The following is a 71,720-nucleotide window of genomic DNA, read 5'->3' as shown; positions in this document are numbered from 1 at the left end:
TTTGTGTGAATGTATGAAACTGAAATAAAGATACTCACCTTCTTTAATTCTTTTAATCTGTGCAACATACACCACCAGCTAAATTATGTTTCCGCAATATTGTATTGCATTTTAAGTGTTACAATTGTTTAATAAGTAATGTCTACATTAAGCCATTTATAGTTTGATTTTGCTTGCAATTATTATTTGTGTATTTTGAAGTGTTTACTTAATGTTACATAGGGACAAGACCATTCACCATGAATAACATTTCATTTGTTACTGTAGTATATTTACGTACCATATCAATTATTATTATTAGTATTATGCTGTTTCTACTGAATCAACAATTTGTTCTGGTCATGTTAACAGGATGACTGTTCTATAACCCTTGTATTTTGGCAGAGTCGTTGTCTAAGGAATGTCTGGGATGGATTCCAGGAAACAGACATTTACTTTTGAGTAAACACTTATTGTTGGCCAGTGGTATCTGTCATGTTTCACGCCATGTGTCACGCCACATCCTGTTTTATTTTGTTAAACTTCCTGTTCAGTCAGTTGTCACTCACCGGTTCCCAGTATCCACACCTGTTACCAGTTAGTAGTCAGCACCAGTATATAGCCCCACCGTTCACAGACTCATGTTGCCAGATTGTTAGTTCCGAACTCTTTCCAGCATTTCATGTACAGCTTCTCGTGTTTTGGCCCTGATCGCCTTGACTATTGTTTCCTGCCTGAACCTCGTGTGTACCGCCGCCTGTGAGAGAACCGTGATTGACTATCTGACCGTGAGTTTGCTTAATCCCTGCCTGTACCTTTGCCGAGACCTCCTGTGTAACGAACCCTGCTTGAATACCGGACTAGAGATTGCCTGCTTCCTTCAAATAAACCTGTGTTTAACCATCATTGTGCTTCTGTGCCGTGCATGTGGGTCCGATGCCTGCCCAAGTCTGACAGAACAATCTGGCCAGAAATGGACTCCGCCGGTGCAGAGAGCTTCCGAGCACAGCTCATGGCTCAGGAGCAGCGAGTAGCGGAACAGGAGGAGAAGACCAACGCCGCTCTCCAGAGGCTGGCCGAGTGTGTCCTTCAGCAGGAGACGGCGATGGCAGGATTGACCGAGGTGGTGAATCGTCTGACTCAGAGCCCAACGGGAGAGGCGAGGCTGACTCAGAGCGCCGCTGCCGCGACCGCACCCTTGGCCGCAGCGGTTCCCTTGGCCGTCGCCCTGGGCGCCCCGATACGGTTTTCGGGTGAGTCAGGAGACTGTCGAGCATTCCTCACTCAGTGTGAGATTCATTTTGAGTTACATTCACCCGCGTTCCCCTCGGAACGGGCTCGAGTGGCATACGCCATCTCGCATCTGACGGGGGACGCGGAAGCATGGGCGACAGCGGAGTGGCAGAACGGCTCCCCCTGCGTGTGCACATTCACTGCTTTCGCTACAGCGCTTAAACAGATCTTCCAGGAAGTCACCCCGGGGCGCGAGGCGGCTCAACGGCTGGTGAACATCCGTCAGGGCGGGAGATCGACTGCGAAGTACGCGATTGAATTCCGAACGCTGGCGGCGGAAGCCGGCTGGGACGCCACAGCACTGGGTGACGTATTCATCCGCGGACTCTCTCGGCGGGTCAAGGATTGTTTAGCGGCGAGGGATTTGCCCAGCGATTTGAACGCTCTGATCGCTCTGGCTATCCAAATTGACCGCAGGCTGGGGAGCACCGAACGGGAGCACCAACGAGAGGAGAGACTGCGGGAGGACCGTCGGCACCGCAATACGAGCCCCAGGAGGGGGTATCGAGAGCCCGGAGGCCAGACCGTCCCCCGGAACCCGGAAGTTGGACAGACGCCAGAGGAGCCGATGCAGATCGGACGCGCACGGCTCACGGAGGAGGAGAAGCGGCGTTGACGCTCCCAGAGACTTTGCATGTATTGCGGCCGGGCGGGGCATTTTGCCTTGCACATCCCGCTAAAAGACTTGGCTCATCGCTAGCGCGGAGGGTAGCGGTGAGCCGAACGATTTTAGGTAGCGCCTCCGCTCGCTCACTACCAACAGTGACATTAGTTTCCAGTACCCGGTCCGTCCAGCAGGCGGTTCTCATTGATTCTGGAGCCGATGCCAGTCTTATGGACGCAGGACTCGTGGAACGACTGGGCATCACGGCGCTTCCCTTGGCTTCCCCCGTGGAGACGGCAGCGCTGGACGGACGTCGGCTCTGGAGAGTCACCCACCGCACAGAGCCGGTAATAATGACTTTTGCTGACACTCACACCGAGAAAATTACATTTTTGGTTGTGGAGTCTTGCTACCACTCGGTGGTACTGGGCCTCACATGGTTAAGGCTGCACAATCCGACGCTAGATTGGCGCAGAGGGGAGGTGAGCCGATGGGACCCAGATTGTCTGAACACGTGCTTTCAGGCCTCAGTTTCCCAGCAGGCACCTGCGGACGCAGCGGCGACAGCCAATGAAGGGGTCGAGCAGGCCGATCTAACTGGAGTCCCCGAGTGTTACCATGACCTCCGCACGGTGTTCAGCAAGGCTCGAGCGACCTCTTTACCCCCCCATAGGAAACACGATTGTGCGATCAACCTGCGCCCAGGGACCACGCCACCCAAGGGGAGATTGTATCAACTCTCTCCCAAAGAAAACCGGGCCATGAGGGAATATTTGGACGCTGCGTTGGCATCAGGTATTATTCGCCCTTCATCCTCGCCTGCGGGCGCAGGGTTCTTCTTCGTGGGGAAGAAGGACGGCTCACTGCGGCCCTGCATCGATTACCGGGGTCTCAATGACATCACCATTAGAGACTCCTACCCTCTTCCATTACTTTCCTCCGCCTTTGAGTTGCTAGCAGGGGCCACTCACTTCACGAAACTGGATCTCCGTAACGCGTACCACCTGGTACGGATCCGAGAGGGAGACGAATGGAAGACGGCCTTCAACACCCCGAATGGACACTACGAGTATCTAGTCATGCCCTTCGGCCTTACCAACGCGCCAGCCATCTTCCAGGCCTTCGTGAACGAGGTATTAGGCCCTATGATTAATGACTTTGTTTTCGTGTACCTCGATGACATCCTGGTCTTTTCTCGCTCCGAGGAGGAGCACATAGCACATGTCCGCCTGGTCCTCAAGAAGTTGCTGGAACACCGGCTGTATGTAAAGACGGAGAAGTGTGAATTTCATGCGGACCAGGTCTCTTTTTTAGGGTTCATTGTCTCCAGGGATAGGATCGAGATGGATCCGGCCAAGACCCAGGCAGTCCAGGAGTGGCCGGTTCCGCAGAGCCGCAGGGAAGTGCAGCGCTTTTTGGGATTCGCCAACTTCTACCGGAAATTCATTAGGAGGTTCAGCAGTATTGCCGCCCCACTGCATGCACTAACCTCGTGTAAGACTGCTTTTCAGTGGACGGCGGAAGCAGAGGAGGCGTTTCAGCGTCTGAAACGCAGCTTCATCACCGCACCCGTGTTGCGGATGCCTGACCCTCAGCGGCAGTTTGTGGTGGAGGTCGACGCGTCCAACTCGGGAGTGGGGGCAGTGTTATCCCAGAGGGATCCCACAGACGGTAGGATCCACCCCTGCGCGTTCATGTCCCGCAAGCTGTCCCCCGCTGAACGTAATTATGACATCGGAGACCGAGAATTGCTTGCTGTTAAGGTGGCACTAGATGAATGGAGACACTGGCTGGAGGGGGCAGACCAGCCCTTCCTAGTGTACACTGACCACAAAAACCTCGAGTACCTTAGAACGGCCAAGAGGCTGAACTCACGCCAGGCCCGATGGGCACTGTTTTTCAGTCGTTTTAATTTCCATCTGTCATACCGTCCTGGATCTAAGAACGTGAAACCTGATGTCCTGTCTCGCCTGCACGACGCGCAGCAGGACCCAGCGGAACCAGAGCCTATCCTACCACCTGAATGTCTGGTGGGGGCAGTCCCATGGCCAGTGGAGCGTCGAGTACGGGAGGCCACCCGTAACCGTCCTGCTCCACGCGGCGTCCCACCCAACCGGCTGTTCGTGCCACCCGACCTCCGGGGGGAGGTGATCCAGTGGGCTCATGCCTCACTGGTAAGTGGGCATCCAGGGGTATCTAGCACCATGTTTAGGTTGGGAGAACGGTTCTGGTGGCCGACCGTGAAGAAGGACGTCCAGGAATACGTCGCAGCATGCCCCACATGCGCCATGGGCAAGTCTTCGCACCAGCGACCGGCCGGCCTGCTGCATCCCCTGCCGGTACCGCACCGCCCATGGTCGCACATAGCCCTAGACTTTGTTACCGGTCTACCACCCTCCCAGGGGAAGACAGTAGTTATGACGGTGGTAGATCGTTTCTCCAGGTTAGCTCATTTTATCTCGTTGCCCAATTTGACGTCAGCCAAGGCTACGGCCCAAGCTATGCTAGAACATGTGTTTAGGATCCATGGCTTTCCCACAGACATTGTATCAGACAGAGGGCCCCAATTCGTCTCGCGATTTTGGCGGGAGTTCTGTAATCTCATTGGGGCGAAGGTCAGTTTATCGTCGGGGTACCACCCCGAGTCCAATGGACAGGCCGAACGGGCCAATCAGCAGCTGGAGGTGGGACTGCGGCTCCTCGCCTCCAGAAACCCGGGGTCATGGGCCAGCAAACTAGTATGGGTAGAGTTTGCCCATAATACATTGCCTTGCGCCTCCACCGGACTAACCCCGTTTCAGTGCGCTTATGGGTTCCAGCCACCGTTGTTTCCGGCCTTGGAAGAGGAGGTTCACGTCCCGTCGGCGCACGCACTGGTTCGGCTCTGCCGCCTCACGTGGTTGCAGGCACGGCGCACCATGCTGCAGGCGCGGGACCGATACAAGTGGGCGGCCGACCGTAAGCGGACACCGGGCCCGGAGTACAAGGTGGGCGACCAGGTCTGGTTATCCACCAGGGACCTCAGGTTACAGGCCCAGACCCGTAAGTTGACCCCAAAGTTCATTGGTCCGTACACTATCTCACGCATCATTAACCCTGTTTCTGTGAGGCTCTCATTGCCCAGGACGATGAGGATACACTCTACCTTTCACATCAGCCGTCTAAGCCCTACCGATCATGTCCCATGATCCCTCCTCACCAACCGCCTCCTCCTCCACGGATCGTGGACGGAGGTCCTGCCTACACGGTCCGGGACCTCCGCGACTGCAGACGCCGGGGACGGGGCTTCCAGTATCTGGTTGACTGGGAGGGCTACGGGCCGGATGAACGTTCTTGGGTGCCGGCCCGGGACATATTGGACAAGTCCCTCATCAGGGAGTTTCATGCAGCGCATCCTGAGGCCCCGTCCCCGGACGGGATGGGGCAACACGACCGAGGTTCCGCAGACGAGGAGGACTCCGGCGCTGGTCCCTCCTCCTGATGTCCTCCCTCCGCCCACCCTGCTTCGGCATCCGGCCGAGGGGAGGGATTCGAGCCCTCCTCCTACGACCTCCCTCCACCCGCCCTGGGCGGAGGGGGGAGGGGCTCGTTGGCGCCGTGGAAGACGCCATGGGGGGGGGGGGGGGGGGGGGGGGTACTGTCATGTTTCACGCCATGTGTCACGCCACATCCTGTTTTATTTTGTTAAACTTCCTGTTCAGTCAGTTGTCACTCACCGGTTCCCAGTATCCACACCTGTTACCAGTTAGTAATCAGCACCAGTATATAGCCCCACCGTTCAGACTCATGTTGCCAGATTGTTAGTTCCGAACTCTTTCCAGCATTTCATGTACAGCTTCTCGTGTTTTGACCCTGATCGCCTTGACTATTGTTTCCTGCCTGAACCTCGTGTGTACCGCTGCCTGTGAGAGAACCGTGACTGACTATCTGACTGTGAGTTTGCTTAATCCCTGCCTGTACCTTTGCCGAGACCTCCTGTGTAACGAACCCTGCTTGAATACCGGACTAGAGATTGCCTGCTTCCTTTTGTACTTCATTGCTGAGCCTTTTTGTGTATGACCTGGACCGCCTGACCCTGCCTTGTCAAATAAACCTGTGTTTAACCATCATCGTGCTTCTGTGCCGTGCATGTGGGTCCGACACCTGCCCAAGTCTGACAGTATCAGGCCAGAAGTTAGAACGAAACCAGATTTCTAGCTGACGTAGGATCAGGGTCTATAAGTTTGTGCCTCAGCCTTAGACGGGCAAAGCCCCACGGACCGATGGACGACTTGTTGTCTGGGACGATGGGGTTCTCAGGCTGACACTCCTGCAGGAGACCAGGCGACCTCTCACCGCTGCTCTGTCCTTTCTTCCTTGCTGATAATATTATGTCACCACTTGTAATAAATTTAAGATTTATCTGTTAACGTTAACTACTGTAGTGGTGGTTTGAATTTGTCCATTTAAATCTGGCAGCTGTAAATTTATTACAGATGTGGCGTCACTGAAGGCAAAGAGGAGCCAAGTCTGTTAGTTTAGCTTGGAAAATGGATGGACATTCGGAACTTATCAGATGCTTCTCATGAGGGAAGCAAAGTTTGAGGAACTCAAACTCTTCACATGTTTAGTTTGTAAAGATATAATTAGTTCTTTTTTCTGTTGTTTTGAAAGTTTTATGAAAGTTTTATGAAAACTGATGCTTTGTGGTGCATTTAATTTACAACAAAAACAATTACTAACAAAAATTATTAATAGCCACAAGTTTAAGCATATTGACCTCAGTCATATTGTATTAAACCATCAAAAGAATGAACCAGTTTCACCACACGGGTTAGTACAGTATTTATCGATTTCTTTTCTTACTTTCACTTAGGCTTCATTAACGGCTCCATGTGTGCAGCACGCTGCAGGAGTATTGTTGGGTACAAAGTGTGCACTGAGCTGTGGCAGAATGGGTCAGCGCTGTGCCTGAAATGCATGGAGGAGTTTTGCGTTTGTGATTATGAAAAAATTGATACTTTATTTATTGTGTGATTGCTCCTTTTTATGCAATTTGTAAGTTAGTCATACAGTACCATTATGTGTTTTTCTTTAAACAAATTTTTTTGTATTCAGGAAAAAACTAAAAGGCTGTTGTTTGGAACTGTGTATTTCATGGTTAACAATGCTGGACAGCTAACACACTCACACTCACAGGACCTGTACCACCATCAGCCTCTCTCCCAGTGCTCTACCCCACTAAGGTGTTGTTTTACTTCGAGCATGTCTCTACCAGACCACAGCAGCCACAGGACAACATTCCTATGAATGATGAGTTTACTGTCATGGTTTTGTTCATTTACAGTATGTGCAGTATGTAGTTGCCACATCTTGACTGACTTGTGGCGGTAATATTTGTATAGGCCACTGGGCCTCAACCAAAGGATTTTTATTAATTACTCTGGGGATTGTAGAACACATAAATGACTGTGGAATAATATTTTGCGCACCTACAGAGGGTCAGCATATATTCTCCACTATGACAAACACGCGTTTGGGACGTACTTCTTGTACTGACCCCTTTGGTCTGACCCACATGGATATCTGTGACTCCCAGCTTAATGCCTTGATGATACCATGAACATGTATTGTGTAATGTGCAGAACTATGTTTATGAACAAGGTCTGCTAGCCTTAGAACTAGAGCAGGTGTAAATGTGTCTGGACACGCTGGTAACACAACACCTGGTTGTTTGGGTTGGCTGTCATCCAAAAGTAGTCAGGACCACAGCTTCCAGTAAGTCCAGTAGATTCATGCTAATACAGGTGATGTTGTGACTCAGCTTCCACGCCACCAGGGGCAGCCTGGTTACACCCTTTTGGTTTTGTTTCCTTGTTTCTGTCTTGTGTTTCCTGTATTAGTTTGATTGGGTTCACCTGTCTTGTATTTAAGGTCTCAGTTTGTGCACAGTCGTTGGTGCATTACATGTTACATGTTACAGTGTCATCGTGCTCTTGTGCTCCGTCCAGGTTTGTGTGTTTGTTCACTGTTTGTGTTAGGTACTGTTGTTTGCATGTTCTGTGTTCTTAGTATGGTTTATTTAGTTTCCTGCTCAGCAGTGATCTTCAGTTGACCAGTGAGTACTTCTGTTAGTTTTGTGCTACTTAGGTTTTGAGCTTAGCTACAGTTTGCATGTTTTATGTTTTAGGATGGTAATTTAGTTTCCTGCTCTGCAGTGATCTTTAGTTTACCTGTGAGTTATATGTGTTAGTTTGCATTATTTATTTCTTGCCTATCCTGCATACGCAGCATCCTTAGTTTGTATTGTCCTCTGTCTGTATGTTCTATTTATTTATTAAATCATTTATTGCCAGTCCTGTCTGTGGGTGGCGCATTTGGGTCCTCCCTCCAGTTCAGTTTGTAGGCCATTGTAGTCTGTCTCTCCGCTCAAGGAGCAAGTTTTAGAATACCGTTCAGTCTAGTTTGACCCTCGCCCGTAACAGGTGACAGGCTTTCACTGGTTTCAACAGAAGACCAGAAGTTCATAAACACTTCTGTTCTTCACCCATTTTACCCATCATAGAACACCAGCCATTTTTTGTTGGCTGTATTTTGTAAAAGTGAAAACTAAGCTGTCAATGAAAAATGTAGCACGGTAGTAACATCAAGTGCCTTAGTGTTAGTCATGAAAAGTCCATTATTCACCACCATCACACATTACCACACTCACCATGTAACAGATGTGGCACTCTAAGTGTCTGTACATACGTTTTCTTTCAGATGTTAACGAGTGGTGAAGAATACATTTCAGGTGGGATTACTTCTTCCTTACTGTGTATTGTGCTGTTTATAAATGTTATAAAGGACAGTTAAAAAAAAAGGTGTCAATTATTTCTAAACCAAAGAAATGGATGAGTTTCTTCTATTTTGCAAAAGTTGCAAATTGTGCAGTTGTGTGTTGAGTGTAACTGCTGGTTTAAGAAACTGCATTGAAACAAATGCCATTTTTGAAAGTGCTACAGTAGAATTTAGTGTAAATTTTACTGTAGTTTTCAGTGTTTTCAGTAAAAAACGAGAAAACCAATCCTTGTCTCGTTTTCCCAGCTTTTATTCTGGAGGGGGAAATCAAACAGTTAAAACATACAAGGACTGAAACACACTGACGTCTGAAAACCCAGACGTCAGTGTGCTGGTTCTGCTGTCGTTCAGGGAGCTGAACCTGATCAGACATGAGCAGCACAGTCTTCTCACGCTGCTCCATGTTTTCCATCCAACGCTCCAGAAGGTCCCAGCAGAGCAGCTCGCTGTCCTGAAGCTTCTGTTCATCTTTGACGGCCTGGATGAAAGCAGACTCTCACTGGACTTCAGCCACAGGGAGCTGGTGTCTGACGTCACACACACGTCATCAGTCAACGTGCTGCTGACCAACCTCATCCAGGGGAACCTGCTTCCCTCAGCTCTGGTCTGGATCACTTCCCGACCCGCAGCGGCCCATCAGATTCCTCCTACGTGTGTGGACAGGGTCACAGAAGTACGAGGCTTCACCGACGCACAGAAGGACAAGTAGTTCGGGAGGAGATACAGGCGCAAGAAGCTGTCCAGCAAAGTCATCTCACACGACAAGACGTCCAGGAGCCTCCACATCATGTATGAGATCCCAGTGTTCTGCTGGATCACTGCTACGGTTCTGGAGCACATGTTGACTGCAAGGCATAGAGGAGAGCTGCCCAGTACCCTGACGGACCTGTACTCACCTGCTGGTCTTGACCAAGAGGAAGAGAAACAAGTACCATGAGGGACATGAGACCAGTCCACAGGAGCTGACGGAGGCTGACAGGGAAGTTCTCCTGAAGCTGGGGAGGCTGGCGTTCAAACATCTGGAGAAAGGAACCATCATGTTCTACCAAGAAGACCTGGAGCAGTGTGGTCTAGACGTCACAGAGGCCTTGGTTCACTCAGGAGTCTGTACTGAGATCTTCAGGAGAGAGAGTGTGATCTTTAAGAAAACACTCTACTGCTTTGTTCATCTGAGCGTTCAGGAGTTTCTGGCTGCTGTTTACATGATGCACTGTTACATTAACAGGAAGACGGAGGAACTAAAGAACTTCATTAAATATTCTCGTAATTTGTCTCTGAGTAGGTTCCTGATCAAAGCCATGTATATATCCCTCCAGAGTCCAAGTGGCCACCTGGACCTGTTTGTTCGCTTCCTTCATGGCCTCTGTCTGGAGTCCAACCAGAGAATCTTAGGAGGTTTGCTGGGTCACACAGAGAACTGTCCAGAAACCATCCAGAGAATCATCAACAACCTGAAGGAGATGAACAGTGATAGAATCTCTCCAGACAGAAGCATCAACATCTTCCACTGTCTGATGGAGATGAACGACCACTCAGTCCATCAGCAGATCCAAGAGTTCCTGAAGTCAGAGAACAGATCACAGAGACTCTCCTTGATCCAGTGCTCAGCTCTGGCCTACATGCTGCAGATGTCAGAGGAGGTTCTGGATGAGCTGGACCTGAACCAGTACAACACATCAGAGGAGGGACGACAGAGACTGATTCCAGCTGTGAGGAACTGCAGAAAGGCTCAGTAAGTCCAACGTTAATGTGATCATTAATATTCTACAGCAACATGAAGCTGAAGCCTCAGTGTTAAAGAGAAACACACAGTTCACAGTGAAAACATCAACTACTTGCTGGTGTTCAGCTCTAAAGTTTGTCCTTATTCCTGTCTTTTTACCTGCTCAGCCTGATGAACACAGTGTGTGATGTGGTCAGAACAGAACAGAACAGAACAGAACAGAACAGAACAGAACAGAACAGAACAGAACAGAACAGAACACACGTGTTGAGTTACTGGATCAGCAGCTACAGTTGGTATGTGTTTACAGCTACAGTAATGGACTTGTGACAAACCAAACAGATCAACAAGATCATTAAAACCAACTTCGCATCAGGCGCCATGGAAACAAGTGTGAAGTCAAAGCAATGGGTCTTCAAAACAGGCAAAAGTGGAGAAGACAAACTGACCCCCTGACATTGTTACAACTAATAGGAGGTTTGTACATTAAACCACAGGCTAGCGTTGATTTTTGGGGACACAGGTTTTACAAGAATTAATATTAAGGCCGTTAAATTATTGACTGACCAAGAAGCCACTGATTTGGTTCCAGCTTCAAGTCTACTCCCAATCACGTTGTTCATTAAATTGAACCAGCACCTTGACACAGTGTTGGTTAGCTGCATTTTTCACGTCACTGATTTATTTGTATGTTGATCAAATTAAAACCTTTTTTTACATGTCACATTATTCTGTGATGGAGCTTTTATAGCGATGTGTGTCCAGTCGATTACATTAACTAAACTGGCTCTCGCTGAAAATTGTGCTTTAATGTTGAACAATTATGGCATCTTGATGTACTGTAACTTGTTGACAAACATATGATTGTATCCAACACAGTTGCTTTTCTCTGGAGAGAACTGACCTTTGACTTTACACTTGTTTCCATGGCGTCTGATGAGAAGTTGGTTATAATGGTCTCGTTGACCTGTTTGGTTTGTTTCAGCAGTGACTGTATAATTAGTCAATTAGTTGTTCTGCTCAGGGTCCTCTACATGACCAGTCTGTAGCTCCCTCTGGGGCCATTGTCCTGCTGGATTTCCCATTCTCCCTGCCCCAGCTCCTACTCATTAATTGATCATCTAATGGATCCTCTATCACTGCTAGAGCCGTCATTATAGAAGATCAGTTTTTATATTCTCATCTAATTGCAGATTAGAACAATTGCATGTGGCTGTATATTAATTGTTTACTGATTTTCTGTAAATAATGATCGTCTTCACATGTTTAACAGTTTTCCAGTTTCACCTCTTAGTGTCACCACTTGACCAATAGCTGTAGAAAAGTACTTACACCAGCCACGGAGCTACTGTAGACCTACGCACATTTCTATGGTCACACTATTATTGACACATATGAACATTTGCAAGGACAAGGACTTAGGCTAAGTTTCTTAATCCATGAGGCACCCGCAAGCTACTGTCAGAGGTTGGGGTCACTGGGTTTAGGGGACGTGCTGACATTTCACCTGTCACATCTGAGTTTGGTTCTTGTTGCCATCCTGTTAAATTCCGCATTAGAACTGATAGAAGCTCAGATCCACTGGTTCTAGTGTTGATTCAACAGGAGCCATGAGGAGGTAAAGGAGGCAGAGAAACACATCCAGTTGATGTGAGAGCAGTTACAGCCGCTGATGATTTGACAGCATCACATTAAACACACATCACAGCTTCCTGCCACAATGGGACATGTTGACATTACAGTGATGTGACAGACCAAATTATTCAAATTATCTTTTCTTCATCACACTGATCACGTTAAAATGTGGACAAGAGAAGCTAAAGGTTCACACCACACACTTTGTGATGAATGTGACTAACTTCAGCATCAACATCCATAAAGTCAGTTTGTGTCACAGACACTTCACATTCACAGATTTTATATTTTCTATCATCACAGACTTTCTAAGTGTGGACTCACAAAACATCACTGTGAAGTTGTGGCCTCAGCTCTGAAGTCCAACCCATCACATCTGAGACATCTGGACCTGAGTGACAACAAGCTGCAGGACTCAGGAGTGAAGGTTCTGTCTGCTGGACTGGAGAGTCCTCACTGTCGACTGGAGACTCTGAGGTCAGTGTTTTTCTGGTTTGTGTCTCAGCAGCAGTTTTTAGCTCCTCACCTCAAACATCTACACTTGAATCTAGAATGAAAAGAGACTCACGTGTGAGAAACCTATAGGACTAATTGACGGTTTGTTGTGACTCTATAAAGTCTATGAAGTTCAGGAACAGACGTTTGTGAAATCTTTTCTATAAAACACACACGTCTCCACATGTTTGAAGGATCTTTTGTCGCATCTGATTTGTCTTCATCAACAGGTGATGCTTCAACCTGTGTGTAATGCTTCCTATCAGACAATGATGTCACTTTGAGACACAAGTAGGAAACAGGAGCATGAATATGAGGCTACAGAAGGTTCTAAGTTCTATGTAGGAACATCCGTCTCACTGGGATACGTTCTAAGGATGATTAATTTCATCAATAATGGCCAGTTTGGAGTTTGATCCAAACATTAATCTGAACATTTTCCATCAAACGACACAGAATATTTCAGATTTAGAGAGAAGACAATGAATGAAAGGAACCAGATAAAGTCATGGATCCAACACGTCTGGTTTTCTACTGGTTCCAGCAGCAGCTTGTGAATAAGTGCTGTGCTGTGCTGTGATTCTCTGGCATCAGCTCTGAAGTCCAACCCTTCACATCTGACACAACTGGACCTGAGCTACAACGGCCTGCAGGATTCAGGAGTGAAGCATCTGTGTAGTTTTCTAGAGAGTCGTCACTGTCGACTGGAGACTCTGAGGTCAGACTCCATATTTTAGTTTTGTTAAGGTTAAAGTGATGTGAATGTTGTGCTGACACATAAGAATGATGTTCTACTGATCCACACTGAGGGTCTTTATGGTCAGTTTTCTTCTTCCGTGGTTTAATCCAATCACAGTTTAGTATTAATTTGATTCAGTTGTTTTATAATTTGTTTTCATCACCAATAATAAAAAGTTTTAATGAGTCAGAAAATATCAAATCAATGATCAGTAGCTCATGCTCCAAAACTTTCTAAGGCTCCATAATGTTGGTTGTGGCTCAAATATTAAAAAATGTCATAATGTCATGTTCTGGATCTGCTTGTTTGACTCTTTCCATCAGTTTGACACCATTAAATGTTTTCTCAGTATAAAATGTTTTCGTGATGATGTAGTTTGTCAATAGAACATTTTCTGTATATTTCTATGAACTAAACTTTTTATCTATTTTTTTTACAGTTTCATCTTTAAATCTTTTTTTCCAGATTAAGTGGCTGCAGTTTGTCAGCGATCAGCTGTGATTCTTTGGCCTCAGCTCTGAAGTCCAACCCGTCACATCTAATTGAACTGGACTTGAGCTTCAACAAGCTGCATGATTCAGGAGTGAAGCATCTGTGTGGCTTTCTGGAGAGTCGTCACTGTCGACTGGAGACTCTGAGGTCAGATCCGTGTGTGTGCGCGTGTGTGCATGCGTGCGTGCGTGCGTGCGTGCGTGCGTGCGTCCGTCCGTGCATCCGTGCGTCCGTCCATCCGTCCCCAGCTCCTCCAACGTGATACTGCCTTCTGCAGTATCACATAGGCCTTATTAAAAACAAGTTGCATGCATCCACATAATCTCAGCGTTTTCTTTAGGTGATGTGAATGTGTGATTATTAAATTCTTACAGCTTGTACTGTAGGTGGGAGTTAAGCATCTACACTGTGGTTCGCTCACTGCTTTCTGTGGGGTTTGATTAAAGTCTTGAATTTTGACAGAGAAGAGCTGTGAATATCTGGCCTCAGTACTGATGTCTAGCCCCCCTTCTCAAAGAACTGGATCTGAGTTTTAATGGGCTACAGGGTGTGGGAATAAACCTGTTGTCTGATGTTCTAAATAGACTGTAAACTGACAAGTCTGCGGTACCAGTTATTTTCTCTTAAAGTGAAATCTTAAACGCTTCACTTGTGTGATCAAAATATCTTCTCTCTGCAGGCTGATGACCTGTAAGTTCTCAGATGAAGGCTGTGCTGCTTTGGCTTCAGCTCTCACCTCTAGACCATTTAACCTGACGGAGCTGGATGTCGCTGGAAATCAGCTGCAGCCTGAACAGAGGAGGCTGTTGTCTGCACTAGTAAACCGTAACCAGTCAGTAATAATGGTTTCAGCACACAGTATCTTTGTTAAACACGTTTAGTAATTACACAGCAAAAGCCCAGTTATAGTAGAGTAGAGAACACATTTAAATTAAAACAAATGTATACTGTTATTCCTCTCATTAAATTTAAAAACTAAATATTAACTAACTATAACTAACTATTAAATTTAATCTCATTTAGCCTCCTGGTGCAGGCTGTTAATTGTCCTTTGTATGTGTCAGGCTTAGGCAAAGATCGGGCCCACATGCACAGTGCGAACTGTAATGGAAAAATTGTACTTTAATGCTTTTGGGTTCATTTCTGACTCTGCATAGTGACCATGCATTCTGTACTTGTTGATTAGATCCAGAACTGAGCATTCTCAGACAGACAATCTATCTCCCTCTCAAGGTGACCGATTGTTCATGGCCTGAGTCTGCCTTTTAACCCTGGGCTCTGGCTCCTTTCTGTCTGATGCCTCACCAGACCCAAGGCTGTAGCCTTGTTTATTCCCTGTGTAATATGAACATCTTCACCCACCGTGTGATAAGGAGATTCCACCAGGTCCAGGGAAAAAGGTTAAAAGGCAGAAGCAACTTGAGGATCGTGGGCTCTTTGCATCACACCTCCGTGGTGTGTGCACTGATCTCCCCAGCTGGTTTTTGGTTTGTTGATGTGCACGATCAACATCCATGCTTTTTATTTGCTTTCCCCATTATTTTTATTTTATCCTTTCTTTATTATTTTAATAAATCGCACAAAAGGACAACTCTCTCATCTACTTCTTTATGGAAAATTTCCACCACAGAAATTGGCGTCACGAACAGGATCCGCTGCAGGTCGTCTGGACGGTGTTATCAGGGACGATATTCCTGAGGACTAGGGTCGCTCAGCCTCCAAACCTCTACAGCTGTTCTGAGTGGGAGGACTGCTCACCCGTCTGGATCGCCTCTGACGAGATCCAACGAACACAAAATCCAACCTCTACTCGGCCCGGTGAGAGAGATTCCGTTTTGTTGCGACTTGTTGAAAAAAAAAAAAAAAAAAAAAAAAAAAGAAACGGTTCGAAATTGGTTTCAATTATTCGGGGTTTACTTGGCTCTGATCATTTGGTTTAGGGAAAGTAAGGCAAATAACAATTAATTCTAAAACATCTGCAACTAGACTAAAACAAACAACGACAAAAGAAAAATATAACTAGGACTAGAGATAATAATATTTCTAAAACGACTATTTGGCTGACATCCAAAAATAATATATATATATTTTTTTAATTTTAAATTCAATATTCGGGTAAAATTAATTAGGTCAAAGTCTGCCCTGGTGGCCGAGACGGTGGTTGCTAAGGGTTGGCTCGTGGGACCGAGCTTGTTTTGTCTGTACTGAGGATACAGACCAGTGTGCAGATCTGAGCGCAGTCCAAAGGGAGTGGACAAGGAAATAAAAGACGGCTTCTGAAATACGGAGCGCGTTTGCAGGGGGAAGTGGTTTTGAGATACGAGGGACCCGGGTCTTAGAGGGGCCTGACGGTGAGGGACCACTTCCGAGAACCCTGTCGCTGATCTGAGCGGTTCCCTTTCTACGGAGACGTCCGTGGAAGAGAAATTTTGGAAAAGGTTCCGGCCGGAACACATAAAAATCTAAGGCAGGAAACCGCCGGGACTCTGAAAGATGGGTTCGGGGCGATCTAAGTCTCCACCACCAGACTGCAGCATTACAAAATTAATGAGACGTAAATATGGTGATGAGTGCGTGTCATGTCTTCACGACTGGACAAAACATTATGGGTTTCAAGAAGGTGGATCACTCAGTGTGAAGGACATACGCACCTTAAAAGAAAAGTTAGATACAAAAGATGAGATTTGAAAAAGCAAAACTATCAAAACTAAAGCCCCTGAAAGAAACAAAAGAGTGATGAGAGTAACAGAAACAAAGGAGATAACAACTCTGGGGAAGAATTGTTTGCACTCGCCACACACACACCACACACAGATATCATGTCAAGAGCAAATGCTCCCATTCTTTCTGCTCTCTATTCTAATGCAGAACCGAGCGCGATGAGGGTAAATCCAGATCTGGACTCCTTTCCCACCATCAGCAGAAGAACCGAAGGAGAAGAAGCGCCTGACCAACAACCAGAACAGGGTGGAAGCTCTGACACCACAGCAGCTGGAGGACACAGACCACAGCATGGACGCCTCAGCGACTCCCACAACGTCTGCAGCCATCACGTTCTGGGCTCATCAGATGAACCAGCTACTACAAGCCCTGCACCAGCATGAAACGACTGTGTCTGAAGCTTCAGAGGCCGTGAAACTGTCTTACAAGCGTGTGTGTCTGACACAGACACCTGCTTATGACAATCAGCAAAGGAAAACAAGGACAGAGCAACAGCAGAGAAGACGTGCTCTGACACAGACACTGGTTGAAACAACAGGAGAGGCTTCAGACGTGATCGGCCCAAAAGAGCTGCATCTGAGGATCCAGGAAAGGTCTGTCATCGAGGAACAACTGTCCCATTGAAAGGCTTCACCCACTGGCGCTCACATCAGACTGATGGTTGGGGAAGGAGGAAGGTGACGGTTCCTTTTCACGTGACGTACAAGACGGTACCGCAAACACACACACACACATTCATACACGCAATGAAGAAACACGCTTACAGCTGATACACGCTCAAATTCATGTTCATGCTTATCTGCTCGCAATGAAGAATCGCTTTTTGCTCAAAAAATCCCACAGAGTGATTTTAAAATGATGACAAACAGCTAAATGACAACTGCTGCATGACTTTGCAGTCTGATGGGTTTAAACTATTTTAATTTGCAACAAATTCAGTAATAAAATCCTTCATGTTTCTAAAAAAGATTTGTGCACAATATAGGTTTGTCTGGCCAGACTGTAGGAAAGAAAAACAAAACCAGACTATAGGAAGACTGAAACTGACTGAAACAGACTATAAATGACTATTAAAGGGAAGACGACTATTAGAGAGAAGTAATAATAATTACTGTACATACCAGAAAATAAAAGAAAAACTTACTGTGCCTCTGTCTTGCACGACATCAGACGGCAAGACACTCATTTTTGCTTTCAAACTTATGCCCAGTAAATTTATTAGGAAGAGATCTCATGTGTAGTTTAGGTATTTCACTGATTTCCACTCCGGAGGGAGTGCAAGTCACAACCACGGACAATGTGAATAATTATTCCTTCGTTTGTGTTAATTTCAGCTCAGAGCCGCTGCTCTACTCTTATCAGTGGCTGCTGAAGGGAGAGGCTGTAACTGAGGCCCTCATACAGGCTGCTCGACAGCTTGTTTCCTCACAGAATACGACCTTTAGAGACACATCTGACCTGTCTTGTACAGCACATGTGTCCACTGGTCCTGATGAGGAGTTTGAAAAATCATGGTTACGCACACATGCGGACAAACTGACCTCAACCTCTCTTTTTTGGGATGAACATAGGTCTGCGCTTGCGATTTCTCTCACTAACGAACAAGAGAGATTTGTTGATGCTTATTCTACAGATCCACATGTCCTTCTGTCAAAACATGACGGAGACAGATGGCAGGACTTGGGTCCTTTCATGGACAGATGTCAACGGGAAGGAGACTGGCAAACGACTTCCGACCCGAATGTGATGTATTCACCTACTTTGCATGCTTACAAAAAACTTTTTCAGTCTAACTTTCATGTGCAGCGTACAGTGCACTTGGTACCTCAACATTCCACACACACTCCACACCACGTGTTTTTGTCAGAGGACGCTCTGACGCAGTATCCAGCCTTACAGGAAGTTCCAGCTTCCCTGTGGGCCACACACAAATATGATGTAGGTTTGATCAAAGGGTGTGACCCAGTGGTCATCACGCCGAAATCTGACTACAGACCATGCAAACAGCAATAACCTTTAAAGAGAGAAGCAATTGAAGGAATAACACCGGTGTTTAACTCTCTTCTGAAAGCAGGAGTCATCGTCCCATGTGACAACTCTCCAGTGAGGACTCCACTCTTCCCAGTTAAGAAAATCAGAGACAAAGGACAGCCAACAGAATGGAGGTTTGTCCAGGATCTGCAAGCAGTAAATGCGGCGGTCCAACCACGTGCGCCTACGGTACCGAACCCCTACACAATTCTTTCTCAGGTTCCGCCCAAGGCTAAATTTTTTTCAGTAATTGATTTGGCCAATGCTTTCTTCAGCGTGCCCGTCCACAAAGACAGTCAATTCTGGTTTGCTTTTGAATTCAACGGAAAGTCATACACCTTTACCAGACTGTGCCAGGGGCATTCAGAAAGCCCTATCATCTACAATGTGGCACTGAAAGACAGCCTGGATGATCTTGTCTTGTCCCCAGGCACCGCCCTGCTGCAGTACGTTGACGACTTGATGATCTGCACTGAGGATCAGGAAACTTGCGCAGCAGACACGATCAAGCTGCTGAAACACCTGCATGCTGCAGGACACAAAGCAAGTCTGTCTAAATTACAGTTCGTTCAGACTGAAGTTACTTTCCTAGGTCACATCATCACCGCTGAAGGGAAATCCATTTCACCTAAAAGAGCTGAAGCTATTCAGAACCTGCCTAAACCGTGCACATACAAACAGCTTATGTCCTTTTTAGGCATGTGCTCTTATTGCAGGAATTTCATTCCTAACTGCGCTGTCTTGGAGGCTCCGCTTAGAGCTCTGATGCAGACGTCTTCTGCATCCACCACCCGCCTCACGTGGACATCTGAGGCTGAACAGGCGTTCACCGACCTCAAACTAGCTCTTCAGTCGGCTCCTACTTTGGGTCTGCCTGACCCTACGCGACCTTTCACCCAAACAGTGGATGAGAAATCAGGTTGTATGACCTCTGTCCTTCTACAGGATCACGGAGGGCGTCCACGCCCTGTAGCCTATTTCTCTGCTAAGCTTGACCCAGTCGCTGCGGGGCTCCCACGATGCCTCCGAGCAGTGGCTGCGGCAGAGAAAGCCGTGCTGGCATCACGTGACATTGTTGGCTATTCTGATGTCACCCTGCTGGTTCCTCATGCCGTGTCTTTGATCCTTTTGGAACAAAAAACATCACATCTTTCTACAGCCCGATGGCTTAGATACAACACCATCTTACTGGAAATGCCAAACATCACTGTCAAAAGGTGCAATGTGCTTAACCCAGCCACTTTGTTTCCAGGCCCTGACGATGGCGAGCCTCACAACTGTGTTTCGGTCTTGAACCAGGTCTGCACTCCGCGCCCAGATCTATCGGAGGTGCCAATTCCTAACTGTGACCTCGTTCTCTTTGTTGATGGCTCCGCCTCTAGAGACCCTGCTTCGGGCCACTGTCAGGTTGGATATGCAGTCTGCACCTCTCATACTGTTTTACAGTCTGGCGCTTTGCCAGGACATTACTCTGCTCAGGCTGCGGAGTTGATTGCACTGACCGAAGCCTGTAAATTGGCTGAAGGGAAGTCTGTTACTATCTATACAGACTCCAGATACGCTTTTGGCGTCACACATGACTTTGGTGCTCTGTGGAAACACAGAAAGTTTTTGAAATCTGATGGCAAACCTATCTTGCATCATGATAAGGTTGCTGATCTGCTCGACGCAATTTTGTTACCAGCTGCAATTGCTGTATGTAAGTGCCCTGCACACTGATCCCATTTTTGCTGGAAACGCACGCGCTGATGCTGCTGCGAAGGCAGCTGCTCGACTTCCCCTTCCCTTTGTTCCTTGCCTCTTATCCTCCACCTCTACCCAACCTCCCTCTCCTCCCTCTGCTCTCCCGGATCTTCAGACATTCTCTACCCCACAGGAACGCAAGCTCTGGCTGACGAATGGCGCCACCAGTAGCCATGGCGTTTGGTATGGGCCCGACGGCAAACCTTGCCTACCTAAACACTTTTTCCCTCATTTCGCGAAGTTGACACATGGATTAGACCATGTATCAAAGGGGGGAATGTTAGATGCTCTTACAAAACATTGGTACACTAAGGGATTTTCAATCTATGCGCAAAAATACTGTGAAGCATGTATGACATGCGCCCAACACAACCCAGGTAAGACGACTGCCAAACCACTGGCAGCTCACCCACCACCGGAAATGGCGTTTGACCATTTAATGCTGGACTTCATCGAACTAATGCCAGCAGAAGGTAAAAAGTATTGTTTAGTGATTGTTGATATGTGGTCAAAATGGGTGGAGGCCTTCCCAGCTAAACATGCTAACAGCCATGCAGTTACCAAAGCCTTGCTGACAGAAATAATTCCCAGATGGGGGATTCCATCTAAAATCAGCAGTGACAACGGCTCACACTTTGCAAACCAAGCCCTCGAGGAAGTGGGAAAGTTTCTGAACATCGACATCAGAAAACACTGCTCTTACCACCCTCAAAGCGGAGGGGCGGTAGAGAGAGAGAATGGCACTTTGAAAAACAAACTGGCTAAATGCTGCTCAGAGACTGGTCTCAAGTGGACTCAGGCTCTTCCCATTGTGCTCTCATACATGAGAATGAGGAGAAGGATGAGAACAAACCTCAGCCCGTATGAGATCCTATTTGGTAGACCTCCTATGATGGGACTCCACCCTGAGACCGAGACTAGGATTTTTCCACCTACTGAAATGTGCGAAGACGCAATGCTACAGTACTGTAAGAACTTATCCTCTGTTTTGTCCCAAATCTCCAAACAGGTGAAAGCGGCTCTGCCCAAACAGGCGACAGAACCACTGCACATCATTCAACCAGGAGACTGGGTGATCATTAAGGAGCTTCGCAGGAAGCACTGGAACTCAAAGCGGTGGCAAGGCCCCTTCCAAGTCCTTCTGACGACCAACACGGCTGTGAAGATCGCAGAAAGAGCGACTTGGATCCACTCCAGCCACTGCAGGAAGGTCCCGGATCCAACAGACGACCCTCCATCTACATCTACACCACACGAGAAAACCACCACTGACGAAAAGAATTAAGAAGGACGACCCTCGCTGTGCTCACACACACACTGAGGCGAGGCTGCGTTGACCGTTCAGCTAAAGGTGTGAGCCAAGCGCCGCCTGAAGCTGCGCCGGTGAATCACACTATCTGACCATACATCTACACACACGTTCCTGAGAAAACACACACACGAGCAGCCTTGAGTTGCCGACGCTGGACGACGTGTAGACTCTTCACATCACGGGAGTGACAGTGACTCAGACGACATTGGGAGGAAACCTGGAGGTGATAACGAATCCCAGGTGTCTCTGTGATCAGCTGATCACAACCTGAAGAACCCCAAAGAACTGTCAAGGTGTCAACAAACAGGTTGGGAACAATCTAACGCTACTATTCAACAGGAAGAAGAAGACACTGATTGTGACCCTGTTGCTTTGATCCTTATTGTATGTTACTTTAATATTTGCTCTAAATTATGTGGTTGATTTACATGTATTCCTCTCTGTGATTTTCATCCACTATTCTTAAACAAAGCATTTTATGCTCCCACTTGACTTTCACACAAATTTTATCTTCCACTGACACAAAATGACATTCATCAGACAAAACAAGACAATAGTTTAAATCAACATATAACCCTCTTCCCATTTTTGCTTGACTGAACGTGATCTGATTGATTATACTGTAGTCTTATGTCCCTGTCTTTCCAAAGCTCATACACAAGGGTTATTCTAGTATAACTACCCACAAAAACAGCTCACAATCTTTTATCCCTACGCCATTTACATTTTTATAAACAATACATTTAACGAATCATTTTTAAAGAATGCTTTATTACTACAGAATGAATGCCACGATTGACAATTTTTACTCTTTTAATGTTTGATTAATGTGTAATCAAAAGGGGGGAAATGTAATGGAAAAATTGTACTTTAATGCTTTTGGGTTCATTTCTGACTCTGCATAGTGACCATGCATTCTGTACTTGTTGATTAGATCCAGAACTGAGCATTCTCAGACAGACAATCTATCTCCCTCTCAAGGTGACCGATTGTTCATGGCCTGAGTCTGCCTTTTAACCCTGGGCTCTGGCTCCTTTCTGTCTGATGCCTCACCAGACCCAAGGCTGTAGCCTTGTTTATTCCCTGTGTAATATGAACATCTTCACCCACCGTGTGATAAGGAGATTCCACCAGGTCCAGGGAAAAAGGTTAAAAGGCAGAAGCAACTTGAGGATCGTGGGCTCTTTGCATCACACCTCCGTGGTGTGTGCACTGATCTCCCCAGCTGGTTTTTGGTTTGTTGATGTGCACGATCAACATCCATGCTTTTTATTTGCTTTCCCCATTATTTTTATTTTATCCTTTCTTTATTATTTTAATAAATCGCACAAAAGGACAACTCTCTCATCTACTTCTTTATGGAAAATTTCCACCACAGAACACACGGAGTAGATGATAAAGTTTAAGGTTTAATCCAAAAATTGTGATACAGGTGGTCCAGGTCATACAGAGTTCTCAAAGTGCCAGTACAATTCAGGAGCAGGCAGCTATTACCAGTCAGCATAAGGAAACAGGATCACGATCGAGGTAAGCAAAACAGAGGACCGCTGGAATGTGATGACTAACATGCATGACAATCTGGTGACTGGCTGTGGTGACTGGTGGTGGTTAAATACCGGTGCTTAATTACAAGATAACTGTCAGGTGTGAGTGATTAACTGAAGATGACATGGAAACAGCTGAGACGTGGGTGAGACAGGAAGTGCTTCAAAATAAAACCGGAAACTGAAACCAAAACATGACAACATGAATGAAAACAAAGTCCTTTCAAAGTAAAGAAACAAAAACCCAGATCATGACAGTATGAAGCTAAAACTGTAATTATAGAAGGATGTATTAAGAGGAGAAGAAAAGGCTGTTAGACAGTCTTTAAAGTTATTTGAGAATAACTAATAACTGTCATCATGTTATAATATAATAATATACTAACAGTTATTAATTCAATGATTAGCTTAATACACAGGTGTTATACATTTTGCATCTTTTAAACTACAGCTATGTACTGCCACAAATACAAATGGCCAAAAAGTTCAAACCACAAGACTTAGAAGGTAAGTAGGTACTAAAGTGTTTTTTACTAGTAAGTGTTTCTCTGTGAAGTCAATAAAACATAACAAGTGGTTAGAGCTCCCTCTAGGGGAAAAGGAAAAACAGGAAGTAAAAATCTTCAATAACACCAACATTTATTTAACTATTATTAATACCAACAACAACAGCCGTAAACTAGTAATAGTGAAACTTGTGATTAAAAAGAAAGTGATGAACAACATTCTTTGATATAATATTGTTAGGGAAATTGTTAGTTCCCTTTGTAAATCTTAAATAAAGCAGACACAATCAGTTGAGACCTTCTTCAGGATTTTACTTGCAAGGAATGAGCAGTTTACAGCAAAGGCAACTTCCTCTCACTGAAGACAAGACAAGGATTCAGCTCATAATATGTATTGCATTCTGGGAGGTGCATAGTCACACAGTACGTAGGAAATATTCTCTGCACAAAGCAAGCATTGGGCACATCAGATGAGGATGCTACACACTGGTACTCCCTATTTCTTGCAGAGCAGAAGGGAGAAAACTTCAAGGCTATAGCTCAGCTAACAAGGCTTCAGCAAAATATGTTTCAATGATTAAATGCAGTACTTTTCCAACATTTCCCTCCTGTTTAACATTGAAACATTCATTAAACAAACATGCATACATCAGAACAGCACAACGTCTTTTGATTTTGAGTGCAGTCATCATAAAACATGAAATAAATGTTAGAACATCGGAGGTAGGGTCAAAAGCACAGAAGCACAATATTGACAGCTTAGCGTCCATTTCCGTCGACATCGTGGAGGTTCACTTTACAGTTATCAAGCTTTAAAGGTGTATAGTGTATTTGTTGAGAGTGCATGACTGCGCACACCCTGAGAAGGCCTTGATTCACCAGCCTGATGATCATGGCCCTCAAACAGGGAATTACGCACGACGCAATCAGCATCAGAACCAAGAGAATCGGTCCAAAAATCTTTATCAGAATGTCAGTCCTTGTGCCAGACCTAAACCAATCAGACTAGGATTTGTCCTTCATTACGTCAGCCGCCTGCACATTGGATATGTGCTGTAGGTCACGGAGTGCCTGTTGAGTCATTAAGTAATTTATGGTTTCAGCTCTTAGCATGTTTGTTCCTACCCCCAACCTTGGCAATAGGGATAGTGCCACTTTCTGGCCTGTAGTCCAGAGCTTCTTGTCCATGGGAATGTCTGATCCCCAGATCCGATCACTTTCCTTCAGATCAATCTCTCGCTTCTGTAGCTGTCCCTTGGAAGTCGTCTGCTGTGGTGTCATCACGTAGGAGCCATCTGAAACATAAACAGGGGCACAGCGTCCTACCCAATTGGGTGGAAGATGCACATAGATTGTGTGTCCACAAACATAGTTGATATCAGACTGTGGGAGGGTCCCCATGAAATCAGGACCATCATAATAAGAGACACACTGAACCAGTAGAGTTAAGAGTGCTCTGTCTTCATTTAACAATAGCACAAGTTAACGTGATACTGATCAGGAGGTCTCTCCTCATCCTCCATGAGGTTTGGGAGTGGCTTAGCATCAATCAACAGTACAAGGGCAGTTAGTACAACTCCCGTGGCTGGACAGTGTCCCCTCATAGTATCTCCTTATGAGAATGTCCCTATAAGTGAGAGAAGGTACCGCTGGCTTCTTCACTGCCGTTGAGACGACCAGTGCTCTAAATGCTGCTGACCCCCTTTGTAGGCAGACTTTTCCCCTCCCTCGGTTGGGTTTTTTCTCACGGACAATACTACTCGGTTGCCTGTACCTGTTGTCTTTTACAGTGTGTGTTGTGTATCCACCGGGAGATGCCTTCGACTTTGCAGGCTGTAGGTGTTGTCAGCGTCACTCTAAACGGGCCTTCCAACCGGGAAGTTAACAGTTCTGGTTATATAGTCTGATAGCAGCAGGTAGGAAAAATCTGTGTTGTCCGTTTTCACTATAAATTCGTTCTGGTAACCCAAATCGTATTATATCTTTTACTAGAGATTTTGCTACAGCTAGTGAATCATTAGTAGTTGTGGGGAACACCTTTACCCATTTGGAAAAAAGGTTAATAATTGTCAAACGATACTTTTTACATTGACACCTAGTTAATTCACAAAAATCCAATATGCAAATAATGAAATGGGTATTCTGCTATAGGGAATGTTCTTTTTGTTTGTCGAATAATTCCTTTAGGGGTTATATTTAGAGCAAGTGATGCATCGGGAACAACATTTTTTTAGAATAATTTGTAAATGCATAAGCAGTATAGTAGTTTGTTTTTTATCCATACCACCCCCCCCTGTTGAGACATGGCAAGGCCCACGTCTCAATATTGCTGCTCCTTTATAGAGGGATGTTGGTAGGACAGGTTCCCCTTGTCAAACATAGTAATAACTTTTCTGCAGTTTGTCCTTTGAGTCCATTTTTTTCACTTTTAAGAGTGCAGTGCATCAAATGGCTATTTTTGCTGGTAGTTGTACCGCTTTTAACAAATTATTCATTAAATCACCTTCATTATAGTCTTTCCCGATGATGTCATCATGCCTCTATTTTCCCATTGACTGGTAAATATATGAATAGTTCATTGTGGGTATCTGCTATCAGTATAGATGGTAACTATCTGACCTGAGTTTGCATGTCTCAGTCAGTGCAATTATTCCTGCTGCTTGTGTTCTGTAGTGTGGGGGAAGCGGTTCTGCTTTCAAGGTCTCACTATCAGTCAGAACCGCACAGCCACTCTGCGTTTTTCTAGTTTCAGACTTTGTGCTTGGTCCATCCACAAAGACAAATACAGAACCAGGTATTAGGTTGTCCTGTAAATCTGGTCTAGGTTCTCTACTTTTAAAAACTCTATTTTGGTCAATTTTTGTCCACTTTGTTCTAAATATTTAAGTTCTTTCTTCAACAGTTGCAGTTTGTTTTTACTGACCTTGTGACTGTTCTCTGGCCGAAATGAAAGAAGTGCTACAGTATCTTTACTGCATAATTCTTTAGTCTGTGACGCCACCAGAACATCATCTACGTACAGTAATATCTGACTACTGTGTGGGGGTGTAAATTTAGCAAGATTTGCTGGCATACACTGAGAAACTAGTCGGGCTTTTACAATAACCTTATTGTAGCCTGGTGTACGTGCATTGCTGACCTTTGTGCAGTAAGTAAGCGCAAAACCAAAATTGTGAACCTGGGGGAACTGGGATGCTACAAAAGGCATTACTAATATCTATAACTGAGAAGATCTGCTTATCTGGGTGTAAATTATTCAACAGAATGTAGGGATCTGGTACCACGACTGCTCTTGGTTGTATAGCCTTATTTGTAGCTTGAAGGTCTTGTACCATCCTCCAGCCAGCGGAAGTAGGAGCTTTCTTTACTGGGAATATGGGAGTATCGCAAGGAGAGTCATCACACTTAGTCATCAATCTTAGTTCTTAACAGGGAGTCTATGACGAGTGCTATTTCTTGTTCTGCATCAGGTCTGAGTGTATTAGTCTAATATTGTCTCTGACATGACTTATAAAGTTTTTTTTTTCTACATTTGAAAAACATTGTCAAATCATTTCTGAATCTAAGTGTTACAAGCGTTCTTCATTGCAGTTGTCACGATCTGGGTTTTGTTTGTGTGTTTCCTGTCATAATCCGGTTTGTTGATCCTGCCCTACCGTGTTTCGTGAACCCTGTCTTGACTGCTGATTTTGAGCCTACCTGATCCCTGCCTGTCTTGTCTGCCCTGCTTTTCTGTTCTGCCTGTTGCCGACCTTGCCTGCCTGACCACGATCTGACGCTCGACGATTCTGGTATTGTAACCCCTCTCGTGTATGAACCTTGCCTGTCCCTGACGCTGTCTCTGCCTAACCTGGAATAAACCACCCTTTGATCACCGTCAACCTGTGTTACGCTGCGCATTTGGGTCATCATCCGAGCGTTCCTGACAGCAGTTAGCTGTGAGCATTTCTGAGTCTAAGCATAGCAAGCATTCTTCATTGCTGTTAGCTGTGACATCATCAGTGAGTGCGTCTGCGTGTGCATGCGTGTGTATCTTCATTGTGGAGTGTGTCGGTGCATTCACCTCCCTCCTCAGTGTCATCTACACTGGTACTGGAACCCCATCGGCCTCTCGCCCATCACTTTGCTCCATCAGAATCATTCTGTGGACAGTCAGCTGGTCTGTGGCCTCAGCCGTGCAGTATGGGCAGCGTCTCTCTGCCAAACTTAAAGCACGCTGTTGCTGATTGTTGATTTCCTCTAAGGTAGGCTGTCGGCACAGTCTGGGTTTTCCAGTTCAGAGCTATTATCTTTCACACCGTCATTGAGCTGTATTCACACTTTTATTTTGGATTCCAATCATACACTCTGTTAACAACCTCATGTGCAGGTTTTCCTTTTTGACAAATATGGTTAGGCTAATTTGTGGGTAATCATGCAGTCTTACACATAAGTCAGTGCCAATAGCATCCTTCACTGTCTACAGCAAACATTGTTGCTTTTGCTTCATTTCATTGATTTGTATTCAATATCTGAACATAGACTGTTAGTTTCATACATCACAAAGTATTTTAACAATAAGGAATTATAACAGAATGTTAATATTCGTGCACCACTTCCACAACGTTCCATCTAATTAATCAATGAGCTTGTTTTTTCCTATGTTTTAATTGACGCATGCCTTTATATTTATATTTAAGCACATCAATTATATTATTATTGTTCTATTATAGGTTATTTTTTATATTACTATAAAACAGTTATTAAATTATATCTATTATATAGTTTCTATGATATTTCTATCATTTTATTAATATTTTTTATGTCTTCACTTAATTTGTTCCATAGTTTTACACCACTTTAGTGTTTATTTTAAATTCAAAATCTTGTTGTGCATATTGCATGGGTTTTTAACTGGTCCCTTTATTATATTCCCCATCTCGTTCTTTTAACTGTTTCAGTTATCACAGTTATTTTATCCATCAAATTTTTTACACAATTCTACTTTTTTAAATTTCCATCAAATCCAAATTTCTTTTTCCACTATGGTAAGTTATGTATATATTATTATAGTCGACTGAGAATCACTTTTAGACATGTATTTGGAATCACCTTCAAGGTTTTCACCCTTAGTGTTCTTTAATTTGCTTCACTACGAGGATTGAAATCAACGATCAGTCACAGCGTTCACATAGATCATCGACTGTGCCAAGCTTCTACAGGAACTAGTTTCCTGCGGACACAGCTGTCTCAGTAAACCAACCTCTCAATTTTGATCTCAATCAGACACACAACACAAAAGGTCTCTGAGACTTCCTCTAAGAAGTTAAAATTCACTTAGAGACCGACAAACAATAACACTTATTTATATAGTCTGATTTACTCCAGCTGACCACAGAGTTTACGTTGACACCGTCAGGTTTCCACTCTGCCGCTGCTTCAATCAGACAAACTATCATTAATCTATTTTACGAGGACCCCGTCCTCTTTTACCTCGTGACCTTGTCACGAAACTTTTCTGAAGACCCAGTCTTCTTTTACCTCGTGAGCCACTCACGGAATTCTTATGAGGACCCGGTCCTCTTTTACCTCGTGACCTCGTCACGGAACTTTCTGAAGACCCAGTCTTCTTTTACCTCGTGAGCCACTCACGGAATTTAAGATACCTTAGGATTTACTCTTTTCATACTCGCCTGATCTGTGTCCTGGCCCTGGTTCAGGATCCCGTCACCTCGCCTCGTCGGACCACCAGCCGACGTCTGACCTGGGCAGGAATTCACCTCCCAGGATTTTCTGCAGGTTCCAAACCTGGCTGTGCACAGACTTCAGTCGCCGGCTCGATGTCCCGGCAAAGAGAGGATCTTGGGATCCCGGACGAGCCCCCAATTATGTTAGGGAAATTGTTAGTTCCCTTTGTAAATCTTAAAACAGACACAATCAGTTGAGACCTTCTTCAGGATTTTACTTGCAAGGAGTGAGCAGTTTACAGCAAAGGCAACTTCCTCTCACTGAAGACAAGACAAGGATTCAGCTCATAATATGTATTGCATTCTGGGAGGTGCATAGTCACACAGTACGTAGGAAATATTCTCTGCACAAAGCAAGCATTGGGCACATCAGATAAGGATGCTACACACTGGTACTCCCTATTTCTTGCAGAGCAGAATGGAGAAAACTTCAAGGCTATAGCACAGCTAACAAGGCTTCAGCAAAATATGTTTCAATGATTAAATGCAGTATTTTTCCAACAAATATCTTTCTTTATTGTTCATCTCTTACAGTGTGTTGGGGTCATTATAACGTACTATTGGTCCTACTGTAGGAGCCAATATTCCCCTTTTTGTTGTATTGTTTGATGGTTGTAATAACATTATTGAGCTTACAGACTTATAGTTAACTCAATCACAGGTGACAGGACAGGTGGTTTAAGGCAAATTATCACAATGCACCACAGGACTAGAGATCATGTGTTTTTTTAAAGCTAAATTATAGGACACTTATGACTACAGACGCTAGAATCATAAGACATCACCATATGAAACTACCAATATTGTAGTGCATCTACAATAATCTACAATCCAGTTCTCACTATTTTGGTCATTGCCAATCCATCAGCTCTTAAGTGAAACAAACACAGAGCCTCCTTTATCAGAGACCACAGACGTGGTGAAGGTCAGTAAAGCAGTGACACTGTAAATTATGATCTTGTGAGACAGAGGGGCAGCTCTAAAATCACTTTTTTGCCTTTCCAAAATCCAGAAATCCACAAATTTTGATGATTGACTCTGAAGAAACTTCATACAGGTGAGAAAGTGAAACCTCATGTGCAGCACTTGACTTTGCCTCATGTGTTAATAAACTGTGTTCTGCTGTACAGGTTCAGCGTCCAGGGTCCAGGGACGTACCAGTGTGCTGTCACCCGGCTGGTGTTTAACATGACTCAGCAGGGGCAGCTGTCATACAGGATCATTCAGTGGGACGAGAGCCTCCTGCAGTCAGCTGGAAAGACACCTGCAGGTCCACTTTATAGCATCCAGTGCTCTGAGGATGCTGTGTCTCAGCTGCACCTCCCTCACTGTGAAACACAACCTGGTACAGTAACATTCACACATGTGATAGGACATTATCGTTAGTTCAGATAACTAAACATTGGTCTCTGTGTTTTAACAGAGCTCATCACTGGGGGCCTGTCTGTTGTTCACTTTACTGATGATGGAATGAGTATCCTTGAGCCGCTGCTTATAACAAACACTCATGTGGTTGTGGATGTCCATCACTTCTCTGCCTTTTGGCTTGGTGTGGGATCTATTTAAAGGCTTGTTAAACAACCACAGTATTCAAGGCCAGGTTCTGCTGTTTCATCGCAAGAAAAATCAAATAGTCTATGTGTTCCTGCTGCCAGAAAACGTCCCTTTGAATGAGGTAAAAGCATGAGTTCATAATCCTAAATGAACACAGAATGTCTTTGTATCCTAACAGAATCATCTAAACTGAAACAATACTGAATCATTATCTCGTTATGTCATTAACACTTGTTTAATGTTTAAAGTGTCTGTGGCCTGCAGTTTCTGATTGTGTTTATGGTGGTCGTGTTGATTTTCACAGATAACTCTCAGATAAATAAGCCACAGATGGATAAACTCTTCATTGATGTAAGATCACCAAACACTCCTAAATCTCAGACTAGCTTTTGACAGTGTGGCTCAGTCTGAACAAGTTGGACAAAGATCTTTTGCCACGGATCTCTCTCAGATATACTTGCCTACAGTACCTTTGTACTGTTGGGTAAGAGCTTCACTTTCACCCATGTAGAAGGCTCACACACCATGGAAACTGCAGTGATTTTAGAGTCGAGTGGGTGTGTAGCTCAGATTGTCTCACAGCAGAAGAGGGAAAAGACTTCCAGTGTTTCAGACTCTTAGGGTGTAACAGTCTGTCACTAGAGGAACTGCTCAGAGACATCATTGTACCGTACTGTACAAGGGGTGGGAGTGGTTCTCCAGCATAGATGACAGCTTGGCTACCATCCTCCTTTCTCCCACCTCCTGCATTGTTTCCAGGGGCATCCCCAAGACTGAGCTGGACTTCCTGACCAGCTTCTCCACTCTCCTCCTGTCTCCCTGTTTGTGTTATTGCTGAATTTTAATCCTTGAAACTAGTCATTTCTCCTTGTTTCCTAAATCGCTTCAGCTGCAGGTGCTGTGTCTGCTGTTGTAAGAAGAGCTGTGACTAGTATGAAGAAACACATAGTTACTTAATGATGTTCCTTAGATTAATTCATTGTAAAAATCAGATGATAGATTAACGTGGTAACTGTATTAGCGTTAGCGGTCAACAGAAACTGCAGCTACCCAGCTCTGCGCTCTCCCCCTTATTCAACCTGCAGGAGCAGGTGAGCGGGTGCCTGTAATGGTATGAGTCACAAACACGTGACCTAAACAAACCAATGACAGCATATGGCTCCTACAATCATTGTCTTGTCCCACAGTATCTGACTGACCTTCTTTTGCTGTACACTTCATCATGCTGATTATTTTATCCTTTTATGTTTTATTTGTTCTTATCTTTGTGTAGAGCATTTTCATCAACTCAGTTATTTTAAGGTGCTTTATGAATAAAATTTTAATTGGAATCTCAAAAGCAGCATTAAAATCTAACAGCAATAAAACACAGTAGCTTTGATATGTGCTTGTGTTTTTCATAAAAAAAGCAGCATGAGGATGCTGAACACATTGTTACAACTTCTTCCTGTCTCCTCAGTAAAGGTCATACCTACAGTCTGCACTGTCCTGAGGCCTCCAGAGTCCAACCTGCAGTAAGTATGTTAAAGATGGTCTGTGTGATCAGCTGAACACCTCCTATCTGTTCTAGGTAGGAAGTGTGAGGGCTGGAGAAGCTAGTGTGTGAAATATCACCAGTGCCATAAGAAAGCATCAGGGCTCCTCTGTTCTCTACTGGTCAGGAAGCAGTGTTTTTTTTTTTGTTTTTTTACCAACTCACCTAATAATCACCTGTTTTCACTCTAAACATTACAATAAATAAGGGATAAAGTTGCCACAACATTGTGCTGTGAACATTTTTTTGTTTACAGGCTTCACAGTTCAAGAACAATTATGGACCAAATTATCACCCAGCCTTTGAGATTCGACTCAGCGTAAGTACCGAGGAGGCAGCTGTTACCATCTTAGGCCAGAAGAAGACACCTGTGTGGAGCTACCATGCAGAACTTACTGGTAAATGAGATTCACCGTTGTCACTAGAGCCACAAGTGCTGAAATTCAGAGCAGCTATGGCAAAACACAATTTGTGGGCCAGTTTATTTTAATGTTTTTTTTTCATTTGTTCCTTGTTCAGGTTTAAGCTCTGCATCACGCTCAGGCCTATCAGTCTCGTCCTCAGCCACAGAACCAGACTCAGTCCATGAACGTGGAGGTGAGAGTTTGAGTTGACTTACTTTAGTAATAAGAAGTATGTGTCTAGTGAGGCAGCAGGAGGACGAGGCAAGTGTGGAGTCAAATAAGGGTCGCATACAATAGCATATAAACTGGGGCTCTACCAAAACACACACACACACAAAACAGAAAACTACACACAGAAATTACGCTTTTTAGCCATCAGGCTCTTAGCGATGTCATCCAATGTTTCAATGCAGTTGTCAGATAGAGCTTGGATTTCAGTGTGGGATCGCGGTGCTTCCTGCAGAATCTTTCATGAGCCCAAATGTTGCCGATACCAAAACTTAGACAGAAAGCTTGGTCTGAGAAACTTACTGTACTGTTTATTTAGTTAGGACCATGACTTTACAGTGCCAGCTCAGTGCACCACTGCTCACTCTAGTGGCTTCACAAGTAGGTAACGTAGATATTTGGACCAATAGCAGCTGCAGTAAACTACAGCCCCTGTGACTCATATGAGGACAAATGGTTTAGATAATGCACAGGTAAATGAATTGCTCGTTACTTTCTCCACATAAAAGTTTTGTTTCCAGCATGATGCTGTAGTTGACAGGGTTTAATAAGGCTTTACAGTTTTGGTCCAAAACAAACATTTCTAAATCAAGTACTATTCAGGTACTTTTGTCTGACTTCCAGGTTCTGGCCCAAGTGGACAAACTCCACCAGGGCCAGTGATTCTCCAAGGGGAGGAAGAGAAGAAACTGTTCTCTGTTAGGAGAGAGTTTATTAACAGAGTCAGCGATTCTACTGTTCAGCGCTTGCTGGATCGTCTGCTGGAAATAAAAGTCATAAACAACCAAGAAATGGTGTCGTTGGAAGAAATGCCCAAAAAGAAAAAAGCAGGAGCACTAATTGACATGGTCTTAGGAAAAGGAAACGCAGCCTGTAAAATCCTGTTCGAAAGCTTGTGTGTCTTAGATCCGTTTCTTTCCGAGACACTTGAGCTGAAACAAAAATAACAATTAGTTGAGTATTAAAGACAATGAGTATTTTTGTCTTCATGTACCGTATAGCCTGTTTTACATACAGTAAATGTCACAGAGTTGCTGTGATATTCACATCACCACATTACCTTACTGTATGTCTCACGGTAAAACTAGTGTGTGTGTGTGTGTGTGTGTGTGTGTGTGTGTGTGTGTGTGTGTGTGTGTGTGTGTGTGTGTGTGTGTGTGTGTTTAGGCTGATTCTTAAATACTAAATTGAAAGTTGTTTTCGAATAAAGATACAGTACATTTTTAAAACCTTTTGAAAAAATAATCAAGATGGATGGATGGGGGTTTTGATCTCAAGTTTTGGTTAGAGTCTTGGATATATCAAAGAGTAAAAACAAAATCGTTTTGATTGCAGTGGTATCTTTTATGTAGTGCCAGATACTCCCTCTGAAGACCCTAATAAGCCAAAAAAACATGTTAATTTTAATTAATTTTGTCCTGCCATTATAAAACCGTATAAAATATGTTCTGTAATTTCATCTTCTTTTATCAGCATATTTGTCATTTTGACTGTATTTTACCAGATCCAGCCTATTTTAGGCTTTTTGTATTGTATCTCGCCAGTTATATTTTTTTATATAAAGCATATATTAAAAATGTGTATATTTACTGTAAGCTGATCTATTTGGAATCAAGCACTGATGCTGAATATTATTTAATTTCTTCCATTTTGCTTACTATTATTATTAATAGTGTATTTTAATATTATAAATTGACTGTGGTGGGCCTGGTCCTTGGTTGATGTAGTTTGAACTATGAACTACAAGAACTATGGCAAGGGAGAGAGGGACATGAGCTAAGGCAAGGTGTGATTCAACAAATTATTAGATACATTTATTGACATCTCAGTGAAAATGACAGTATCAAAAATCTATATTTTAATTTCTAATGTTGATGACACAGTGAGCTTTCTGATCTCTAAATGGGAAGCTGATTTCAACATCACTAATCACATGTTCCGAAAAATATGTATTCTAATTAATTCCAACTGACAGAAAATACAAATTTACAACTAATTGAACACTAATAAAAATCCTTCATAGAACACATTATACATAGAACACAGTTCCTGTGAGGTGGCTAAGGCTAAGAATACTAAGAGACTGTATTCAAACTTGTTGGACCACAATCACCTGGATTTTAGAGAGACAAGACATCTGCCGGATTAAAACTTCTCAACAGAGACCCAAACGGAGCTGCAGAGACATCTCAATTGGAGCAGCAGCATCCCATCCATGTGATCAGTTCAGCTGTTGTCATTCTACTACACAGTCTTTCTGTATTCAGTCACCAGCCTTACACCAGTTCTTTTCCAGATGGTCAAGTCTTACTACCACGTTCCAGCGCTCTCGCTTTACTTACCCGCCGTTTAGTCCTTTTTGATAATTCCTAGCCTGAACCTTAGTTTTTAGCCTGCTCCACCTGATACCGACCTGCTGCCTGTGTTTTTGACCACACTCTTGCCTGCCTCCTCTGTACCACTGCCATTCTGCTATCGTGCTTTTGACCATTTCCTGTATCCTGACGACATCTGTATTAAACTCCTTCAACTTACCTGTACGCCTGTAAGCTGTGCATGTGGGTCCACCACCGTGACACATCTATTCACTCACTTTATAGTCTAATGCTTTTACTTCACCAGCGACAACAAAGATCCTGCAGCCCAGACCCAACAATGCAGAGACATATGTTAACAATACATCTGATGCTTCTTCTAGCATCCTGCGCTGCCTCCAGCCTCCAGTGCAGATCAAGAAGAGCCTCTGGATCTCAACCACATACAGTAGAGGAAGTGACTTATCACTGCTTCCTCTCATTGTTGTCCTTCCTGAGTAGAAGACAGTCAAGACGATACATGTCTGTAAGCGGTCTCTGGCGGATGCAGGTGTGTTGGGTTAATTGTGTAGGATTTTAAACCGTACCTTGACTTACCATAACTTCAATAAATATATTTGATGTTACATATATCGTCTACTTTGTATTGCTTTATGTTGAAGTTCCACTGTGATATTGTGAATAAATTGGTAAAATGGTAAAACTACTAAGGATATAACACCTGAAATGCTTAATAACATGCTGATATCGGCATAAATATACATAAAGGTCATATCAAGAAATCTTACTGGACCCTATCAAGGCAGAAATGTTTTACTAGGACATTTGAAAATGAACAGTGCAACAAAAGGAAATCAGGAATATCACCACCATGTCTGCTCCTTGATGACGCTGTCCAGGAGGTCCTAGTTTGGTTTAGACCAGGGGTGTCCAAACTACGGCCCGCAGCAAATTCTGAAAATATAATTGAATATTGCCCGCACGTGGCGCTTGAGCTCAACTCTGTTGCACTTCTCAGTTTCAACACTAGATGGAGCCAGTCACAGAAGAGGTGCTTCTCCCCCAAACAAAATTAAGCAAAGAAAAATATTTACCCCGGGTCTCCAGAAATGGCAGCACCGAAGAAACGCAAGATAGCAAGTGAGTGTAGAAGATTTCAAACACTGAATATTTCTTCAAAGAAATCAACGGAAAGTGTGTCTGTTTGATTTGCAATTACGATGTCGTAATGAAAGAGTATAATGTCCGTCGAGACTATGAGACCAAGCATCAGAGCTTCGCACTGTACACAGGTGCCGAACGAGCACAGAAATTCAAGCAAACGGCAGCTAGCCTGCAAGCTTTTTATTCGTGCTAACAAAATACAGGAAAACAGCAGCAAGCTAGGAAGTCGCACAACTTATTGCCCAGCATGGCAAACCGTTCACCTCAGATGGTGGTTTCATAAAGCAGTGCCTCATCAAAGCCACAGATTTCAACAACGTGACCTTGTCCAGAAATACAGTGGTGCGGAGAATCGAGGCCTTGTCAGCTAACCTGAAACTCCAGCTGAGAGAAAGCTTGTGCTTTTGATTTTTACTCGATAGCGTGCGATGAGAGCACAGACGCCACAGACAACGCATGGCTTTTAAGTTTTTGGCGGGGAGTCGATGATAATTTTTGCTGTACGGAGGAGCTGCTTGATATGATGAGCCTAAAACGCACAACGACAGGTGGAAATGTTTTTGACGCTGTGTCAGAGGCAGTTGAAAGGATGGAGCTTAAATGGGACAAACTCAACGGATGGAGCTCCGCCATGACTGTTGAGCGCAAAGGAATGGCGTCCATGGTGTGCGTCAAGGTAAAGACTTTATTACAGTATAAAATAGTACTTTCAAGCACTGCTAAAACCCAAACTATACAGTAAAAATACACAGATCTTTGTGTGCTGATAGTACACTTCTAGTAGAACAAGGAGAAAGTGGTCTGAGCCTGGAACTTTGCACCAAAGTCAAGTTAATAATCATCAAAGTTGACTGTATTACAGTATGACATTGTAGTTTTAAAACAATTAAACAAACTTTCACTACTCGGCAACAGCCAAAGGGCGACTCCAACCATGCGACTTCCCTCGGTGTCCTTGCATATCCAATAGGGAAACCCTGCAGCTCAATTTTATCCCTCAATTAGGATGCTGGCTCTCCCACCTACTGGGGAAATATAGTTGTTAGGGAAATTGTTAGTTCCTTTTGTAATTCTTAAATAAAGCAGACACAATCAGTTGAGACCTTCTTCAGGATTTTACTTGCAAGGAGTGAGCAGTTTACAGCAAAGGCAACTTCCTCTGACTGAAGACAAGACAAGGATTCAGCTCATAATATGTATTGCATTCTGGGAGGTGCAGATTAAATGCAGTATTTTTCCAACCTTCAGTATTTTTCTAACCTAATTCAGCAAAGCCTCAATCAAGGATCTGTAAGCGCCAGAGAAAAGACTTTGTTTACAACTGCTGCTTCTCGCACTCCCCGACCCAAAATCTACCATTTGTCGTCGAGGTTGATGCCTCGGACTGTGGGGTGGGAGCAGTACTATCCCAGCGTTCGCCTTTGGATTCGAAAATTCACCCATGCGCTTTTTTTTCAAAGAAACTTTCTCCCACTGAAAGAAACTACGTTGTGGGCAACCGGGAGCTGCTGGCAGTCAAGTTGGCCCTGGAGGAATGGAGACACTGGCTAGAGGGTTCGACTCACCCCTTCACTGTTCTAACAGACCATACGAACTTACTCTGAATAATAAGGCAGATGCTCTGTCTCGTCTTCATTCCCCATCTGACCCTCTGGATAGGTCAAAGTTCATTCTCCCAGGCTCAGTTAGGTTGGGCGCTGCACGCACCGGTTTGGAGAAGAGTGTCATCGGCGTGAATCAAGGTAATCCAGCCCCTTCAGGTTGCCCTGATCGCTGTCTCTTTGTCCCTGCAGAACTCAGGTCACAGGTCTTGCAAGTCTGTCACGACTCTCGCCTCGCTGTGCATCCGGGAGGCAGCACGCGCCGTACGAGCGGTGCTCCAACGTTTCTGGTGGCCTACAGTGCGGAAGGATGTGCGAGAGTATGTTGCCGCCTGTCCCGCATGCTTCAGGTCGATGGCTGGCCACCAGGCTCCAGCAGGGCGCCTACTTCCCCTGCCCGTTCCCAAACGCCCATGGTCTCATTTATCCATGGACTTTGTCACTGGGCTGCCTCCTTCCAACGGGAACACTGTGGTCCTCACGGTTGTGGATCGATTTTCAAAGATGGGGCACTTTGTTGCATTCCCCAAGTTGCCATTGTCCTCTGAGACTGCTCAAGTGATGATTCACCATGTTTTCAGGCTCCACGGCATCCCGCAAGATGTGGTCTCAGACCGGGGGCCTCAGTTCACCGCCAACTTCTGGAGCGAGTTTTGTTGGCTGCTAGGTGTGTCTGTCAGCTTATCATCAGGCTACCATCCCCATTCCAATGGGCAGGCAGAGCGTTTGAACCAGGATCCTGGATCCCGCTCTCCTGCGGGAGTTTCACGCTGCCCAACCCGATCAGCCCTGTCGGCCGTTGAGGAGGGGGTACTGTTATGTCGGCAGCTGGGCTTTCTGGTTTTGGGCTTTTATTATGGTGGATTTTGTTTTGCATCCGGTTGTTTCGTTCCTGTTCCTTGGCTAATTGATTGTTTTCACCGGTGTTTCATTAGTCGGTCTATTTAGCTCTTCCGTTTTCGCCGCATCCTTGTCCGTTTATTGTTTGCTGTTTAAAGCAGTCCAGGTTTGACCAAGTTATTGCCTTGTGATCATAGATACCACTGCTGTATTTTGTTTCACGGTGACTTAGATTTTGTTTGTTTTGGCCACGCCAGTTTTCCGTACTTAGTACGCCCTTTAAGTTTCCTGTTTTCTCTGTTCGCACGGTGAGCATTTTGCCCGTGCTATTTCTGACTAAAAGAACACTGACGTGAGGACGGTCCTCCCTAGGGGTCCGGCTGCGCACTTTATTGTGCGCAGGGTAACATTTTCGTGACAGAACTGAGGGATTCGCTTTACTGGTTCACATGGAACAAGGGCTGGAGTGGTCGCTTCCTGACCATCAGGAACAAAGGCAGGAATGTCCATCTTCAGCCCATCAGGAACTAGGACTGGAGTGGTTATCATTGAACCATTCTGTCTGTCTGTATCTGGAAGTCCCACAGGATCTTGGCTCGCTCGTTTTCTACCACCTTGGGAGGTGTTTCCCACTTTGACCTTGGGGTTTCCAGTCCATACTCCGTGCAGATGTTCCTGTATACTATGCCAGCCACTTGGTTATGGCGTTACACACAGGTTGGTGTGTCGCACCCTGCAGTCTTGGGCGACTGGTGATGTATGTATGTATATATGTACATACACAAGTCACCCAAGACTGCAGGGTGCGACACATACTTATATATGTATATGTATGCAAAGGTGTACTCTCAATGGCAGGGTAATAACAGCAGAGCAGACCCACCAAGGCTGGAAACTGAACAGTACAGGAACAGTGATGCCACCCTCTCCCATATAAGGTATATAGGAGAGGGAGGCATCACACAACAGTGATGTACAGTGGGTGATGGATCTGAGAGAAGACCACAGCAACCTCCCTGAACAGAATCCAGTGACTATCACCGTGGCAGACATCCAACAAAGAGTCTCAGGTATGAATAAAACTGCACAGCCTATTGGCTAAAGAAGCTCACTGCAATCCATGAGCGCCTGGCAGCTCAAATGAACCAGCTGCTAAGGGATGGGACTCACCTTGAATGGCTGATTGAAGGGCGAACGATCCTGATAATGAAGGATCCCTCAAAGGGTACAGTCCCATCCAACTACCGGCCAATAACCTGTCTCTCCACAAAATGGAAGCTCATGTCAGGCATCATCGCAGCTAAGATAAGTGGGCACATGGGTCAATAGATGAGCGAAGCACAGAAGGGTATTGGTAAGGATACCAGAGGAGCCAAACACCCACTCCTCGTTGACAGAACAGTCGCTCAAGACTGCAGAGTATGACACACCAACCTGTGCACAGCCTGGATCGACTACAAGAAAGCCTATGACATGATATATCAGGGAAAAGTACAGTATCCAAAATCTATATCTTAATTCCTAATGTAGATCAGACAGTGAGCCTTCCAATTTCTAAATGGGAGGCTGATCTCAACATCCCCACTAATTGCACGTTCTGGAATATTATAAGTTATAATTTATTCAGAATGACCAAAAATACAAATTTACAACTAATACCATATAAAATATTTCATAGAACACAAAGGATGTCCCAAATGGGTCTCACAACCTCAAATATTTGCCCTCATTGTACAGGTAACACACCAGATAGATTCCTACATGCATTCTGGTCATGTTCACCTGTGCAGCAATTTTGGCAGAGAGTATGTGAACACCTGTCAACCCGATTAAGCTGTCCAATCTCAGCGGCCCCTGCACTTTGTCTTCTAGGAGATATACAGTAGGCTGGTGGATTCTGGGCTGGCCGCATGGGTCCTCTGTGGTGTGGTGGCTACTGAGACCGGCAGTCCGGTGCTGGACTAGGGCCATTTTGAGGGTTGGCGTGTGCCTGTCTCCGGGGAGCGGAGGCGGGCCTCTCTGCCAGTGTGCGGGAGCGGACCTGGGGGTGGAGACCTGGGTGACCTGTGTCCTTCTGGCTGTGTCTGCCTGAGCCCGGAGGGGTGTCTCTCCCTTGGGGCGCTGAAAGTAGAAACATTAACAAAAGTGCAGGAACCTTCAGTCTGAGTAAAGTTAGGCATTATACGCATTAAAGAACTGGCTCATTAGTTAAACAAAGGACTGTGAGAAGGTGTGAAGACCACGTCCCCCATGAAGGACATACTGTATAATGTAGAAGCTCCTTGAGAAACATTTCTGCTCTAAAAAAATGTACACAACTTTCAGACAACCTGGTTTAGAAAATGGTCAAATGAACAGGATGTTTACAAAATCTGTAAATTAAACTTGCTAAAAAGAAAGCGTTAAGTTTATGGCTTCAGGATCTAAAAGTTTCCTATATTAAACCACCAACTAACAAAAACGGTTTGTTTTAAAAAACTGTGAGTGGGAAGTTGTGTGCTTTAACCACTAGGCTCTTTGAAGTGATGGATCTCTGAAGAATCTTCTGTTTAAGTAGTTCACACTTGTACACACTTGTACACCCAAAATAGTGTGTCCACTTTTGTGGTAATTTAATTTATGCAAGCCAAATGACTTGTTCATTTAAAAAAAAGTAGTGATGATTTGGTCACACAGGGTTTTTATATTTATTGTCTATTAGAACAATAAGCATGAGCAGCACTTCACGTAGGAACCTTTGTAAACCGGAGCAGTTGCACCTCGGTTGACTGCTCCGCCCACCCTCAGATGCAGTCTTGAGGATGAACTGAGCAGTGTCTTGATTGCTGCAACAACTTACCTGTGTTTTCCAGGTTAGTATTCGATTGAAAACAACCAGAAACTACCTCTCAAGCGTTTATTTTGTGAGTCAAGTGTAATTGCGTTTGTTTAAGGTTACTTTTGGGCAGTTGTGCCAAGTTTTAGAGTTTGGAAAGTCGGCGCGAATTCGACGACGGTAATTGCCGACAGGTGTGGCACTGCAGGGTATTGCGTACCTGAGCGTTGTCTTGCAGGAAGGCTAATCTTGCAATGCGTAATGATTCAGCTCCTGTTCACTTACTGACATGGAAACAGTGTTTAAACTTACTCTGCTCCACTTTTTGAGAATGTATGTAAGTATATAACGGTATAGTTTATTACAATTAAGAGTTTAGTTTGTGTGACTGTTGAGAGATTTTACATTTCCATCATTGATACATGTGTGTCCAAAAATAAGTGCTTTAGTCCAGTAAAGTCAAGCATGTGTAAGCAGTATGCTTAAGTACAGTCGAGTAACACTGTGAATTATACTATGTGATGATGGTATGTCCTTAACCATTAAGTACTAGTGATGGTGTGCACTTTTGTTTAACTGAAGAAGAATATTTCTTACAATACAATAGTGTTATATAAGGAAATGTGAATGTGATGTATGGGAAATGTCCAGAGTTGAAGGTTACAGACAGTGTGACCACGAATGTCAGTTATGAAGATTGAAAAAGACACAAATATTATTATTATATACTGTTGAAAATGTAACTGTTCTAATTATTTGATAAAGATGCAGTCTTTAGGATGAACTGAGCGCTGCGTGTCTTGATTGCTGCTACAACTTACCTGTGTTTTCCAGATTGTGTCTTTAACCATTGTTGCTGTGGTACCATTCCTGGGACCCGTAACAATCACATCGGCTAACAGCACTGCAGGACTCTGATGCTTTGGGGAGAAGGGGGTGGTGTGAAACGAGTCTAGTGCTGTGGATTCGTCGTTCTGTCTGAAAAGAGGCTCTCTATTGTTATGTTCATTTAAACTTGATTAGAAGATTCAAATGCTCTTTTTTTTTTAATTTAAAACAGCTCCTGAAGCAGGCAGACCGAATATATAGAATGAGAATTTAAGAATTTCATTAGGTACATTTGTAAAGTCCAATTCAACCTAATACAGACAGTAACTGATAAACCTCCAAAAGGTAGTTTGGCAGCTGTGGCAGCGTGAGCTGCCGATGCTTATCTATGATTTAAAAAAAGTAAGTTCAACATTCAACTTTGACATGAAGTCAACTTTTCAAGTTTTCTCCACTTTTTAGTTGACTGTATAGACAGACTATTGTCTGTCTGTTTGTCTGTCTGCCATAGCAAACGGTGTAGAACTGACATTATCAGATCTATGTCCTGTTCTCAGAACTGTGCCTATACTTGGTGTTTGACCGTAACTCTATAGGTGAGATACTAAAGCTCCACCTTTTGGTTTTACCCTGGAATTGCGTCTTTGATGCTAAAATGGGGGTGGCCTCAATAACATTTTTAACACTTTCCTCAGACAGACCAAGGAGGGGGGCTGCCGACAATCGGCTCATGAGGGTGTGATAAGTGTGTGATCAGTGCCGGAAAGGGCACTGACAGTCAACTGAAATCAGCGAAAACGAACCGCTTCATCTATAGGAACGCTGGCGGAGCCACTGGTTTCCGAAACAAACTTTTGGCTCGGGGTCCTCCATGTCAAATACATCCATAACGTCACCCAAGATGCTGTGCTGCTTCTCAATGGGCTCATCTTTCTTGTCAGATTCATCCTTGTCCATTCTTTGACAAGAGCTCTCTCATATATCCGGCTATTATGCCACGTAAAACATTCCAATCATTCGCCGTGACAGGCATCGTCATGTCAGAAAGTGTCGCCGTCTTTGAGCTGATAAAGGCGCAACTCCCCCGTGGTGTGTCGTGGAAATCTTTGTTTTTAAGAAATCTACAGGACAACGTCAGTGTGATGAACCATCTCAAAGTTTACTCCCATGTCGTCACGGATCACAATCACAGTACTGTACCTCTAAGACGTAAGGCACATCTTGCTACACCATGTACAAAGTATCCACTGAAGGACTGAGGACACAAGACCTGTTAAAAAAAACCCAACATGTAAATGTTGACTGCTCCTTGATAACGAAAATACAACAAAAACCCCTTCCCTTCTTTATCAGCATTTTCTTGATTATAAGAAGTAAAAGAAGAAGAAGCAGGGGTGTGGTGGCTGCAGAGACTGGCGGTCCTGTGCCGGAGTAGGGCCATTTTGAGGGTTGGCGTGTGCTTGTCTCCGGGGAGCCGGAGGCGGGCCTCCCTGCCAGTGTGCGGGGGCGGACCTGGGAGTGAAGACCTGGGTGACCTGCATCCGGGGGACTCCCTCTGGGGGTGCCTGCCTGTGCCCGGAGGGGTGTCTCTCCCCTGGGGCGCTGCCCCTGCTCGGGTGGGGCGCTGCCTGCCCTAGCAGTCAGACGCCCTCTGGTGACTGCTCGGGCCTGTTGCAGGGGGGGTTGGCGGACTACTCAGGCTACAACCTTCATTATGCCCTGGGCGGAGGCTGGCCCTCAATGCACAACCGCAGAGTACGTGTGTGGGTTTGAGTGTAGCACTACACGGGAGAAAGGAGACCTTCCCACGTATGTGTTAGAAAGAGTTGTGTCCATAAATGGTTCCAAAATAAAGAGACACAAGACTTCAACTGGGTTTTGGGTGGCATGGCAGGATTTTATCAGCTGTGTTGATGCTGAGGTAGCCTCTCCTCTAGTGCCACCTTCTGACCAGTTTAAGTCATTGCCTTGACAAATTTCACAGCAGAATAGCACACAGTCGACTGAGAGAGTGGCAGCAGACTTGTCAATGATCTTTGAATTTTACTTTGCCCTGTTGAAACCATAACAAATTCCAGTGTGTCTGCTTTTGGGCCCAGATGTGTTCTTGGTTGTAACAGAATCAGTGACTTTTAGAATTAAGTTTGAAAAAAGATGCATAGTGTTTCAGATTGAAGTAAAACTTTAATTGAACTTTAATTTTAGAGAAAACAACACAGTGAAATTCACCCAAGATTTATAAGCCATTGTAGACATTACTCTTAAGATTACATCTTACTGAAATCACAGTGATTAAATCATTTCATCCATCACCAAAGTAATTTATGACTTAATATTTTTTCATTAGTTAGTGAAATACAAGTACTCAATGGCACCTTCCTTTCCTCCAGTGAGGTTTTTCTCAATGACATTGACCCCAATCTCCTTAAACGCTTCCACAGCAGCTTTGTTGGTGAGCACAAAGACAGTCTTGATGGGGTTTTCTGGGCCGTCTTTTTTGTACCACAGATTAATGGTGTTGTCTTCATTTGCCACATTTAGATCTTTGTTCACTACAGTGTAGCCTTGAGCTTGATAAGAACGGTACTCATCTTTATTGACGGAGACTTTCAGATCTCTGAGGGCATCCTCCTCATCATTGGTCAGTTGGTACCAGATGAAGACTGAGTTTTGGTTGTTGGCTTTATCCACACGGTTATAATTTTTCTTGAAAAGGTCAGCATGCTCTTCAAAGGTGGTAGTCACAGTGATGGCAGAGACGTACATTTGAGCAAATCTTTTACCCCACAGGTGGATGTAGCTTTCTCCACTGTTCAGATTACAGGACATTTTCTCCCAACCAGCTAGGCACTTTGCAACTTCACTTTTGATGCCTGTGGTAAGATCAATCTCCATTATGGGACACTCGGTACTGCAGGGCCCTACGTAGTACCACAGGTAGATAGAGTCTCCACTTGCTCCTTCATTGAGGCTTTTCTCAATCTTGCTGAAACCTGCATCAATCAGGCCCTGGGCCATGTTATCATTATAGGAGAACTGGATCCTCGAGATTGCACTGGTGCTTACTTGTTCCAATTTGTACCAGAGGAATATTTCATTTTTTCCAGATTTGCCGAGATTTGCAGAAAGTTTGATGAAGTTTTCAGCAATCAACTGTTGCTCATCCACTTTAGTCAGGGACACCTCAAGCTTTGTAAGACAAAGACCCATGGTTGGTTTGGTTTTCCTGCACAAGAGAAAATTAACAAAATCATGAGTGAACACAAACTGATGAAAATTCAATTCAGTTTTATTTATATAGCACCAAATCACAACAAGTTTATGTCAAGGCACTTTACAAGATAAAGTTAAGACCTCCAGCAGAACCTGGCTGAATGTTGGTGGCCATCTGGGTGAATGATGGGAGGTTATTGGATAGAAGCGATAGAAGAAAACAGAGGAGCTCAGTGTATAAATGAAGTCCCCCAGCAGTCTATGTCTATTGCATCTTAACTAAAAGATAGTTTCTGTGACTAACAATCATTGCCAGTGACCTGAACCATCTCTAACTATAAGCTTTATCAAAAAGGAAGGTTTTAAGCCTGATCTTAAAAGCAGAGTGATTAATTATTAAAGTTGCTGGACCTAGACAGTGATTTCTTGTCATTTGGAGGAAGACGCTGATGAATGTTTTCTCTAATAGTGATAATTTTATTAATAAAGTAGTTCATAAAGTCATTGCTACTGAGATTTAAGGGGATAGTAGACTCAACTCAGCTATGACTCTTAGTCAGCCTGGCTACAGTGCTGAAAAGAAACCTGGGGATGTTTTTGTTTCCCTCCATTAAGGAGGAATATGTTTTTCTAGCAGCACGAGGTGCTTTTTTATATATTATTAGACTGTCCTTCCATGCAATGCAGTTTACATGTATTGTATTGTTGGAACACCACTGCCTTTCTAGTTGTCAGGTCCTGTGCTTTAGGCTGCGGATCTCTGACTTATACCATGGAGCTAACCTCCTCTGATTCACTCCCTTCTTCAGAGGAGGAGCCACTGTGTCTAGCATTGTACGTAGAGAAGCTGCAGCATCATCTACAAGACAGTCAACCTGTTCATAAGGATTAAAGAGACTGTTCTCTGTGTAGCTACAAGACAATGTCGCAAAAGATGATGGAATCATCTGCTTGAATCTGGTTTTCGAGAAGAACTATTAAATTATCAATTTCAACCCCATATGTCAGGACAATATTGAGAGTACAGTATGATTAAAAAGATGAGTGGGTTCATTTACATGCTGAGTGAAACCGATAGTGTCTATCAGTGAGTTAAAAGCAGTGCTGAGACAGGTGCTGTCAATATCTACATGAATGTTAAAGTCTCCCACTACAATGACTTTATCTGTGCTAAGAACTAGGTCAGATAGGAATTCAGAGAATTCAGTTAAGAACTCCGAATATGGAGCAGGAGGAAGGTAAACAATACAAAACACAACTGGCTTCTGGGTTTTAGAGTCTGGGTGAGAAAGGCTCAGAGTGAGGCTCTCAAATGAGTTATAACTATGTTTAGGTTTAGGAGTAATTAATAAGTCTGAGTTCTAAATTGTTCCTACTCCTCCACCTCTACCTGTACTTCTAGGAACATGATAGTTAATGTGACTCATCTAGATGAACATATTCATCCTGCTGCAGCCAGGTTTCAGTAAGACAGAACAGATTTATGTGATGGTCACTTATCAAGTCATTTAATAATAGAAATTTAGATGAGAGAGCACTGATATTTAATAAACCACACTTTATTAACTTACTGTTAGTTTGTTTTGTAAGAGGAATGGTTTTAATGTTTATTTTTAATTCTGGTAAGTCACTCCTCTTTGATTTGTTAATGATTTCTATGTGACTCGTATAGTTTAGGTGGACGGGAAGCAGACACAGTCTCTATGCAATAACTAAGACTAAGAGTGGGTGGCGGCTGTGGAGAACATGCAGAGAGGCGTGTAAGACTGCGACTTTGCGTCCTGAGCTCTCTCAGTTGTCACGGAGTAGGGAGGCTAAGCAACATGGCCATGTTGCTAGAGAGTAGAGAGGCTCCGTCCAACGTTGGATGGATGTCGTCTCTTCTAATCAGCCCAGGATTTCCCCAAAAAGTGCTCCAATTAGCCACAAAGCCCACATCGTTTTCTGGCCACCCCCTAGATAACCAGCGGTGGTGCAATGACAGCTAAGTATACATGTCATCACTGGTCACAATGGGGAGGAGTCCAGAGAAAACTACTGTACAGTGTCAGACATTGTTTAGGCAAACAAACACATCGACTCAATGTTAATTTTAGTGACTTGTTACATGTTACTTAAGTAGGAAATGTTACATCATTGATTACCTTGCATTTAAAATTAAATCAGATCAGCACAGTCCAATAGAAATTTTAGGCCTCTAGCTTGTCATAAGATTGTGATAAACGTCAAAGTCTCAAACCTCAAGACAATCAAAATTGGACCAGAGAAGGCTCCAGTCTCATCTTATATTTAGATTCCTTGTGTACTACATCTATGTACAAAAACAGCAGCTAATAAAAATATTTCTAACTCAGTGGTGAAATGACTGAAATCAGTAGTTGAAGACTTACGTTTGTTCAGATGTTTTGTCTTGGAAGAGTAAGATGAGAGTCTGATGTGTGATGTTCCCACTGAGAACCAGCTGCTCTTTTATAGAGCACAGAGGCGTTGGAGTGAAATGAGGGGAGGAGTCTTGGCAAATCATCAGGTCAGGTTGGGTTGGCCTTATCTGATGATCTGAGCCAATCCTGTCTAAATGAGCCCATCATTTACAGGTGGGCAGCGAAACCCCACTGATGGTGGAATGTGTGGCCTTCAGCCGACTTTCTTCAGTTGAAAGAAGCCACTTGGATTGGTGGTGAAACCTTTCTACTGAAAAGAAGTCCAACTTTTCTTTTTTTTTCCCGGCGTCCTGTCCAGCAGTTCAACAAACAGCATCTATTAGGCTGACTTTAGGCTGACTTTCGTATTGTGATGGAGTTTTGTTCTTCCTAAGGGAGTACGTAAGGAAAATATATGCTCATCTTGGTTATTGGTTCATTTTTTTGTTTTGTTTAGTCCATCCTAAATAAATGTGATGTCACTGCATTGGTGGACAGGTTGAGTTTGTGCGTGTGGTGTGTGTGTGAGTGGGATAAGGGTGCAACCAGATGCTGAAATCAAGCAAATCAATGAACCAAAACAATAGCCACAAAATAAATAAATAAATAAATAAGGATGTACCTTAGATAACTGCTGTACTGTGGTTAACTGTGAAATTAATATTAATATTAATCTTAATAATAGCGTTAAGGTATCCTTTGTGAGGTCTGGCCATTCTGACTGCGACGTTTGCTGAGCTGTATAATATTTTGATCCAGTCTATGAATAAATCTCCAACGTTGACTTTATGGACAGTGGCTAAAAGAAACTTCCAGTTCACTTCAAAAGCTTTCTCTGCATCTAAGATGACAATGGCTGATTTTTTCTAATTTTTAGCAAGTGATTTACAGACTATTTTTACATCTACATTTATTAGTGAAATTGGTCTGTAACTTAATGGAAGTGTAGGGTCTTTTCCTGGTTTTTGGAGCAGGCTTATAATAGCTGAATTCATATTTGCGGGCAATAAATTCTGTTTTTTAACTAAGCTGGGTTCCAGCATTGACCAGAATTCCTTATAAAATTCCGTTGGGAATCCATCTGGTCCTGGAGCTTTTTTATTGGGCATCTCCTGCAGAGCTTCATGTAGTTCTGCCAAAGATAACAATGAGTCTAGAGTTGTGGTTTGTTCTTCCTTTAACTTTGGCAGTTTTAGTTTATTCAGAGGACGTCATTGGTCAGGGAGGCAGCATATGTCGTCTCTAAAGATTAAATTTTTTGTTCTAATTCTAATTAATGTAACATTTCTTTGTTTTTTCTTGTGTGATGAATATGAAATAATTCTGCCACGTATAACTGTCTTCCCAGTCTCTCAGAGAACACAAGATGAGGTTCCTGGTGTATCGCTGTTTTCAATAAAGGTTGACCAATCTCTCTTCACATAACTGATGAATTCTTGATCATTGAGTAATGGTGTATTAAATCTCCAAGGATTTAAATCTCCAAGGACGCCTTTGTCAAGGAAACAAAAAACATGTTCTGACAGTTTCTAGGTAAAACTGACAACTTGTATGTTTCTTTGGAAACCACACCTACACGATGTCGACATCCAGCCTCAAGAGAATTTTTTTTTTTTTCTCTTTTTGTTCTGTCCAGCAGTTTAACAAGCAGCATATCTTATGCTGAATGCCATATTGTGATGGACAGCTTTGCTTTAACAAGAGGAGTATATATAGAATATTAAGTTTCTGTTTCTGCAGTTAAGTTTCTGCTTTAGGGTGTGTATGCGGGAGGGGGGGGTAGGGGTGCAACCAGCTGCTGAAACCAAGCAAATCTGTTAAGTAAACAATCGAAGCAAAATAAATAAGAAGCAGGGATGTACCTTAGGCTAACACATTCATAACTAAACAACTGTTGTACTGTGGTTTACCTTGGAGATTAATACTAATACCAATAATAGTGTTAAGGTGTGTGCACATACAAACATATACATATCATATACATACATATGTGCATTGTTATACATGTCCCATACTACTTAATAAAAGTTCAACACCACAATTTCCATATTCATACATTATTGATATTGGTAGTGATAAGTATCAGTAATACTTACAGTTGGATTTGGAAAGCCTGTTCATGTGTTGAGTGTTCCACTACAAGGTTAGTGAAACTGTAGCTTAATATTATTTACCCAAAGGGTGAGGCAGACGTTGGTGCATGAACAATGCCACTTGTGGAAGCCAGGGTGATGTGAGGAGCCTTCACACCTGCCCTCCTGGAACCTTCAGTTCCAGGGGTGCAGGTGTTGCGACCCAAGCCGCCCACACAGAGCCCCCCAGGCAGAGCTGCAACAGCCACAGAGACAGCACCCAAGGCCAGAGTGGGCCACCGGGGGTCAACGCTGTTCGCCCCATGAGAACCAGGGGCAAACACTCCCCCCGGCGGGAGGGTCGGCCTGAAAGAGTAGAGCCCGAGGACCCACGGTCCGTAGGGAGCCCGCTAGGAGATGCCCCCGCGCCTAAAGTGGGACCCGCCCCCAGTCCACCACCCCCACACGAGCGGAGTGGGGCCTACCCCATCGGCCCGACCTCATCCCCTGGCACCACACCGGCCTGCAGCACAAGGTGGAAAGGCCTTTTTTGCATTTGGTGGGGGTCAGCAGAAAAGAGAACACCCAGGCAGACGATCATCGTACCCCGGGCGGAAAACCGGACCCCTACACTCCAACCGCACCACACGCATACAAACTCACACAAACACAGATGCATACACCCACCCACATGTACAACCCACATCATCACATCAACACACACACACCCTAAACTCTCTTACAACAAACTAGTCAATCATACGTGAACCAATGCACTCTCAGATACATTCTCGCTCCCACACCATTCGCTTGATCACATACGTGGGGAGGGTAGGTCTCCGGCCTGCTGTTCATGTGGCCCCAGGCAGGGACCGCAGCTCTCCCTGAGCCCCGCCCAACTCCCCCAACCTGGGGGAAGCAGAGGGCAGCTGAAAAGGCACCCCAGAACCCTGCAACCCAGCTTGGACGTGAGTGTGTGGAACTAAAGTGCACTGAAGGTGGGTGACACCTCCAGGAGCACGACCGCTGGCTGACGGTGTGTCCCCCGGACAGTGCACCCCCTCACCCTAAATGTCTTTTTGCAGTTAAAACTGGGTGGTGATCTCTCCACCAGGGCCAGTGGCCGAGGCCACAACTGGCCTCAGCCCCAGGCCCCAGTGAAAGAGCACACCCCCGGCCCTAAAAGTATGTGTATGTAGCTAAGTATGAGGAACTTTAGGAGATAGCCAATTTTCCGAGGGGTCCAGCAGACAGAGCCATCAATGGAAAAGGCTTCGTCTACTGGCCCCCCCGGAAGGAGCCCCCAGATTCCTAGACGAGTGTGTATGGCTAATGCAATTAAAACTGTAGAGCATCCCACTTGGAAGGGACGGAACCACTTCTCGGTAGCCCCGGTCCCTCCATGAGCAGCATAACCCTTGCAGACCTAAGTGGATGAATGTGGAGAAATGTAGTTGGGAAGCAGAGCACCAGGGTCCGCAGAGCCAGGTTCCTGACTGGCTCTGCTATCCATCCCACCACCCCCCCACAACCCCCAGCCAGGAAGAGACAGCCGAGACCCAGGGACCGCAGTACTACTGCCCAGGCGCCACACGCAGCACAGCCAGAGCCATCCTCACCCTTCTTTCACACTTACCCATTCTCTCACTCAAGTATGCCCATGCTCGCCCCGTGTAGTGCTACACTCAAACCCACACCCATTCTCTGCGGTTGTGCATTGAGGGCCAACCTCCGCCCAGGGCCCAATGAAGGTTGTAGCCCGAGTAGTCCGCCAACCCCCCCCCCCCCCCCCCCCCCCCCGCAACAGGCCCGAGCTGTCACCAGAGGGCGTCGGACCGCTAGGGCAGGCAGCGCCCCACCCGAGCAGGGGCAGCGCCCCAGGGGAGAGACACCCCTCCGGGCACAGGCAGGCACCCCCGGAGGGAGTCCCCCGGACGCAGGTCACCCAGGTCCGCCCCCAGCACACCGGCAGGAAGGCCCGCCTCCGCTCCCCACAGACCGACACACGCCAACTTTCAAAATGGCCCTACTCCGGCACAGGACCGCCGGTCTCAGCAGCCACCACACCCCCGCCGCAGGGGACCCATGCGACCAGCCCAGAGTCCACCAGTCCCGTTGTCCCGGTTCCTTAGGTAGGCAGGCACCCCCAACCACAGCAAAAGACACACCACAATAAAGTGTCTTCTGTCCTGCTTCTTCCCTGCCATTGTTGTGCGAGACAGCGCGACAGTCACTTGGTAGAGGTCACGTCAAGTATTTATTTACAATCTCAAATACATTATATATACAATAATACTAAACACATCTGCAAGAATTAAAGACCACTAATTAATTATAACTCAATTGATAAAATATTTGTCGGATGCCAGGTAACATATAAATGAACATCGGATATAAGACATTCATTTCATTTCCTTGTTTCTCAGTCCAAACAACCTCATATCTGAGCTACAGTACAGTTGTCACGTGACAACAAAACAAAAGAACCATCCGTAAGGATCTGTATAAACGAATCACGAATGAACTGGAATGCTTGCTGCTCGCCACAGAGCCTGAGGGGCCTGGCTGTCATGTGTTAAAAGAACGACTCCCAGAGGATGGACGCTCAGTTGAGTGGGGAGTTGTCTAGGAAATTTGTAATAGAGAACGGTACACCTCAGAGTAGTGTGGTTAGTCCTGTGCTGTTTAATATCATGATCAAAGGTGTGTTTAGTGGGTTGGATAAAGGTTTGGGAAGGTCTCTTTTTGCTGACGATGGCGCAATTTAGAAGAGAGGGAGGAACAGAGCTGTAGCTGCCCTTGGTATCAAAAAAAAATTCACAGGAGAGTCTCTAACGGGTGCGGTGAGTTTATTTGCTGGTGTCATCCACAGAAGTTTGACCAGCAACACTTGAACATCCTTCAAGCATCGTGAAAACTAAAAATGAACAAAGTTGCTGCTTAATGGTCACTCACATTTAACAAAGTGCAAATAAACTCACATATACCATAGTAACACACATGTCTACACATAAATGCAGAATGTAAGCTCTGAATAAAGCACGGTAATACACACAAAAAATGACTAATGTGCACTGCTGCATAAGCACGTGAAAATATTTAGTTTCCCAAAGAACAAATATTACAACCAATGTCAACATTTAGGGTTCTCTAAAATTTTTGTTTACTGATACGATGAGTCAAAATGACATACCTCGCTCCGCTTACCAAGGGTGCAATAATTAGAAAACGTGTTGAAGTCTTCGATCTTAGCATCGCTAGCTTGACTGACTGAGCGAGGTAAGAAAAACTCAGCTATGATTTGTAAAGTGTTTACATATTACCAAATAGCGTTAAATAAAACAACATCATAATAAACGTTACAGTAACATACAAACTTACATTCAACTTGAAGAAACCTGAAGGCAGTGAGTCTGCCGTAAATCTCCGTCTGCCAACCCCATTTATTCTTTCACCAGGCAATGCACCGCTGTGCCCTGAGGGTCACCCACACGAACACTCTTCTCCCCCAGGGTGAAACACAATAAAACAACAGGGAACACACCGCAACCACACATGAACAAAGGGTCAAACCACCTAACTTTACCTTTACATTACTTAACGTTATCTATTCCACAATAAACACAAAAACGCTACTTTACCCATAATCCTTAGCAGCTCAGGGCGGGAACACCCTGGGTCGCTACACTGCCCCCACCTAAAAGGGTTAAGTGTCCCCACAACCCTTACAACACAATGTCAAAACACAATTACTGACTAACAGTCATCAACCAAATACAGTCACAGAGTCATGACATTAAGTCAAGGTGGAAGCCTTTGTGCCCGGGTTGGCCTTCCTGATGCCTCACCCCTGGTGCTAGGTTCATTACCAAGTTCTGCATTGTCCCCGTTGTCGACAAGGTTTGGAGAGGAACTGCCCCTTCCATCTTGTGCAGCAGGGGCCAGGGAACGGTAAGGTGCTAGTCTGTCTCTGTGGAGCACCACCCTCCGACCTTGACCTGGCATCCGAACTATGTACACAACCTCAGAAATCTGCTCTACAATCTCCCCAGGTCCTTGCCAGTGGCTCATAAGCTTGGGTGAGAGTCCTAGCCTCCTCACTGGGCAGTAAACCCACAATCTATCCCCCGGCGCAAAAACAGGTCCATGGGCTCGTGCATCATAAGCCCTCTTTTGTCTGACCCCTGCTCCCCTTTGGTCTCCAACTGCTAGATGATGCACTTTGCCTCGTCTGTCCTTCAGCCGTTTCACATAGTTCAGCTTAGGCCCTCCTTCAATCTCTGGCTCGGGCGCAGCACCAAACACCAGGTCCACAGGTGTCCGGAGCTCCTGGCCAAACATCAACAGTGCACGCGTGCACAGACTGGACTCCTGCACTATAAGGTACGCCCACAGGACCAGTGGCAGGTGCTGTTCCCAGTCTCTCTGGTGCCAACTGGTCAGTGTGGCAAGCTGCATGGCCAATGTCTGGTTAAATCGCTCAACTACGCCATCACTTTGGGGATGGAGTGGTGTAGTCCGGGTCTTCTTCACCCCCAGACGCTTGCACACTTCGGTGAACAAACGGCTTTCGAAGTTCCTCCCCTGGTCACTGTGGAGCTCACTGGGGACCTAACTAATTACTCCTAAACCTACAGTAAACATAGTTATAACTCATTTGAGAGCCTCACTCTGAACCTTTCTCACCCAGACTCTAAAACTCAGAAGCCAGTTGTGTTTTGTATTGTTTACCGTCCTCCTGCTCCATATTCGGAGTTCTTAACTGAATTCTCTGAATTCCTATTCCTAGTTCTTAGCACAGATAAAGTCATTGTAGTGGGAGACTTTAACATTCATGTAGATGAGATAGATGACAGCACCTGTCTCAGCACTGATTTTAACTCCTTAATAGACACTATTGGTTTTACACAGCAGGTAAATGAACCCACTCATCGTTTTAACCATACCCTCGATCTTGTCCTGACATATGGGGTTGAAATTGATAATTTAACAGTTTTTCCCCAAAACCCTTTGTTATCTGACCATTTCTTATTAACTTTTGAATTTAGCATAATTGACCTTACAATAGCTGGAAAGAAATGTTACTATAGCAGATGTTTATCTGACAACGCTGTTGCCAGATTCAAGCAGATGATTCCATCATCTTTTGCCTCAATGTCTTGTAGATACACAGAGAACAGTCACCTTAATCCTTATGAACAGGTTGACTGTCTTGTAGATGATGCTGCAGCTTCTCTGCGTTCAATGTTAGACATAGTAGCTCCTCTGAATAAGAATTCAGTGAATCAGAGGAGGTTAGCTCCATGGTATAACTCAGAGATCCGCAGCCTAAAGCACAGGACCCGACAACTAGAAAGGCAGTGGCCTTCCAACAAAAAAAATGTAAACTGCATAGAATGGAAGGACAGTCTAATAATATATAAAAAAGCACTTTGTGCCGCTAGGCAAAAATATTATTCCTCCTTAATTCAGGAAAACGTTTTTTCAGGAAAACTCTTTTCAGCACTGTAGCTAAGCTGACTAAAGTCATAGCTGTGTTGAGCCTACAATCCCCTTAACAAAATTGTCAGTGAATTAAAGTTGAAGTTTAGCAATAATTTTTCATCAGTTACACCCTGTTTCAGCGACATAAAATGGATCAATAACTTCTTCAGTCTGAGGAAAGCTACAGATCCTTAAAGAACTGGCTCGTTAGGTGGACAAAAGACTGAAGAACCATCCCCTAAAAAGGACACAAACTGTAGGAGCTATAGGAGACACGCTTCTGCTCTTGATGGAATCAGCTGACATGACTTTAGACATCCTCGCTTGAGTCAGATATATTATCATCAGCGATCCATCGCTTTAATGTCAATAGTTTTAAAGTTAAACAGCTCATAGAAACAGGAAACACATACAATTTGAAATGGCACAGTAAACCAACCTATAGTGGTAATATTATTGCCACTTTAAGTGAAACTAAGAGCAAATCTAGGTATGTCCTGTACGTATATGCTGTACCGTGATTATATACTTTTTGGAATAGCTATTAAAATACTATTAAATGCTAGGCTATTAAAATGCTCAGATACCCTGAAGAAAAACACCACAGAATACATTGATTAAATGAATTTATTTTAGGAAGCCAGCTCTATACCTCTCCCAGTCAAGTTTCCTTGAGCATCTAAGTCTTTAATTCACTTTGTTATGTATTTTATACCACTGGTCTGTTGTTAAATCAGGAAATTGCTGAGTTACATATTCATGTACTTTATCTTTCAAATTTTTGGGTAATTCAGATTTTCCGTTGCTTCCGGTCAAGTTCACCATCTTTACCAAGTCTGTGTAAGCGTCAAAGGGGATGAGCGCCATAGAAAAATTTCTCTCCTCTTGAGAAACAGTTTTTGAAGAAATACTCTTCCCTCTCTGCTGACAGAGCCCGCAAGGTCACGTCTTGAGGACACCACACAGCCGAGGTGTTGCTGGTGTTGGAGCAGGTTGACTCCAACTCCAAAATCAAGAACTGCAGCTCATCCACTGAATAGTCCTCTGCCTTAGTCTGGAATAGTTCACGGCCACAGGAGGTGTTACAAACACCCCCAAGACCAGACAGAACAGAACCCAAAAGCAGTAACAGGCGAGAATGGCAGAATACAAAACGATATATTTATTATACTACACAAAAACAAAGGGTCACTACAGAGTAGGCAAAAGGTTCATAAACTAAACTGAGGCGCACTGCAAAGCAGGGCCAAACAAACTAGACAGAGGAATAATACAAAACAGAAGCCACTACCAAACAAAACTAGGACACAATAGGTCGCTGCACTGAGTAGCCAAATTAGGAGGAACAGGGCTGATCACGATCCAAACTGAACACAAGAACCAACCGTCATACAATAAGCCAGATGCAAACTGAGAGTCCACCATAACACACTGACAACTGGAGGAGTCTCCATCCTCCACTTAAATAGTCCTCCAGTTAATGATGTTTCCGGAAAGAAACAGCTGCTCAGTGCCGCCCTCTGAGGTTGGGAGGAGACTCACAACAGGAGGGTGGGGAAGGGCTGAATTTATGTTTTCGAAGTTGCGCTGGTGTGCTGGAAAATTTTGGTTCTAGGCGAGCTTCAAGCTCCACTACTTTTTGGCTTGTGGTTTCCAGTGAAGCCTTCGTGGTTTCCAGTTCAGTTGTTGTGATCTCCATCTTCTTCCCCATAGCATAAAATGCCATTTTAAAAGCAGCAAGCTCTTCAAAGCAATATGGCGTTGCTGCAGACCCTGCCCTAGATGAAATAGTGGTGGGCTATAGAGAACAACACATGTTTGGTTTTAGTTTAGTAACAGAAAGGCAGTTGGTGGTTTAAGATAAGATCTTTTTATATCCATAAGCCATAAACCTACCGCTTTCTTTTTAAGGAGCCTAACTGTCTTTGCAGTGCCAGGTGAGGACATTGCCCCTTTACTTTTTTTGCCATGTGGGGAGGCTTTGCGTTCCTATAAAGGAAATAGGATCACATTAAATAGTTTAGTTTGGATGCTTAGGATTAGGATGCTTACAGTATGTTTAGTATGTCAAATAGGCATGTTTGCTTACCTTTGCCGGGATGCGTTTTGTTCCTTGAGACTGAAAAAACGGTGCTTCCATCATAAATATTAAAGGGGTATCTCTGGGCCAAAACTATTTGGCGGAAGAATGTGCACTTGTTATTCAACAGTAATCTTCAACATATGTGGACAGAATAGTGAATTTGATTGGTTAGACCATGCCACAAGATACCTGACCAATTTTATTTTTTTTTTTTTATTTATAAACCCTTATTAGTCCCACAGTGGGGAAATTTGTTCTCTGCATTTGACCCATCCCCCTTGGGGGAGCAGTGAGCTGCCACATGAGCGGCGCTCATCAGACAACATTTTGAAAACATTGATATCAGCGTTTCAGATAGCACTGTGAAATATCATTTTTTGGAGAAACAATCACGTCACTTCTTTCCAAGAAAACTGGACAAGTAAGTAGCGAGAATATATTGTGTGTATGTGGGCCAATGATGAGATGAGTGCTCAAGCTGTGCAGCGAAAAATTGAAGAACAGATTGGTGTTTGGCTGGGTTTGTCTACTATTCGTTCTGCGCCTAGGAAACTTGGATGGAAATTTTGAAAAACACGCTTTAGCCCAGTGATAAGGGATTGCATCAAGACTGCCAGTCTAAAGCAAGCTCTCCAGTGAATATAGTCTGGGAAGACGTGGCATGATGTTCTTTTTAAAGATGAAACAACTGTTGCATTGGAACACTTTTCCCGGCAAAGTTTTTACAGAATAAATTACTTTGTTGTTAAACCAAAGCCCAAACATCCCATAAAGCTCAATGTCTGGGGAATGATTTCACATTGGGGAGCCAGTGCCTTGGTAATCTTTGAGGGAATTATGGACAAACAATATTTTGAGAAGTCTATAATCAAAGATGCTGCAGCACCCTACATCAGGGCCAATTTTGCATCAGGTCATCGCTTTTCCAGGACAATGATCCAAAGCACACTGCTGCAGCATCTGTGATTGCAACAGATGGTGTCAATTGGGTGAAGACTCCTCCAGCGTCACCAGATTTAAACCCCATTGAGCTTGTTTGGCACTCATTGAATGACTTCATCCGAAAGGAGGCAAAGCCGGGCACTAAAGAAGAACTAGAAGAACTCTCACTCTGTTCTCACCTACAGGTATTATTGGACTTGAAGCTCTGTGTCTGTGATGGGCAGCTGTGGATCCAACCATCTTGCCTGTGTCCAGTCCCTGGTCCAACCATCCTGCTAGTGCTCTGTTGTTGCTTGTTGTTGTTGCTATGCTCTTCTCTCTTAGTCTGTCCCCTCTTCCCAACCTGTCAAGGCAGATGGCCGCCCACATCCAGCCTGGTTCTGCTGGAGGTTTTTTCCTTGTTAGAAGGGTGTTATTCCTCTCCACTGATGCTGTTAAATTGTAATTTATTACAATTAAAGGCTTGCTGCATGTGGTATTTGTTGGGTTTAGTTATGTAAGGCCTTGAACCTTACCTTGTACAGTAAAGTGCCTTGAGATAACTTTGTTGTGATTTGTCGCTATATAAATAAAATTGAACTGAGTTGAAGTAAAAAAAGTTAGTTAGTTAAAAAGATTTATTAAATGAAAATATGTAAAACAATCAAACCACTCAGCAAAACATAAGCTATACTAATACTGAGCAGTTTACTTACTTTTTTCTGTTGTTTCTTGCCTGCCACAGCATCTTGCAGCGACATGCTATTCCATCCGGTTTGCGTTTAGTTGTACCATCATTTATTTTTCAACACAACAATGTCCCCAAACACACCTCCAGGCTGTGCAAGGTCTACTTGACCAAGGAGAGTGATAGGGTACTGTCACCAGACCTGAACCCAATTGAAATGGTTTTGGGTGAGTTGGACTGCAGAGTAAGGGCAAAAGGGCCAACAATTGCTAAGCATCTCTGGGAACCCCTTTAAGACTCCTTCAAAAATGTTGTAAGACCACTTGAGGTGACTACCTCTTGAAGCTCATCAAGAAAATGCTGAGTGTGCAAAGCAGTAATCAAGGCAAAAGGTGGCTACTTTGAAGAACCTAGAATATGACATATTTTCAGTTGTTTCACACTTTTGTGTGTATTTAATTCCAAATGTGTTAATTCATAGTTTTGATGCCCTCTGTGTGAATCTACAATTTTCATAGTCATGAAAATAAAGAAAACTCCTTGAATGAGAAGGTGTGTCCAAACTCTTGGTCTGTACTGTGCATGTCCCCCAATGTGGGATTAATAAAGACTTGATTATCTTTTTTATCCTATCTTACACCACACCCTCAGCATGAAAGGTAATTTATTCTACTAAACGAAAGTTATGTTGCGCAGCAGGAAATTACTTGACAGATGTCTGGATGAAATGCTTTGGGCCTTTGCTACTTCCTCAAAAAAAAAATGTTGATTGACAAAGACTGTAGAGACAGCAAGAGGGTAAAAGTGTGGAATTTAATTTCAATACTGGAACTAGACTCAGTAAAAAAACACAAACTAAACTAATGTTTAGAATGTCAACACATGGAGCTGCAGGGAATTGAATATTCACTGCAAAGGAATTTTTTAAAGTGACAATTTTTAAAGTACCTTCAAAATGCTTTGGTGAGAGTATTATCTGACAAACTGATACGGTCACACTACATCCTCAATTTGAAAAAACAAACAAATCAACTGACATTCACTCACAAATGAAAAATATGTTGCACAGCAGGAAATGACATGCAGTACCAACTGTCTAGGTGACAGTTTTCTGAGTCTCTGCTACATAAACAACAAAGAGAAAAAAAGACCCAACAACATTTGAACATTATGGACAGGGTAGGGACCAGGGACCTCATGTACGAAGCATATTTATGCACAAAAACCTGGCCTAAGTACGAATCTACGCCAACGTTCAGATGTATCAATAACTACGTAAAGTAGAAATTAACGTAACTTTACGGTAGCTCCCAGGTTTGCGTAAGTACTTTTCTACAGCTATTGGGCCATTAGCGACACTTAGAGGTGAAACAGGGAAAGGCTTAATCATGTTAAAACAATCATTGGTCACACCGGAGAAAACGGTTAACAACTAGATAAAGTAATTTCTCGAGAAATTACGTGGGAGAGCTGATCTGCTGCTGCAACGATGCCAAACGCTAATTAAGCTGCTGACGACAAAAAGTTGACTACGGCAAAACAATGAAAACTATGAAAACATTGACAAAGATCAAAAAGGTGACAAGATTCACCAGTCCATCCATCCAGTTTCATCTGCTTATCCGGGGCCGGGTCGCGGGGGCAGCAGTCTGAGCAGAGAGTTCCAGACTTCCTTCTCCCTGGACACTTCCTCCAGCCCTTCCGGTGGAACCCCAAGACGTTCCCAGGCCAGCCGGAGAGACGTAGTCTCTTCAGCGAGTCCTGGGTGTTCCTCGGGGGCCACCTACCGGTGGGACATGCCCGGAACACCTCCCCAGGGAGGCGTCCAGGAGGCATCCGAACCTGATGCCCAAGCTACCTCAACTGGCTCCTCTCGATGTGGAGGAGCAGCGACTCTACTCCGAGCTCCTCCCGGGTGACAGAGCTCCTCACCTTATCTCTAAGGGAGTGCCCAGCCACCCTGCGGAGGAAGCTCATTTCAGCCGCTTGTATCCGTGACCTTGCCCTTTCGGTCGTGACCCAAAGCTCATGACCATAGGTGAGGGTAGGAACGTAGATTGACCGGTAAATTGAGAACTTTGCCTTTTGGCTCAGCTCCCTCTTCACCACGACGGACCAATACACCGACCGCATTACTGCAGCCACCGCACCGATCCGTCAAACTCACACTCCTTCCTTCCCTCACTCGTGAACAAGACCCCAAGATACTTAAAATCCTTCACTTGGGGCAGGAACTCTCCTCCAACCTGGAGAGAGAAAACCACCTTTTTCTGGTCGAGAACCATGGCCTCAGTTTTGGAGGAACTGATTCTCATCCCAGCCGCTTCACACTCAGCTGCATACCGCACCAGCGCACGCTGCAGGTCCTGGCCCGATGAAGCCAACAGGACAACATCATCTGCAAAAAGCAGAGATGCTATCCTGTGGTCCCCAAACCAGACCCCCTCCGGCCCCTGGCTGCGCCTAGAAATTCTGTCCATAAAAAAAATGAACAGAACCGGTGACAAAGGGCAGCCCTGCCGTAGTCCAACAAGCACCGGAAACAGGTCTGAGTTATTGCTGGCAATGCGAACCAAGCTCCTGCTCCGGTTGTACAGAGACCGAACAGCCCTTAGCATAGAGCCCTGGACTCCACAAAACACATGTAGACTGTTAGGGCAAACTGCCACAAACCCTCAAGCACCCTGCTGAGAGTATAAAGCTGGTCCAGCGTTCCACGACCAGGCCAAAAACCGCATTGTTCCTCCTTTATCTGAGGTTCGACTATCGGCCGAATTCTCCTCTCCAGTACCCTGGCATAGACTTTCCCAGGGAGGCTGAGAAGTGTGATCCCCCTATAGTTGGAACACACTCTCATGTTCCCCTTCTTGTGAAGAGGGACAACCACCCCTGTTGTCCAGTCCAGAGGAACTGTCCCCCTCGTCCACGCGATGTTGCAGAGGCGTGTCACCCAAGACAGCCCCACAACATCCAGAGACTTGAGGTACTCAGGACGGATCTCATCCACCCCCGCTGCTCTGCCACTGTTATGGGAAAAATTGTCTCTTCCTTATTTCTAATTGTCTCTTCCTTATTTCTATGTCTCTTCCTTACTTCTATGCAGTTATTATATGATTTATGACTTATGTTCTGCAATTAATATCTTATGTTTTGTCTTACTGTATGCATTTGACATTTCACCTACATTGTTCAATGGTCGTCTCTGCCTGATAGACTCTCAACTCTAGCTCCCAAACTCAAGGTCGGGGAGTTGTGTCTCTGTCTGTTGAGACTTGGTGCTCCTTTCTCACAGATAGTTGGACGTCAGCAATGCAGGTGTGAGAAAGTAAAAATCTTCACACACACTGCGACAGGGAGGAGATGGTGCATGTAATTTGATTGGGTTAGAAAGACAGTCCACCCTTGTCGGACAGAGAAGCTAAAAGGCAGAAACAACTTTAGGATCGTGGGCTCTTTGCATCACACCTTCGTGGTGTGTGCACTGATCTCCCCAGCTGGTTTTTGGTTTGTTGATGTGCACGATCAACATCCATGCTTTTTATTTGCTTTCCCCATTATTTTTATTTTCTTTATTATTTCAATAAATCGCACAAAAGGACAACTCTCTCTCATCTACTTCTTTATGGAAAATTTCCACCACAGAAATTGGCGTTGTCGGCAGGATCCCGCGGCAGGTCGTCTGGACAGTGTGACCAGGGACGATAGTCCTGAGGACTAGGGTCGCTCAGCCTCCAAACCTCTACAGACATTCAGAGCTGGGAGGACTGCTCACCCGTCTGGATCGCCTCTGACGAGATCCACGAACTCAGATTCAAACTCAAATCCTAATTTGGCTCGGCTCGGTGAGAGAGATTCCTTTTGATTTGGGAAAAAACAAAAAGATTGGAACTTTTATTTTTAATTTAGCTGAAACATTTCAATTGGTTGAAAAAAAAAAAGAAAGAAAAGAAATATTCTATTAGGTTGAAACACTAAATTTGATTAGGAAAATTTAAAGATCCAGAAAAAAAAAATTCCAATATTACATGTTCTTAATTAGGTGAAAGTCTGCTCTGGGTGGTGAGACGTCGGTTGCTAAGGGTTGGCTCGTGGAACCGAGCTTCCGTCTGTACTGAGGATACAGACATGTTTTTTGATCTGTGCGTGGTCCACATGTGGGGGACTGAGTATAAAAGACGGCTTCTGAAAGAGGGAGCGCGTTTGCAGAGTGAAGTATTTTCAAGATACGAGGGACCCGGGCCTAGAGGGGCCTAACGTTGAGGAAATACTTCGTGAAAGGCTCTGTCGCCAGATCAGGTTGGTTCCCTTTTTACGGAGACGTCCGATAAAAAGGCATTTTGGGAAGGTTCCGGCCGGAACACACAAAAAAATCTAAGGCAGGAAACCGCTGGACTCTGAAAGACGGGTTCGGGGCAATTTGAGTCTTCACCACCAGACTGCAGCATTCCAAAGTAAAAGTAATTAAAAGTAAAAAGTAAATATGGTTTTTAGTGCGTTTCATGTTTCCATGAGTGGGAAACTGGTTATGGGTTCAAAAGGAGAATCGCTTTGTGTAAGGACATACGCACCTTAAAAGAAAAGTTAGATACAAAAGAAAAGATCTGAAAAAGCAAAACTATCAAAACTAAAGCCCTAAAAGAAACAAAAGAGAGATGAGAGTAACAGGAAAAAAGGAGATAACAACTCTGGGGAAGAATTGTTTGCACTCTGCCACACACACACATACACCACACCACACACACACATGTCATGCCAAGAGCAAATGCTCCCATTCTTTCTGCTCTCTATTCTAATGCAGAACTGAGCGCGATGAGGGTAAATCCGGATCTGGACTCCTTTCCCACCATCAGCAGAAGAACCGAAGGAGAAGAAGCGCCGACCAACAACCAGAACAGGGTGGAAGCTCTGATACCACAGCAGCTGGAGGACACAGACCACAGCATGGACGCCTCACCGACTCCCACAACGTCTGCAGCCGTCACGTTCTGGGCTCATCAGATGAACCAGCTACTACAAGTGTGTGTGTCTGACACAGACACCTGCTTATGACAATCAGCAAAGGAAAACAAGGACAGAGCAACAGCAGAGAAGATGTGCTCTGACACAGACACTGGTTGAAACAACAGGAGAGGCTTCAGACGTGATCGGCCCAAAAGAGCTGCATCTGAGGATCCAGGAAAGGTCTGTCATCGAGAAACAACTGTCCCATCGAAAGGCTTCACCCACTGGCGCTCACATCAGATTGATGGTTGGGGAAGGAGGAAGGTGACGGTTCCTTTTCACGTGACGTACAAGACGGTACCGCAAACACACACACACATTCATACACGCAATGAAGAAACACGCTTACAGCTGATACACGCTCAAATTCATGTTCATGCTTATCTGCTTATTGCAATGAAGAATCGCTTTTTGCTCAAAAAATCCCACAGAGTGATTTTAAAATGATGACAAACAGCTAAATGACAACTGCTGCATGACTTTACAGTCTGATGGGTTTAAACTATTTTAACTTGCAACAAATTCAGTAATAAAATCCTTCATGTTTCTAAAAATACTTGTGCACAATATAGGTTTGTCTGGCCAGACTAGAAGACTGTAGAAAACAAAACAGACTGTAGAAAAAACAAAACCAGACCATAGGAAGACTGAGACTGACTGAAACAGACTATTAATGACTATTAAAGGGAAGACGACTATTAGAGAGAAGTAATAATAATGACTGTACGTACCAGATTATTAAAGAAAAACTTATTCTTTCACTGTCTTGTGCAACATCTGACAGCAAGACACCTTAACATTCATTTTTGCTTTCAAACTTATGCCCAGTTAAATTTTTAGGAAGAGATCTCATGTAGTTTAGATATTTGATTGACTCCACTCCAGACGGAGTGCAGGTCACGTCTACAGACATTTTAAATAATCCCTCTTTTGTTGGTGTTAACTTCAGCTCAGCTGTGCTCTTATCATTGGCTGCTGAGGGGGGGCTGTAACTGAGGCCCTCACACAGGCTGCATCACAGCTTGTTTCCATGTGATACGACCTCCAGAGACGCATCTGACCTGTCCTGTACAGCACATGTGTCTTCTGGTCCTGGAGATGAGTTTGAAGAGTTATGATTTCACACACACACAAACTGACCTCAACTTCCCTCTCTTGGGATGAACACAGGTCTGCGCTTGCGATTTCTTTTACTAACGAACAAAAAAGATTTTTGATGTTTATTCTACAGTTCCACACATCCCTCTGTGAAAACATGATGGAGACAGATGCAGGACGTGGGTCCTTTCATGAACAGATGTCAACGGGGTGGAGACTGGTGAACGACTTCCGACCCCATGTGACGTATTCACCTACTTTGCATACTTTTAGAAAACTGTTTTTTATTCTGCCTGTTGTGCACAACAAACAGTGAACCTCCACATTCTAATGACACACTACATGTTTTTATTTTTATTTTTCAGAGGACGCTCTGACCCAACACTCAGCCTCACAGGAAGCCCTGCTTCCCTGTGGCTCACACACAGATATGATGTAGGTTCGATCAGAGGATGTGAACCAGTGGTCATCACACCTAAATCTGACCACAGACCATGTAAACAACAACACCCTCTGAAAGGAAGCCATAGACAGCGTTACTGCAGACACCACTAATCTACTGAATCATTGGATGCTACAGGCCACAAAGAGCCTGTCTAAATTACAGTTTGTTCAGACTAAGGTTATTTTCTGGGTCATTGTAATTACAGCTGATGGCAAATCCATCTCACCCAACAGAGTTAAAGCAATTTGAAACCTGCCTAAACCGTGCACGTATAAACAGCTGATGTCTTTTCTAGGTCTTTGTTCTTATTGTAGCAACTTCATTCCTAACTTTAATGTCTCTGAGGCCCCACTCAGGGTTCTGATGCAGACGTCTTCATCGTCCACTTCTTGTCTCACGTGGACGTCTGAGGCTGAACAACGTTCATTGACCTCATGCTTGCTCTTCAGTCGACTCCTACTTTGGGTCTTCCTGATCTGACCCTACGCGACCTTTCACTCAAACAGTGGATGAGAAATCAGGTTGTACGACTTCTGTTCTTTTGTCCTCATACTGTGTCTTTGATTCTTTTGGAATAGATCACATCTTTCTACAGCCCGATGGCTTAGATGCAACACCACCTGCTCAACATGCTGAACGTTACTATCAAGAGGCCGTCTTAAAGTCTGGCGTCTTAAAGACACTACTCTGCTCAGGCTGCAGAGTTGATCACATTGACTGAAGCTAGTAAACTAGCAGAAGGAGAGTCTGTTACCATCTACACAGACTCCACAGATGCTTGTCACACTTTGATGCTCTGTGGAAGCATAGGAAGCTTTTGAAGTCTGATTGCAAACCTATCTCATATCATGATTAGGGTCTGCTTTGCTGGACGCTGTCCTGCTGCCTACAGCTAATGCTGTTTGTAACTGTCCCACTCACAACATCAGTGACGACTTTGTTTCTGCCGACATGCAGCTGCAAACGCTGCTGCGAAGGTCACTGCCCAACAACCCCTCCTTCTCCTGATCCTCGTTTCCTCTCTCCAACTCTCTCTATCCTTTCCTTCCTCTCTCTCCCTGTGCTTTAAACATTTTGTACCTCACAGGAACGCAGACTCTAGCAGACGAATGGTTCCACTTGTAGCCATGAAGTCTGGTTTGGGCCTGATGGCAGCCGTGCCGCCCAAACACCTTTTCCCCATAATTCAGATTTCCCAACAGGTAAAAACAGGCGACAGGACCATTACACCATCCGTTAAGGAGTTCAGGAGGAAGCATTGGGACTCCAAACGGTGGAAGGTCCCAGATCCGACAGACGACCCTCCATCTACACCACACGGAGAAAACCACCACTAACGAAAAGAATTGAGAAGGACGACCCTCGCTGTGCTCGCACACGCACTGAGGCGAGGCTGCGTTGACCGTTCAGCTAAAGGTGTGAGCCAAGCGCCGCCTGAAGCTGCACTGGTGAATCACACTATCAGACCATACATCTACACACACGCTCCTGAGAAAACACACACACGAGCAGCCTTGAGTTGCCGACGCTGGACGACGTGTAGACTCTTCACATCACGGGAGTGACAGTGACTCAGACGACATTGGGAGGAAACTTGGCAGTGATAACAAGTCCCAAGTGTCTCTGTGATCAGCTGATCACAACCTGAAGAACTCCAACGGACTGTCAATACATCAACACACAGGTTGGAAACAATCTAACGCTACTGTTCAACAGGAAGAAGCAGATTGTTACGAGACATCAATTGTAAACATGCTTTGTTAGACTTCATTTTATGTTACTTGGATTGTTGCCTTTATCATATGATGTTTCTATGTAACTTTACACACTACTTTTGAATGAGAAAATTCACAACAATAACAACACTGAGTTTAAATATCCTGAAGTTGACTTGGTGTTTAATTTGCTCACAATCACTTATTCACTGCTACAATTCGTTTTTATCCTTCATCTACAGATGACAGAGGTTATGAGACAAAACGCATCATCATTCTGGTTAAATCCCTGAATCTCCTATTAATCTCCTCCTCTAGATGCAAATGTACAATTAAAGATCCGAAAGCATGAAATCTATCTTAAGGTTATATGATACAGAACCCCATCGGAAACCTATGGCTATCATAAATTAATTGTCTTTATTACATTACAATCGAATGGCCGTAGACATGTTGTTAGCAGAGAAAAGAGACGGTTGTGTTATGTTTGGAGACGCATGTTGTACTTACATCCTGAATAACACTGATTCTAATGGTATTGTGGCAAAGGCGCTCCACGGCCTTCAGAATCTCAGCTAACTCTGGTATAAGTTTTTTCCCTTGGAATTGGCTAGACGAAATGTCTGGAAAATGGAAATCTGTTCTCATGTCCACAGCTGTTTCCCTTATCATTGAGATGGCTGTGATTCTCTTGTTTGGTTTTTGCGTTATTCCACTGGTTAAAGGTCTCATCATGCGTGCGACCTCAGCAACACTCTCGTATCAAATGACACAATGCACTATGTTCAAAAACCCCAACTCTAATTCACTTAATGACTTTGACGATGATCTTAGGCTATCTGACCACAAAATATAATATGATACAAATATGATAATGAGCTTATTTTCTTCACATGCCAATACAGAGGTTATTCTTGTATAACTACCCAACAAAAACAGCTCCCAACCTTTGGTCCCTAAGTTACTTGCATTTTATGTGAAGGTGTATTTTGAATCTTGATGAGTTAATACCCTTATTGTCATCATTTGCAAGGGTCTTTTATTATTACAGAATGTGATGTTGACAATTTTTATTCTTTTAGTGGTTGATTAATGTGTAATCAAAAGGGGGGAGTGTTATGGGAAAAATTGTCTCTTCCTTATTTCTAATTGTCTCTTCCTTATTTCTATGTCTCTTCCTTACTTCTATGCAGTTATTATATGATTTATGACTTATGTTCTGCAATTAATATCTTATGTTTTGTCTTACTGTATGCATTTGACATTTCACCTACATTGTTCAATGGTCGTCTCTGCCTGATAGACTCTCAACTCTAGCTCCCAAACTCAAGGTCGGGGAGTTGTGTCTCTGTCTGTTGAGACTTGGTGCTCCTTTCTCACAGATAGTTGGACGTCAGCAATGCAGGTGTGAGAAAGTAAAAATCTTCACACACACTGCGACAGGGAGGAGATGGTGCATGTAATTTGATTGGGTTAGAAAGACAGTCCACCCTTGTCGGACAGAGAAGCTAAAAGGCAGAAACAACTTTAGGATCGTGGGCTCTTTGCATCACACCTTCGTGGTGTGTGCTCTGATCTCCCCAGCTGGTTTTTGGTTTGTTGATGTGCACGATCAACATCCATGCTTTTTATTTGCTTTCCCCATTATTTTTATTTTCTTTATTATTTCAATAAATCGCACAAAAGGACAACTCTCTCTCATCTACTTCTTTATGGAAAATTTCCACCACAGCCACCGAGGAGCTTACTAACTACCTCGGTGACCTCAGCCTGGGTGATGGGCGAGTCCGCCTCTGAGTCCCCTGCCTCTGCTTCCTCAGCAGAAGGCATGTCGAAGAGGTTGAGGAGATCCTCAAAGTACTCCTTTCATCGTCTAATAACATCCCCATTGAGGTCAACAGCTCCCCACCTCCACTGAAAACAGAGTTGGTAAAGAACTGCTTCCCTCTCCTGAGGCGCCGAACAGTTTGCCAGAATCTCTTTGAGGCCGAGCGATAGTCCTCCTCCATGGCCTCCCCGAACTCCTCCCAGGCCCGAGTCTTTGCCTCCGCAACGGCACGGGCTGCAGCACGCTTGGCCTGCCGGTACCCATCAGCTGCCTCAGGAGTCCCACAGGTCAACCAGACCTGGTAGGACTCCTTCTTCAGCATGATGGTGTCCCTTACCTCCGGCGTCCACCACCAGGTTCGGGGATTACCACCACGACAGGCTCCAGAGACCCTGTGCCCACAGCTCCGAACGGCCGCGTTGACGATGGAGACGGAGAACATGGTCCACTCGGACTCTATGCCTCCAACCTCCCTCGGAATCTGGTTGAAGCTCTCCCGGAGGTGTGAGTTAAAGATCCTTCTGACAGAGGGTTCAGCCAGGCATTCCCAACAGACCCTCACAATACGTTTGGGCCTGCCAAGTCGTTCCAGCCTTCTTGCCTGCCAGCGGATCCTACTCACCACCAGGTGGTGATCAGTTGACAGCTCAGCTCCTCTCTTCACCCGAGTGTCCAAAACATATGGCCGAAGGTCAGGTGAAACGACTACAAAGTCTATCATCGACCTCCGGCCTAGGGTGTCCTGGTGCCATGTGCACCGATGGACACCCTTACGTTCGAACATGGTGTTTGTTATGGCCAAACTGTGCCTAGCACAGAAGTCCAATAACATAACACCATTCGGGTTCAGATCAGGGAGACCGTTCCTCCCAATCATGCCTCTCCAGGTATCACTGTCGTTACCTACGTGGGCATTGAAATCTCCCAGAAGAACAATGGGGTCCCCAATTGGAGCGCTTTTCAACACTCCCTCCAGAGACCCCAAGAAGGACGGGTACTCCACACTACCATTTGGCTCGTAAGCAGAAATGACAGTGAGTGACCTATCCCCCACCCGAAAGCGCAGGGAAGCGACCCTCTCGTCCACCGGGGAAAACTCCAACACATGGCGGCTAAGCTGGGGAGCTATGAGCAAGCCCACACCAGCCCGCCGCAGGCAACTCCAGAGTAGAAGAGGGTCCAGCCCCTCTCAAGGAGTTGGGTTCCAGAGCCCAGGCTGTGTGAAGAGGTGAGCCCGACTATTTCTAGCCGGTACCGCTCGACCTCCTGCACAAGCTCAGGCTCCTTTCCCCTCAGTGACGTAACATTCCATGTCCCAATAGCCAGATTGGTTATGCAGGGATTGGGTCGCCTAGGCTCCCGCCTTCGACTGCTGCCCAATCCACTTTGCATCGGCAGGTGTGTCTGATTTTGCCGCCTTTCGTCGGCAAAACAATGAAAACGATGAAAACGTTGACAAAGATCAAAACGGTGACAAAATTCACCAGTCAGAAACAAAAATCTTGCAATTTAAGGTAATAAATTACATTGATGCTTTTATTTTGAAAGAATTTAGAGGTCTTATGCGAGTGGTTACTAAACTATAAAATAGTCATTAAATAGTTATAATTTATCATTCAAAAGCAAAAATAGCCATATTAAAGCAAAAGATTTAGATTAAACCCTTTCAGAATAAAAGCACCATGAGTGTGAGTGGTTATTTACTGAACTGTAAAATAGGCTCATTAACGATTGGTAATTATGCAGAACCAGAAATTTTTAGAAAATCTTGCCATTAAAGGTAATAAATTGTATTGGTGATTTTATTTTGAAAGGGCATGGAGGAAGCATGTGTGGGTAGTTACTAAACTGTTAATCTATCTTTGAATAGTCATAATAACCCATCCAAAAGCAGAAATATTGCTATTAAAGCTAATTGTTTGCCTTGGTTTTTTTTATTTTTAAAGGATTTAGAGGAAGTGTGTGCTTAATACTACACAATCCAATAGTGTAGTTGACTAATCAGTAACAAGCATGGAACTGCTCTGTACACTGAGCATCAGGAGTTTGACCTGTCAGTCAAATCTGCAGCTGCGCTGTCGCCATGGAGACGAAAGGCGGCAAAATC

The 71,720-nt window shown here is 44.5% G+C and overlaps 4 protein-coding genes across 4 annotated transcripts; 3 read left to right on the top strand and 1 right to left on the bottom strand.

The window, feature by feature from the left end:
• Positions 1-9,993: 9,993 nt before the first annotated feature.
• LOC129604919 (ribonuclease inhibitor-like) lies at positions 9,994-12,624 on the top strand. Its single transcript, XM_055513368.1, has 2 exons — positions 9,994-10,427; positions 12,357-12,624. The coding sequence occupies exons 1-2, from the start codon at positions 9,994-9,996 to the stop codon at positions 12,607-12,609; spliced, it is 687 nt and encodes a 228-aa protein (XP_055369343.1). The 3' UTR covers positions 12,610-12,624.
• A 17,764-nt stretch (positions 12,625-30,388) lies between these two features.
• LOC121202636 (NACHT, LRR and PYD domains-containing protein 1a-like) lies at positions 30,389-30,974 on the top strand. The gene is made up of 3 exons (XM_041073120.2): positions 30,389-30,419; positions 30,493-30,707; positions 30,786-30,974. Exons 1-3 carry the CDS (start codon positions 30,391-30,393, stop codon positions 30,926-30,928), a joined length of 387 nt encoding a protein of 128 aa, XP_040929054.1. The 5' UTR covers positions 30,389-30,390; the 3' UTR covers positions 30,929-30,974.
• A 272-nt stretch (positions 30,975-31,246) lies between these two features.
• LOC129604967 (uncharacterized) lies at positions 31,247-34,029 on the top strand. The gene is made up of 5 exons (XM_055513673.1): positions 31,247-31,267; positions 32,326-32,430; positions 32,707-32,848; positions 32,970-33,047; positions 33,707-34,029. Exons 1-5 carry the CDS (start codon positions 31,247-31,249, stop codon positions 34,027-34,029), a joined length of 669 nt encoding a protein of 222 aa, XP_055369648.1.
• A 10,822-nt stretch (positions 34,030-44,851) lies between these two features.
• Positions 44,852-48,293, bottom strand: LOC129604917 (uncharacterized). The gene is made up of 2 exons (XM_055513360.1): positions 48,249-48,293; positions 44,852-45,871 (listed from the first exon to the last, which is right to left on the bottom strand). Exon 2 carries the CDS (start codon positions 45,853-45,855, stop codon positions 44,989-44,991), a length of 867 nt encoding a protein of 288 aa, XP_055369335.1. The 5' UTR covers positions 45,856-45,871; positions 48,249-48,293; the 3' UTR covers positions 44,852-44,988.
• Between the last annotated feature and the right edge of the window lie 23,427 nt (positions 48,294-71,720).

The sequence above is a fragment of the Betta splendens genome, chromosome 12, assembly GCF_900634795.4.
Source record: "Betta splendens chromosome 12, fBetSpl5.4, whole genome shotgun sequence".
NCBI classification, from domain to species: domain Eukaryota; kingdom Metazoa; phylum Chordata; class Actinopteri; order Anabantiformes; family Osphronemidae; genus Betta; species Betta splendens.
The sequence above is the reverse complement of the archived record's forward strand: the minus strand, read 5'-3'. Positions and strand labels throughout refer to the sequence as shown.

Excerpts from the sequence above, each read along its gene's own strand:
- LOC129604919 (XM_055513368.1), top strand. The coding sequence starts at position 9,994 with ATGTATATATCCCTCCAGAGTCCAAGTGGCCACCTGGACCTGTTTGTT. Across the intron at positions 10,428-12,356 it reads AGGAACTGCAGAAAGGCTCA|ACTTTCTAAGTGTGGACTCA; the intron begins GTAAGTCCAACG and ends CTATCATCACAG.
- LOC129604967 (XM_055513673.1), top strand. The coding sequence starts at position 31,247 with ATGGATAAACTCTTCATTGAT. Across the intron at positions 31,268-32,325 it reads TGGATAAACTCTTCATTGAT|CAGCATGAGGATGCTGAACA; the intron begins GTAAGATCACCA and ends TCATAAAAAAAG. Across the intron at positions 33,048-33,706 it reads CTCAGTCCATGAACGTGGAG|GTTCTGGCCCAAGTGGACAA; the intron begins GTGAGAGTTTGA and ends TCTGACTTCCAG.
- LOC121202636 (XM_041073120.2), top strand. The coding sequence starts at position 30,391 with ATGATTGACTCTGAAGAAACTTCATACAG. Across the intron at positions 30,420-30,492 it reads TCTGAAGAAACTTCATACAG|GTTCAGCGTCCAGGGTCCAG; the intron begins GTGAGAAAGTGA and ends TCTGCTGTACAG. Across the intron at positions 30,708-30,785 it reads TCACTGTGAAACACAACCTG|AGCTCATCACTGGGGGCCTG; the intron begins GTACAGTAACAT and ends GTGTTTTAACAG.
- LOC129604917 (XM_055513360.1), bottom strand. The coding sequence starts at position 45,855 with ATGGGTCTTTGTCTTACAAAGCTTGAGGTGTCCCTGACTAAAGTGGAT.